Genomic DNA, 72,089 nt, shown 5'->3' with positions numbered 1-72,089 from the left:
CGTGTCGCATGTGCGTCTCGATCACGGCCGAGCGTATGCTACGCTAAGTGCGTACCCTTACGGTACCTCATACGCCAATTGCGTACTGCATCTCTTACCCATTTATTGTGAATGTTATAAGATAAATAGTTAGCTTTATCAATTGGTGGCTCGTCCGTCCTCCACATATCCGCACTAGCGAATACAGACTTTATCTGTCAGCAAGGGCGGGAAGGCAGTATCCCTTCATATCGGGATACAGTAGTGCTGGCTAGATAAGCGTCTGTTTCGCTACGTTGAAGGAGTGCTGGTGGAATCCGGAACCGGAGGTAAGAACAATACGCTAGTGTCTTTAAAAAAAAAAAAAATGTTTATTTCTGTTTTGCGTACACACGCACACACGCACACACGCACACACGCACACACCTGTATTTCTTTTCATTTGTGTATCCTCACATATCACTTTCCTGGTTGCCATTTCACAATTGATAACGTGCTGAGAAAGATGTGTTGCTATTGGTAGTTAAAAGTAATATTAATATGTTAAGGAGTAATTTGTAATACACGCGCACGGCTTGCCTAAGATACAAGGAAGTTTGGTGTGGTGTTCGGTAGATGATTACAGTTAAAGATCATCTACATTGATATAAACGTGTTAAATTGTATTTCTGTGGATATACCTGGCTGGCGTACACGTGTCTCTAACACAGGGTGGGACTAGTGTACGCGACGCAAGGGCCGACGCACGGAGCGTATATTACGCAACGGAGCATCTGGGTACGCCCACATAATACAAATCACACGATAGTATTGTTTTAGTTAGGCAATAAGGAGGCAACGCGATAATAGCGCAAATCGATCTCAGTGTCCAAAATTTTAAGCTAATAGATCCTTCTCTGGTTGTAACTCCTCGGGATTAGCCTGCGATACTGAATGAAAGGGATTTCTGCGCAGAAACGAAAGTAAAGAGTATATGAGGTGAAAGATTGTGTATACATATATATAAGTTTCTAATTTTTGGGGTTGAATCACAGGAAATCATCGAGTTCTCGTGAAGGTACATACGTGTAAGTGACTGCACGGTGGCTTGGGAGGCATCCCTTGTTAAACATTTAAAAAAAGAGCATTAGAGTATAGCAGACCAGGAGGTCTACTGTAGCACAGACCAGGAGGTCCAGACAGACCAGGAGGTCCAGGTACAGCAGACTAAGAAGTCCGCTATAGATATAGAGTAAAAGAGCACAACACCAGAAAGGGTTGGTGCGGTACCCATATAGGCCATCAAGCTCAGGCTGAAGGAATTCGCAGCCACAATTTTCGATTCCACTGGTCGCTCCGCACATAAGATTAGTTGCTTATGTGCAGAACGATTGTACCGCACGTAATTGTGTGCATTAGTTAGTAACTTGACCCAGTACCATTTGCGTACGCTAGAGGGGTCATAAACGCTATTTGTACATTCTAACGTGATTTGTGTAATTTTTTTTATTTTAAGGGAAGTTCGCTGGTCACTTGGGAACTATCCAACAACCAATAGTTACTGGAAAGGGTTAAGTGCTCTTCGGATCACACCCACATGTTCCAGTAAATAGAGGTTCAGGTCGCAGGGGCCCTAGGTCGAGTACGCCAGCGCTAGGGCAGTGTGTGGGCGTATTGGTCAACGTGGGCGAGTGAGTGGAGTACTCGGTAAACTTCCGCCGCCGGCCTGCCCCGGACATCTTGGTTTTTGTAAGGGTTCGCTGAAGACCCTGATTTGAAGGTCAGAGGTAGTGAAAGCAACACCTGCAAAGATGGGGGCCAGTTGTTCAGGTAGGGGGCGATCAACCTCGGTTCGGGTTGACTTAGTAAACCGACCAATCGGGTCGGCAAGGTATGTAATGTGTGAGAAATACGGTTCACACACAGAAGTTTTGTGCGATGAATGGGAAAGAATGACTGTGCACGATGGGGAAAAGTTCCCACGGGTAGGCAGTTTTAGTTCCGAGGTGTGATTATTTACAGTTATGGCAACAGGAAGGTGAAATACAAAGAGGATTGGCTCAAGCGGGTGGATCTAACCCTATCAGAAAACTGATAGCCACCGCGCCACCTCCGCCATACATAACGGGAGAGAAGGTGGTTGCAGAGAATGGCACATTGGTGAATGATAAACATGCACTTAGTAACTGTATAAATGTTAAGACTAATGTAACCAAGATTGTTGATGCTAATGTTAACCCGTGCAAGCTGTAACCCTGTTTTAAACTTTCCCCAGGATTGTGACCAAGAGGATGAGCCAACAACAATATCGGCACTCTCTCTAGCAGCCACCATAGCAGAAACAACAGTGGGCACGGCCCAACCCGTAAGATTAGTATCAAAGGGCCCTAGTGGAGGGACAGGTGAGATTGTATCAACTGGTAAGTACGGCACCATACAATATGCTGAAACCATTTCACCACATGCTGTAGAATCTACTCAGAATGATGTTATTGAACTTAATCCCGTTAGGGTAATTGCAGTGCCAAATGGGAAAACTGACACTTCAGGAGTCACTCCTCTCAGACACATCGCCATGCACTGCCCCTTTTCCCGAATGGAATTAAGATCAATGGTGTCTGAATTCCCTGATCCTAGGAAAGATCTAGTTGCAAGCCAGGAATACATTAGAGAGCTAGGAAATACTGTGGAGCCCAATAACAAAGACTGGCAGATATTGCTGAGGGCATGTTTACCCTCCAATGTCGACTCAGCGAGATTTTTAGCTGACTGTAAATTAGATGAAGATGTACCCCTTACGGATGTGTACAACCAATATAATGTAAAGAGAATAAATTTACAGTTAAAAGAGTATTTTCCAGCTATTGTCAAACGGAACAAAATTTTCTCCATCAAACAGAAAGAGGGAGAAACAGCAGCTGATTATTTTCATCGGGCACTACAGGATATGGCTAAGTATACAGGCATAGAAGACATTAAGACAAATGTGAATCATAGAGAAGTAGCAGTATCTGTGTTAATGGATGGTTTAAAGGAAGTATTGAGGACGAGGGTACAGACCACCCAACCATGTTGGCGAGGTCTGTCAGTGGCTACTTTGAGAGAGGCCGCTATTGATCATGATCGGAATATCACCAGACACAGGGAGTCGCAGAGTGATAAGTTAATGGCCGTAAGTATACAGGCCCTGACCACAAGGCCACCTCAGTATAAATCTCAGACCCCTGTGGGTAAGTCAAATGTGGTAACTTGTTATTTCTGTCATAAAGAGGGACACTATGCACGAGACTGTAGATCAAAGAATGCACAAAAATCATATCAACCCCCTAGACAACGACATGACACACGAAATTGGGATCAAGGACCGCAGAGACGGAGTTATGAGCCACACGCAGGGGAAACAAAAAGGTATCCCCCAAAAAGAGACTGGCAAGTCACTGATAGATCCCATTTACCCCCCTCACAGGTAATAGCTGCCAGTGCAATGCAGGGAGGCCACCACGCACCATAGGGGCGAGGCCACACCTGTAATCTGCAGCCAGTGAAATTAATTGCGAACCTTGGAAGTGAACCCGAGGTCGCAATTGATGTAGCTGGTAAATCTCTAAATTTCCTTGTAGATACGGGGGCGGCCAAGTCAGTGATAAATTCGACCGTGGGCATGAGAACCACTGGTAAAACAATTCCAGCCATGGGAGTAACAGGAGTAGTACAGCATTATCCTTTAAGCAAACCTGCAGAGATTACGATAGGGCCTTTGCATACCAAGCATTCTTTTCTGTTGGCTGCATCGGCTCCGACTAATCTCCTAGGGAGAGATTTACTGTGCAAAATGGGATGCGTCATATACTGTACTCCTGAAGGTGTGTTCTTGGACATACCCGAAAACCACGCTCAGGAAGCGCAGGATATGCTAGACTCCCCAACAAGATTAATGTCACACACTGTTGTTGTAAATAGGTGTCCGTCCAAGGTAGAGGAAATGATTTCCCAGATACCGGAATCACTTTGGACCAAGGATGGACAAGACACTGGATTGATGGCAAACGTAGCCCCAGTAGTTGTGCAAGTAAAAGATGGTAGGATAGCTCCAAAAATCCCACAATATCCTCTGAAGCCAGAGGTGGAGTTAGGAGTTTTCCCTGTAATAGAGCGCTTGCTACAACAGGGCATTCTGGTAAGGACGTCCAGCACTGCAAATAGTCCCATCTTCCCTGTTAAAAAGAGTGGGGGGAGGGGTTACAGATTAGTGCAGGATCTAAGAGGGATCAACAAAATAGTTGAGAGTCAATTCCCCGTAGTACCAAATCCAGCTGTCATCCTTATGCAAATCCCTCCCACTGCCAAATTTTTCACTGTGATTGACCTCTGCTCCGTTTTCTTCTCGGTACCTCTGCACCCTGACAGTCAATACTAATTCGCATTCACATACAGAGGAGTTCAGTACACTTGGACTCGATTACCACAAGGTTTCATAGACAGTCCAAGTAATTTCTCACAAGCTCTGCATGATTGTTTACAGTCTTTCCAACCAGAGAGTGGATCAATATTGATACAGTACGTGGATGATTTACTACTGTGTTCAGATTCACTGGAAGCGTCCCTGAGAGATACGAAACAACTCCTGTTTCATCTTTCAGACACAGGACACAAGGTTTCCAAGGACAAGTTACAATTATGCCAGACCCGTGTGAAGTATTTGGGACACTGTCTAACACAAGGACTGAGACACCTTACCGCTGATAGAATTCAAGCAATTCGTGACATGACCCTGCTACAAACACAGCAACAGCTTAGAACGTTTTTAGGAATGTGTGGGTATTGCCGTAACTGGATCCCAGGTTTTTCCATACTGGCCTTACCTTTGCAGGAGATGGTCTCATCAAGCAAACCTGATCGGATCTCGCACACAGACGAATCTGAGATGGCATTTGAGAGACTTAAACAGTGCCTAACGCAGGCACCAGCATTAGGTATGCCTGACTATGGGAAACCCTTTGAGCTGTACGGAACAGAGAGTGCTGGGTGCGCAGCAGGTGTCTTAACCCAGAAGCATGGTGATGCCAGCAGGCCGGTAGCCTACTATAGCGCTCAGCTAGATACGGTAGCGCGATCCCTCCCCACATGCTTGCGAAGTGTTGCAGCAATAGCATTGCTAGTCACAAAAAGCGAAGATGTAGTGCTAGGACACAACCTCACAATTCATACACCACATGCAGTGTCAGCCTTACTGAATTCTGCCCAAACCAGACACGTCTCATCAGCGCGGTTTACAAGATGGGAATTGGCATTGATGGCCCCCGTAAACATCACCATAAGGAGATGCAGCGCATTAAATCCTGCAACGTATCTCCCAGGTGTGCCTGGACAGGCACAAAGGGTGGAGGATGAGAGTGATGGTGAAGGAGGATTTAATACAGGGGATGACACGCATGATTGTATGGAATATTTGACCCAAAATTTCACGGCAAGGCCTGACATCAGTGACAACCCACTGGAAGATGTAGATATTACCTTCTACACTGACGGTAGTTGTCATAGACAGACGGACTCGGGAGACTTGTGTACTGGATACGCAGTCGTAGATGACCAAGGTACCATAGAAGTAGAACCGCTAGGCCCACCACACTCAGCACAAGTTGCTGAACTGGTTGCCCTAACCAGAGCATGTGAATTGGCTAAGGGCAAATCAGCCAACATTTACACAGATTCTAGGTACGCCTTCGGAGTAGTCCATGATTTCGGAGCCCTATGGCGCCTCAGAAATTTCATGACGGCAGCTGGCACACCCGTAGCGCATGCAGCCCACATCAAAAGACTTCTAACAGCGATACAGGAACCCGACAGAGTGGCTGTTATCAAGTGTAAAGCTCACACATATAGCCAAGACCCGGTATCACTTGGTAACAGCCGAGCAGACGAAGCTGCTAAATCAGCAGCCGGTAACCCTATACAAACAGATAGTACACGACTGATGGTATTTAATACTGTAAACACACAGAAATTGTGTGAAATGCAAAATTTGTGTTCCCCACAGGAAAAGGCAGTCTGGAGGTCAAAAGGATATGGCCAGGAGTCCTCAGGACTCTGGACAGATGGACAGGGTAAACCAGTGGCACCCAGAGCATACCTTCCAAGTCTAGCGGAAGCAGCACATGCGCTGACTCATCTAGGCAAAGAAGGGATGTGTAAGCTAGCAAGAGCTTATTGGTGCGCCCCAGGATTTTCTTCCCATGCGGGTAAAAGAGCGATGACATGTCTCACCTGCTTGAGGAAGAATATCGGAAAGGCAATACCGACAGAGCCATCCCATATCCCTCCGACAGATGGTCCTTTCAAGGTAATACAGATTGATTTCATACAATTACCACCTTGTAGAAATTTAAAGTATGCATTGGTCTGTATTGATGTGTTCTCAAATTGGGTTGAAGCATTTCCCGCGGCCACAAATACCGCTGTATTTACTGCAAAGAAAATTGTGCAGGAATTTGTGTGTAGGTACGGTATCCCTAGAATAATTGAAAGTGATAGGGGTACCCATTTCACAGGTGAAGTCTTTCAAACAATGTGTAAGTTGATGGGAATTAATAGTAAGCTGCATACTCCGTATCACCCCCAGGCGAGTGCGAAGGTGGAAAGAGTTAACAGCACTATTAAAAATAAATTGAGCAAGGTAATGACTGAAACAGGACTGTTATGGCCCGAAGCTTTGCCAATTGTATTATACAGCATCAGAACCACCCCCAGGTCCCCTCTTAATCTGTCTCCTTTTGAAATTCTGTTTGGTCGACAACCCCATGTTATGATTAACCCCCAGGATGATTTGAAATGTAACAATGAAGTAACCGTAAAGTACTTGGTTAAGATGAGTAAGCAATTGAGGAATCTGAATGATAATCTAAAATTGGTGATTCCTGATTTGCCAGACAGTAATTGTCATGACATTGAACCTGGGGATTATGTAATGATACGGAATTTTCTACGCTCAGGTTGCCTTATTGACAGATGGGAAGGACCATATCAAGTCTTATTGACCAGCACAACTGCTTTGAAGGTTGCCGAGAGAGAGACTTGGGTCCATTCGTCTCATTGTAAAAAGGTCACTGACCCAGAGAGGTCCCGTGATAAAGAACAGACGGTAGAGGTTGTATCACTAGAGTGTCTGTTCAGGGAGGATTGAGACGACACCTGAGAGCTGAGAATAACAAGACCGGAAGCTTGTCGAGCCAGATTTCTTTTTCCCATTTGTTATTTTCTCCAGTTCCCACCTCCCTCCTATTTCCTTTCCCCCTTCTTATTTTTCTCCTTTTACTCCTCAAAGATGGACTTGCCCCAAGAGACTGTGATCCGGATTTTCCTGTTGACCATGATGTTGACCAGAGCAGTCTGTTTCGGTGAGAGTACCATGGAGGTCGAGAAAGGATCAGGAATGGGTTCTGATGACCAGGATGCAGGCGTAGATTTCCAAGAACAACATAATCTCTGAGTAAAGGCGAGTATCAGAAAACGATCTGGTAGCATTGACAATAGAAGGAATTGTGAAGGATTGTTAGCTGAAGAGAACTGCATCTGTAGGCATTGTGACAATATAGTTGAGGATGGGTGCATAAAGAAATGTCAGTCCAGTTTTAATGTCCACATGGACCGGCATCCATTGAGTGACTATCACTCCTTAGTGGGTAAAGTGTTAAATCAGACAGACTGTTGGGTATGCTCTCAAGTACCTCAAGGCCATAGCAAATCAGGACTAGTACCATTCCATTTAACTGTAGGAGAGGTACTTGAGCTGAGTGGTGGGAGGCCGGTGGACAAGAGGTTTAATATCTCTAGTCCTCCTAGTTTGAAGCTCCACCAATATCATGTGGATAGGTCTTTAGTATGCTTTAACATTTCCAATCCCCGAAAGCTGGGAAATTGGGAAGTGTCATGGAATAATCAAACCATGACCTTTTCATACAGACCCGACAGAATGCCCATAGACACAGAACTTATACGCCAGATAGCCGACCATAGGAAATTTTTCCGGTATAGGTACACCTTAGGAAGTAAGACCATGCGAGTTGGAGAAGTATCACCAGGATACTGTGCACAGATCGTACAAACTGATACGTGTACTAAACAGATGGGAGAATTAGGGTTAGGAGATTTCACATGGAAAATTTGTAACATGATAATGTCATACTCCGTCCCATATGTTCTCCCCGATGATGCATATTTCATATGCGGGAGGAAGGCGTATAAGTGGCTTGCCCCAAACTCAGAGGGATTGTGCTATATTGGAAAAGTACTGCCTGAAGTAATGACTGTAACCCATAACAAAATGAAAGATATTCACCGCAGTGCCCAAGCTCCTTATACTCACACTCATTACGAGCACATCGTTAAACGGCACCTGATAGAGAGAACAGAGCATCCGGCCTCTGACCTGATCCATGAATCCACCGGGATTTAATTCCTAATCGCGTTAGATATCACTCGTACCGCCAGAGGAGTGATAAATTATAAATATATATCTGCGCTTGCAAATTTATTAGACAATATCACCGAAATGTATGACGACACATTCAGGTACACTGGGAAAGAGTTACAAGCCTACAAAACAGAACTGGTTCAGCATAGGATGATTCTCAATTACCTCACAGCTGTGACAGGCGGGTATTGTGTTACCCTGGCAACTCAATATGGAATAAATTGCTGCACGTACATTACAAATAGCACGGAGGACCCAGTCGAGGTCATAGACCAAAAGATGGATGAGATTTTACAATTAAAGTGGGAGTTTCGAAGGAAACACAATCTCACACTCGCTGCTGTGGGTAATGAGCTGACCAGTTGGGTGTCATGGTTGAACCCACGAAATTGGTTCTCAGGCTTAGGAGAATGGGCCCAAGGTATTATTATGGATGTAGGGAAATTTCTTTTGTGTATTCTGGGAGTCGTCATATTGGTTGGCCTGATATTTAGATGCGTTCGGGTTTTAGCGAAGCGTAAAAGTAATACCAGGGTGATGAGTCTAAGGAGCGAGGACACTGTACTAACAACAACTAATTTGGTGTATGACCCAACGATAGAGACAATGTTGTGATGAAAATGTGATTCCACGGTCCGTTTCTTTCACCCGTTTCTCCTTTGTTTTCCTCCAAGGTACAAAGAGACCCGCTTGGAAGAAGAATTTGACAACCTCTTTTATACAGACCATTGATGAACTATGCTACAAGCCCCATTTTACCTAGTGACTTTAAAATTTTACGATAGACCAAATACTTTAGTGACTAACTTTCTGGACAATGGAAAAACTTTTGCCGTCATTTATAGCAAAAGCATCAGGAGACTACAGTCAACATGTACATCGAGACAAGACACAAGACAAGACCTCAATCGGCAAATGTATATTAAACTCACATAGTTTATGACTGCATTTACCATAATTGCTTCTTATCTTCATTTCTACAATCTTCAGGTAATGACACACATAGTCAATAGGGAATATAGGCACAGATATCAGCACTCACATATCCCCCCATTCATGTATCATCAACTAAAATGTGCTCCCCCATTTTGTTACAACCAAAAGCCGAAAAGAGCTCGGTAAAGTTTGACAGCCCATCCACAGACCCTTGATACGGGATAAGAAGGAATTAAAAAGTATACTTCGCAATACCTCGAAGCTTGATCTAAAACATGTACGGCACGATGATACATGACCCCTCAAACATGGATTCATACACACATGCTTCTACTATCTCACTAGGTCATACCTTTTTCCCACCTGATCCTCTTCTCCCTTACCTAATCATAGAAATGTATTTACATATGACATATATTTTTCTTTTTTTGAACTGTTTTTAGGAAGTGGCAGTTATTGATGACTGCCAAAGGGTGGACTGTCAAAGACGGAAAAATATCATGCTACACGTTGCCATATATCCACCCCATGCGCGTGCCTGCTGCACGTGCACATTCTCTCCCGTGCGTGCGGATACTCGCAGCCGCGTGATGGCGCCTCGGCCATGCGCTCGAGCGCGTGGTATGTGCATTTACGGTAGAGTTTGTGTGCGTCTAGCGGGTGACTCAATCGTTAAATAATAAAACCAAATAGTATGTTTTATAGATAATGTTCCCCTTAATAATGACTGTAAGTTTGTTTAATGTAAATGGTCGTTGGACAGAGGAATTCCTCTTTGTATGGTACGAAGGGTCAGACAGGGTTTGAACAGCTGTGTCTGGTACCTAACTAAAGAACATTTTATTAGAAACAATCCGGTGCTGGTTAGGTAAAGATTAATCGCTCCTGCGTATAGTTATGGCCATTAGTATTTTCTGGACATTCGCTATATTTGCGATTCATTACCCATGCGGCGGGAATCTTCAGATTCCCTCCCACCTGAGCAGTTTGATATAGTCGCAGCCCACCTGTTCAAACTAACCTATGACCTTTTGTTATGATGCGAGAGGACATTCCTGTGTCAAATGAACAATGAGATTATAGGTCCCTTTGTAGTGTACTGTATGTAGTGTAAATAAGATCAGCCAGCCTGGGCAGCTCTCTCACTCTCCACAAACGGTTTTCATATTGACTAACTTGGAGCTGGTACCAGAAGCTGCGCAGCGATCATTCCCAGTGTGTGTAAGTAATTCTCTGTAATCAACTTGTTCTCTGTTTGTATTGGCCATTCCTCTCTCTCTCTGTTATAGTATAAGTTTGTGACGCTATTGTATATTTCTGTCTAGATATTCTGTTAGAATTATATGTTAGCTTGTAGTGTATGACTTGTAAACTGTTTCCCCTTTTCAATATAACTAAAAGCTTGTTAGTAAAGGTGTTGGAACCTTAGCAAGGTATCGTGTGTTCATTACATTGCAGAGGGTAATAGGAGCGTCTCGATCGCTCAAATCAGCTTTAGTATTAACAAGGTTAAACAGCGTTATATCGCTACAATATTTCAGTACAAGGTTTTACAGTATAAGAGTATCCTTTCGGTGCGTTACATTCAAGGTTTACTGATTGTCATCCTGTGAGCGTCTGCGCCGCTCGTGATCTCCACGTGGTCTCGAGCGTCCGCTACGCTGGTAGCATAGCATTACGGTAGTCAACCGCCTATAGCGTGCCCGACACCACGCATTAAGCTGTGAACGAGCGTGTCGCATGTGCGTCTCAATCACGGCCGAGCGTATGCTACGCTAAGTGCGTACCCTTACGGTACCTCATACGCCAATTGCGTACTGCGTCTCTTACCCATTTATTGTGAATGTTATAAGATAAATAGTTAGCTTTATCACCAGACATTCATAAGAAAACTGACACTGAAGAAATATTTTGCCAGTAATCCAGTTATCAGAAATGCCAATGACAGGGACATGGATAAATACACCCACACACTACATAGGCCCCAGTCCACATTTTACCCCAGCCACCTCAAGAACCACTACATTAAAACTATTGAAGCCCTCGTGACGGAGGACTTAGACAAATTGGATCAGGAGAACATAAGGGCACGAACACATAGAAGCAATAACCTCACCAATAATGAAACCAAGGCACTGAGAGATCTGGAGAAAAACAAGGACATAATAATTAAGCCAGCAGACAAAGGGGGGGGGGGGGTATAGTTGTCCTGAACAAAACAGACTACATTCAGGAATCATTGAGAATCCTGGGAGACACAGACACATACCGGATACTACCAACTGACCCAACACAGACATACAAAAAAGAACTGGATCAATTCCTCAAACAAGGACAGGAATTAGGTATATTGAACAAACAAAAATTTATATTTCTATCCAACAACCACCCAGTCATTCCCGTGTTTTACTACCTCCCTAAGATCCACAAACATCAGACAAACCCTCCCGGACGTCCAATTATCTCAGTAATCAACTCACTCACCTCAAAGCTCTCACAATATATAGACACGTTCTTAAAAGAGAAAGTCAAAAACCTGCCATCATACATACGGGACACCACGGACATAATCAGAACATTACAGACGGTAGAGTGGCAACAAGATTACTGGCTGGCGACCAGCGACGTGACATCACTATACACAATAATTGCACACAACCAAGGGCTTGAAAACATAAAACATTTTCTACAGACAGACGGTACTCTGGATCCAGAACAAACTGATTTTATTGTCACAGCCACCGAATTCATACTGAACCATAACTATGTGTGGTTCAACGACACCTACTACCTGCAGATGACTGGGACCGCTATGGGATCGAGGGTGGCGCCAAGTTATGCCAACCTCTTCATTGGCAAATGGGAGGAAGAGAACATATGGAGAGGGCATGACTTTGGCGCCAACCTCGTCCTATGGCGGCGCTACATTGATGACATAATTTTCATCTGGAAAGGGACACAGGACTCCCTGAATTCATTCATCCAACACATGAATAACAATGACAGGAATCTCACATTCACAACTCACACTAGCAAGGAGAAGGTTGAATTTCTGGATTTGGAGATCTTCATTAAAGACAATTCATTACAGACAAAAACATTCAGAAAGGATGTGGATGTCAACAGTTACATCCTAGCAACCAGTGGACACCACAACACATGGCTTCAAAACATACCTAAGGGGCAATTCATGAGAATTAGGAGAAATTGCTCAGATGTGGGTGATTTCAAGACACAAGGGAAACAGCTGGGGGACCAATTCTTGGAAAAGAAATACGCCCCCGAACTGGTAGACAAAGCATTTGCAGAAACATTACACTTAGACAGACAAACACTACTACAGGACAAAACTAAACCACGGAATTCCCCAGGAGAGAGGACCTACTTCATAACCCAATATAACAGAGCAGCCAAACAAATAGAGAAGACACTGCAAACACATTGGAGTATACTAAGGAAAGATGAGGACCTTAATATAATCTTGGATGACAGACCACACACAGTCTACAGGAAAGCCCCTGACATTAAGCAGAAATTGTTAAGGAAACATCTCAAACCATCAGCAAAGGTACAATTTACGTTACCATACACAGAACACCATACGGGCTTTCACTATTGTGGGAAATGCTCAGGCTGCAAGATCACACACAAGACCACCACAAAGAGAATAGAGGAATTCCACTCCTCCACGATTAATGAGTCATTCAAAATCAGACATGAAGTCTCATGTGAAAGTAAGGGGGTGATATACCTACTGAGATGCCCGTGTGGGCTAGAATATATAGGCAGAACCATCAGACCATTAAAAAATAGGATATATGAACATATAAGAAACATCAAAATTGGATATGAGAACCACAGCGTATCAAAACATTACAAAGAAGTACATGGGGCAAATCCCACCACTTTTTTCTTCATAGCAATAGAGAAACCACTCAGAAATTGGAGAGGTGGGGATTTCAATAAAATATTGGATAGGAACAAATTAAAATGGATCTTTAATCTCAAAACCATGGCACCAAAAGGTCTCAACATTGACTTTAACAACAGCATACTAGTCAAATAATCATTACAGGTTGGAGCACACTATCGGACACTGGAGAACCAGACACCCATATCCACTTATACATAGACATGAATACATATGCAAATGTGATATGTTTGTAGAAAATTATATCTCTACTTAACCGTAGAACTACTATTCATGTATGTTGATACATATGACCAAGAATCCACTATCTATATATGGGACATACACGTTGTCGTCAAACACCATACCATAAAAGTAAAAAAGTCTGGCACACTACTGTTTGAAATGAACAGATGCACTAAGTGAAGCATTTCCATGGAAACATCAATCACCCATTTGGAACCACACCCACCACAACATCAATCACCCATTTGGAACCACACCCACCGCATCCGATTGGTCAGAAAGACCAATAAAAGAACCCCATGGGACAGCACTCTGAATCCTTGAAGAAGGCCAGTTGCGGCCGAAACCGGTTGGAAACAGATCCATGCAGACACCTCAAGCTTGCCAGCACATCACCGCAAACTACATCCAAAAGACTCCTCGCCGGCCGGCGAGTGGAGCGGCCGTTGAGACCGCACAGGACATAGGAAGAAGCTGAGCGTTGCAGCAACGCAACTTCCGGTTGTTCAGTGCGGCTTCCGGCGGGACCCGGCAGCCTAGCAGCAGAGCCAGGAAGGCTTCCAGCCCTGTCTGCTGAGGAACACCACCGGGGACGGATACAGCGGAAACAGCGCAAGTGGCCACATCATCACTCACCACAGAGTGAACAAAGAGAACTAAACATCACATCGTGAGGGTAAGTTGCACCTGGCAGGCCGGGACGCCGGCCTCCCAGAACACGACCTCCACCTACGATCAATTATTGACAAAAGAACCGCCTCTGGGCACACTGTTTAGACTCACACTGAGGGGAAAGGAAATCCCTTCAGATAAAGACTGACTCCTATATATCTGGAACAAAGACACTCCTTTTCTCACAAGACTCCTTTTTTTTTTTTTTTTTTTTTTTTTAGGATATTCATCAAGCGGCAATACCATATTTTATTTCATCTTGTGTTTAATTTCCCTATACATCGGATGTTCACACAACATGCATGTTACTATAAGGGCATTTTTGTGTAATCACAATATCATCAATTATATATGAATTATTGTACCATCTGTTATACTAAGCATTGTGACTTATAAAGGTATATACAGATCATAGAGATACATCATTTCTCACATACAAACACCAAAGAGAGGGTGAGCGCAGGTATCCAAAACCTGTACGATAACACTAGCCCTAGAGTCTGGACAACTCTCCAGATACCAGCAGCCCCCTTAAACAAGATACACATACTGTGCGCTCCACGCAAACCCCTTGATTCCATCTTCCCTTCAGCCATTGACTGGAAGCTATGTAGCTCTTTAAACATATACTTGAAAACCTTATTTCATAAATATATTTGTCATAACTTTATATGCAAGTTAAATGTTTTGTTTTTGGCGCAGAGTTTACACTACAGTACAAAATTTTAACTCTTCGTAAGATTATTTTTTTCTATGTGTATGTATGTGTTTGTATGTGTATGCATGTGTATATACGGTATATGTGAATGTATTTATGGGAAAAACATTTATGTTTCTTGTTACTATGAATTTTAAGAATGATATTAACATTACTATTTATTTCAACAGCGTTTAAGCGCATATAGTTTGGACGATGATGACATATTTATATTTTTTTTCCACCCACACATTCAACCCTTGGTGTATTTTTTATTACCAAATACATGTGGTGAATTTTTTAAACTTGTTCCTTTCTTTTGGCTACCGCCCGCTTCATTGAGTCATCCCCTTCTAAATAACGCCAAGGACATACCACAAAGAAGTAATGTATCTACCGACATAATTACATTTTTTCTCTACCTCATTTTCCTTATATTGCTGTTTTTTTCTCTAAATATTATATTTTCAAACTTTAATGGTCATAACCCTTAATTTAATTTACCTATAGTTACCCTAGGGTTATTGTTATAATCTATTTCTATTGGATCAGCTTGCCATGTTTTTTGCATAACCAGATCAATAGATTTCTGCATGTTTCTTTGTGTTCAGCTTCAGCTGCAATATAATGAGGAGTTTTGTCTGTGTGTGTAGCTGAACAGGTGCATTAAGTCTCCTCATCAGAGGGCATAGTCTCCCTGGCTGCTCTGATTGGGTATTATGTCCTGTATATGTGTTTCCCTACTCTCATTCCATCCTGGTCATAGTTCCTAGTTGTTGCAGGAGCCCTCATCACTCTGTTCCAATCTCAGGCTTTAGAATTCTCACCTGCCTCTCAGCATCCACTGACAGTGCCAGCTCTAGTGTCCAGCTTTTGCTCCTTACCAGCCTTCTATAAAATGACCTTGCTGTATTATGTATCTTTAATTTTTCTTTAGTGTTAGTTAAGTACTAGATGCTACATATAGTACTAATCCTCCCAGCAAGGAGGTTATCTCAGTTAAGCACTCCTCAGTATTAACCTCTCCCCGAGAGTCCCTCATCCCCTCAGTACTTTAGTTTTAGTTATTATGCAATTTCTTGCCTTCCCTTCTCCCCGCTGATCCTCACTGCCCATATAGTTCTTTTAGGGTTCAGTTCCTGTCGGCTTTGATCCAGGTCACCTAGGGGTTGAGCTCACACTACCGCCAGTGGCGTAAGTCCTGGTGGGCATCCCAGTACCGGTAGACATATAGAGTCTTATGGGAAAAGCAGCTCTTATAGGCAAGAAGGCCTGCTGAGTGTGTTCTATGAGTCTCAATCCCAGGTGTACAGGGGTCACTGCCTGAAGACCAAAGCACTACTGAATTCCAAAGGAAGATCTCCATTCCGATGTAACAGTTATTTGACCATATAACAACACAAGAGTTTTATTATTGTAATGTGGAAGTCAACAAAGTGGTACAAGCATTATAACAAAACACAGGTTTGGTTTTGTGACAAGGTTGTCCCAAAGGGCAGGAGAGTAGAACATATTTGGTATAGGCAAAGATATTGTTACTATCAATAGCTGTATGGCGCATATTTCAGTAAGTTTTATATTAGAAAAGATATAAAAGCGAAAAAAGGAAAAGTATGTAGAAGACTAGAAGAAGGGTCCGTTTTCAGAAGGACAAAAGAAAGAGACTATTGTAGTAAGCAAGATAATGAGATACCACCTAGTCACCCTACACATGCAATGTCAAAGGAAAGTGTACATGAAATGTTAAACCTATGAAAAATTCCTTCCTTGTGGAAGGGAAAATGGATGTGAACCAGATAATAACGGTATCTGTAGAGATCTGTACAGATAACAGTTTAGTTTTCTTTTCCTATGAATGTAATGTAATGGGAGAGAATACCCCGCTCTACACAAGGACCTTTCCAAGGCAATATAGAATAACTCTATCCACCTTATAAGAAATATGTTTTAGTATATTATAAAGTGTTTAGTGGGCAGCCAGAAACACTGGTGGGCCACATTTTGATAGACAAATATGTATATTTGATCATAAGAGTCTAATCCACAAGCACACTGCCCGATAGGTCTTTGGCCTCAGAGAGTCCCACCATGGTAATAATTTTGTTGTCAACAGTTACAGGGAACACAGTGTGGAGTTGGCGTAGTCTTGCATACACACCAGTTGATGTCTATTGCTCCTCTAACCCTGTTCCCAAGAACCTGTTTCCATATTAGATTTTCATTGGCACATGCTCAGATTCTAGAGTACACCTAAAAGAAGATCATGCTGAATTAAATAACAGCACCACAAATTCTATCTATGCCTTAAAGAAAAAAGATACACCAGAGCGCAGTCTCCTCACAGGCAAACAGCAGTGCTGAGACCAGCTGGCATGATAGGAAGCCTGGTGAGTTTATGAATGGTCCGCAATTCTCTTTTCAGGTCTCCTTATACAGTAGATCACTGGGGAAGGACCAAGTCAAGGACTACCTCCACCTAGAAAAGTTGCTGAGAGAAACCCACCTGGAGAAGCTAAAAACACCAACGAGGGGGGGGGGGGGGGGCGGATCTCACCCTAGGTTTGGAGGAACTGTTCAAAAGACAGTAAATAGTTTAATACCTTGTTTGGTAAGGATGGTAAAATGGAAGAATGTGGGACAGATGAGAATGTCCCGGAGCCCTGAACCTGATAAATAAAAGGAATCACAAATCCCTATAAGGTGTATTAAGTTTAGGAATAGACCTGTCCATGATAGATTGGATGGCAGGTAATATATATTTCATACAAGATTGAATGAGGGGGGAAACACGATGTGGAGTGGAACCAGGTTCCTGGTGATGTGGCAAGTAAGGTAAAAATTCACTTGTAGGTTCTATGTGACTGATAACATTTTTCCCTACATCATGGTCCATAATGGTTTAAGGAAAATAAGATACAGTATGATCCCCACACTGACCATGGCATATGAAAATATAATGAACAACGCTAGGAATATGTACTAAATGATATAAAAATAAGATACTGATCAATATAATCACCTATCAATTGAGACACGTTTATCAAAAGTATCTATATCCCATGTTTATAGAGCTAAAAATAAAATGATTTACAAGTAAACTACTATAAAATCATACCCGTACTGATATGCCTTTTGGCTTGTTATATAGACTTGTGATAGACCTAGGAAGTTTAACTTTTATAGACTAGCTACAACTATCAATGCAACACGTACTGCTATAGCTCTCATCAATGAAGAACTCAGAGAAGTAAGAGATGGTATGATACAAAATAGAGTAGCCATTGATTACCTGTTACTTAAAGCAGGAAGTGGTTGTGAACAATTTAAAGGAATGTGTTGTTTCAACATCTCAGATAATTATAATCCCATTGTACAAAAGGTTAAGTTGTTGCAGGATATACAAGAGCATATAACCCAATCGGCTGATTGGGACCCCTTCGAATGGATGGGAGCCGGAATTTCAAAATGGCTTTACCACATACTACACTATGTTATGATAATACTTATAATTTTTATAATTTATGTAACAATCAAATGCCTGCCTATTCTTGGACGATCGTGTGGGAAAGTACTCACACGGCCTGAAAGGAAGCCAAGAACCAAGCTTATGGTAATGACTCCCGTTACCTACACTTCAGTAGCCCACACATAGTGAATCAGTAGTATTATTACACATAGTCAGATTATCAGAAATATACCCTAATAGGTGCTTACACGCTCATGCATCATATATGTACACTTAGTAAGAAGGAACCTCAACCTATAGCCTGGTTGAAGAAGACAAGAATACATCCTGTCGCTACCTCTTTCATTTCTCTTATCTATCCAAGTTTTCTGGAGGGTTGAGACTTTTCGCATCGATACTCAATGGACTCGTGCCAGCGATTGCATCCAGAGAACGGATTTTCCATTTCCTATTTCACATCTCACATTACACTCATTTGAAAATTAATTTGAATATGATGAATATTTGATTTACTATATGTTGTGTTTAGAGATTAAACAAAAGACAGGAATGATGGAGAAAAAAATCAAATATACATCTGTATTACCTCGGAAATTGTGCTTTTAAACATATAGCATTCCAGCATTGGTAATTAACATCTCAATTCTCATATAGAAGTAATTCTTCTGACAGTAATGTTTTTCTTCTCAACCTTTGTGTTCCATCACCTGACAGAGAGCTTGTATCTATCAATAGAGACCCTTGTAGTTAGATAACCAGAACTTAATTACTTTTTATGGGGTTTGATAAATAAATATCAGATGAACCTTCGGCTCTGAAAAGAGCACCATAACATATAAACAGGAATGACCTCTTTGCTGACAAAGCTTATTGAGAGACTCTATTGATGTGAGTGGGAGATCCAAGACTCATGGAACCAGTCTGCCATCTTCAGGAAAAGATCAGCCATTACATCTATCCCAGCTGACCATATTTGAGATTTCCTGTTGGTGACCATCAACCAATCAATGATCCCCTTGTTATCTGAATACACGCCCCATTGATTAATCAATTATGAATTATTGTATAATTATGTACTATATATGTAAGCCTGAAATACCCTGAAGGGACGGGCATCATTGATGAAGTCTGTCTTTGGTCACGTCTCTCTGCGCAGAAAATAATAGGCGTGGCCTCTTCTTTGATAATAAATTCTATATGCTGAATATCATCACAATGGAGACTCCCCAATTCTTTAAAATAATTTGGCATTAACACAATGCAGTACAAGATTTAAATAGAGGAGCCACACCAACTGCCAGTAGAGTCCCAGCTGACAGTGTTTGGCAGTATTTGGGGTGACAGTTGGTGGAGCTCCCTTATTTGAATTTTGTACTGTCCTGCAGCACCACCACTAGAGCCACCACTGCCAGTAATTACTAGATATTTCCACTGAACCTTACTGTATGCTATCTTCAGTGGAGTTTAAACTGGCATTACTTGAGCTGTCCTACTTCGTAAATATGAATATAAATGTACTAGGACCGCAGAGACGGAGTTATGAGCCACACGCAGGGGAAACAAAAAGGTATCCCCCAAAAAGAGACTGGCAAGTCACTGATAGATCCCATTTACCCCCCTCACAGGTAATAGCTGCCAGTGCAATGCAGGGAGGCCACCACGCACCATAGGGGCGAGGCCACACCTGTAATCTGCAGCCAGTGAAATTAATTGCGAACCTTGGAAGTGAACCCGAGGTCGCAATTGATGTAGCTGGTAAATCTCTAAATTTCCTTGTAGATACGGGGGCGGCCAAGTCAGTGATAAATTCGACCGTGGGCATGAGAACCACTGGTAAAACAATTCCAGCCATGGGAGTAACAGGAGTAGTACAGCATTATCCTTTAAGCAAACCTGCAGAGATTACGATAGGGCCTTTGCATACCAAGCATTCTTTTCTGTTGGCTGCATCGGCTCCGACTAATCTCCTAGGGAGAGATTTACTGTGCAAAATGGGATGCGTCATATACTGTACTCCTGAAGGTGTGTTCTTGGACATACCCGAAAACCACGCTCAGGAAGCGCAGGATATGCTAGACTCCCCAACAAGATTAATGTCACACACTGTTGTTGTAAATAGGTGTCCGTCCAAGGTAGAGGAAATGATTTCCCAGATACCGGAATCACTTTGGACCAAGGATGGACAAGACACTGGATTGATGGCAAACGTAGCCCCAGTAGTTGTGCAAGTAAAAGATGGTAGGATAGCTCCAAAAATCCCACAATATCCTCTGAAGCCAGAGGTGGAGTTAGGAGTTTTCCCTGTAATAGAGCGCTTGCTACAACAGGGCATTCTGGTAAGGACGTCCAGCACTGCAAATAGTCCCATCTTCCCTGTTAAAAAGAGTGGGGGGAGGGGTTACAGATTAGTGCAGGATCTAAGAGGGATCAACAAAATAGTTGAGAGTCAATTCCCCGTAGTACCAAATCCAGCTGTCATCCTTATGCAAATCCCTCCCACTGCCAAATTTTTCACTGTGATTGACCTCTGCTCCGTTTTCTTCTCGGTACCTCTGCACCCTGACAGTCAATACTTATTCGCATTCACATACAGAGGAGTTCAGTACACTTGGACTCGATTACCACAAGGTTTCATAGACAGTCCAAGTAATTTCTCACAAGCTCTGCATGATTGTTTACAGTCTTTCCAACCAGAGAGTGGATCAATATTGATACAGTACGTGGATGATTTACTACTGTGTTCAGATTCACTGGAAGCGTCCCTGAGAGATACGAAACAACTCCTGTTTCATCTTTCAGACACAGGACACAAGGTTTCCAAGGACAAGTTACAATTATGCCAGACCCGTGTGAAGTATTTGGGACACTGTCTAACACAAGGACTGAGACACCTTACCGCTGATAGAATTCAAGCAATTCGTGACATGACCCTGCTACAAACACAGCAACAGATTAGAACGTTTTTAGGAATGTGTGGGTATTGCCGTAACTGGATCCCAGGTTTTTCCATACTGGCCTTACCTTTGCAGGAGATGGTCTCATCAAGCAAACCTGATCGGATCTCGCACACAGACGAATCTGAGATGGCATTTGAGAGACTTAAACAGTGCCTAATGCAGGCACCAGCATTAGGTATGCCTGACTATGGGAAACCCTTTGAGCTGTACGGAACAGAGAGTGCTGGGTGCGCAGCAGGTGTCTTAACCCAGAAGCTTGGTGATGCCAGCAGGCCGGTAGCCTACTATAGCGCTCAGCTAGATACGGTAGCGCGATCCCTCCCCACATGCTTGCGAAGTGTTGCAGCAATAGCATTGCTAGTCACAAAAAGCGAAGATGTAGTGCTAGGACACAACCTCACAATTCATACACCACATGCAGTGTCAGCCTTACTGAATTCTGCCCAAACCAGACACGTCTCATCAGCGCGGTTTACAAGATGGGAATTGGCATTGATGGCCCCCGTAAACATCACCATAAGGAGATGCAGCGCATTAAATCCTGCAACGTATCTCCCAGGTGTGCCTGGACAGGCACAAAGGGTGGAGGATGAGAGTGATGGTGAAGGAGGATTTAATACAGGGGATGACACGCATGATTGTATGGAATATTTGACCCAAAATTTCACGGCAAGGCCTGACATCAGTGACAACCCACTGGAAGATGTAGATATTACCTTCTACACTGACGGTAGTTGTCATAGACAGACGGACTCGGGAGACTTGTGTACTGGATACGCAGTCGTAGATGACCAAGGTACCATAGAAGCAGAACCGCTAGGCCCACCACACTCAGCACAAGTTGCTGAACTGGTTGCCCTAACCAGAGCATGTGAATTGGCTAAGGGCAAATCAGCCAACATTTACACAGATTCTAGGTACGCCTTCGGAGTAGTCCATGATTTCGGAGCCCTATGGCGCCTCAGAAATTTCATGACGGCAGCTGGCACACCCGTAGCGCATGCAGCCCACATAAAAAGACTTCTAACAGCGATACAGGAACCCGACAGAGTGGCTGTTATCAAGTGTAAAGCTCACACATATAGCCAAGACCCGGTATCACTTGGTAACAGCCGAGCAGACGAAGCTGCTAAATCAGCAGCCGGTAACCCCATACAAACAGATAGTACACGACTGATGGTATTTAATACTGTAAACACACAGAAATTGTGTGAAATGCAAAATTTGTGTTCCCCACAGGAAAAGGCAGTCTGGAGGTCAAAAGGATATGGCCAGGAGTCCTCAGGACTCTGGACAGATGGACAGGGTAAACCAGTGGCACCCAGAGCATACCTTCCAAGTCTAGCGGAAGCAGCACATGCGCTGACTCATCTAGGCAAAGAAGGGATGTGTAAGCTAGTAAGAGCTTATTGGTGCGCCCCAGGATTTTCTTCCCATGCGGGTAAAAGAGCGATGACATGTCTCACCTGCTTGAGGAAGAATATCGGAAAGGCAATACCGACAGAGCCATCCCATATCCCTCCGACAGATGGTCCTTTCAAGGTAATACAGATTGATTTCATACAATTACCACCTTGTAGAAATTTAAAGTATGCATTGGTCTGTATTGATGTGTTCTCAAATTGGGTTGAAGCATTTCCCGCGGCCACAAATACCGCTGTATTTACTGCAAAGAAAATTGTGCAGGAATTTGTGTGTAGGTACGGTATCCCTAGAATAATTGAAAGTGATAGGGGTACCCATTTCACAGGTGAAGTCTTTCAAACAATGTGTAAGTTGATGGGAATTAATAGTAAGCTGCATACTCCGTATCGCCCCCAGGCGAGTGCGAAGGTGGAAAGAGTTAACAGCACTATTAAAAATAAATTGAGCAAGGTAATGACTGAAACAGGACTGTTATGGCCCGAAGCTTTGCCAATTGTATTATACAGCATCAGAACCACCCCCAGGTCCCCTCTTAATCTGTCTCCTTTTGAAATTCTGTTTGGTCGACAACCCCATGTTATGATTAACCCCCAGGATGATTTGAAATGTAACAATGAAGTAACCGTAAAGTACTTGGTTAAGATGAGTAAGCAATTGAGGAATCAGAATGATAATCTAAAATTGGTGATTCCTGATTTGCCAGACAGTAATTGTCATGACATTGAACCTGGGGATTATGTAATGATACGGAATTTTCTACGCTCAGGTTGCCTTATTGACAGATGGGAAGGACCATATCAAGTCTTATTGACCAGCACAACTGCTTTGAAGGTTGCCGAGAGAGAGACTTGGGTCCATTCGTCTCATTGTAAAAAGGTCACTGACCCAGAGAGGTCCCGTGATAAAGAACAGACGGTAGAGGTTGTATCACTAGAGTGTCTGTTCAGGGAGGATTGAGACGACACCTGAGAGCTGAGAATAACAAGACCGGAAGCTTGTTGAGCCAGATTTCTTTTTCCCATTTGTTATTTTCTCCAGTTCCCACCTCCCTCCTATTTCCTTTCCCCCTTCTTATTTTTCTCCTTTTACTCCTCAAAGATGGACTTGCCCCAAGAGACTGTGATCCGGATTTTCCTGTTGACCATGATGTTGACCAGAGCAGTCTGTTTCGGTGAGAGTACCATTGAGGTCGAGAAAGGATCAGGAATTGGTTCTGATGACCAGGATGCAGGCGTAGATTTCCAAGAACAACATAATCTCTGAGTAAAGGCGAGTATCAGAAAACGATCTGGTAGCATTGACAATAGAAGGAATTGTGAAGGATTGTTAGCTGAAGAGAACTGCATCTGTAGGCATTGTGACAATATAGTTGAGGATGGGTGCATAAAGAAATGTCAGTCCAGTTTTAATGTCCACATGGACCGGCATCCATTGAGTGACTATCACTCCTTAGTGGGTAAAGTGTTAAATCAGACAGACTGTTGGGTATGCTCTCAAGTACCTCAAGGCCATAGCAAATCAGGACTAGTACCATTCCATTTAACTGTAGGAGAGGTACTTGAGCTGAGTGGTGGGAGGCCGGTGGACAAGAGGTTTAATATCTCTAGTCCTCCTAGTTTGAAGCTCCACCAATATCATGTGGATAGGTCTTTAGTATGCTTTAACATTTCCAATCCCCGAAAGCCGGGAAATTGGGAAGTGTCATGGAATAATCAAACCATGACCTTTTCATACAGACCCGACAGAATGCCCATAGACACAGAACTTATACGCCAGATAGCCGACCATAGGAAATTTTTCCGGTATAGGTACACCTTAGGAAGTAAGACCATGCGAGCTGGAGAAGTATCACCCGGATACTGTGCACAGATCGTACAAACTGATACGTGTACTAAACAGATGGGAGAATTAGGGTTAGGAGATTTCACATGGAAAATTTGTAACATGATAATGTCATACTCCGTCCCATATGTTCTCCCCGATGATGCATATTTCATATGCGGGAGGAAGGCGTATAAGTGGCTTGCCCCAAACTCAGAGGGATTGTGCTATATTGGAAAAGTACTGCCTGAAGTAATGACTGTAACCCATAACAAAATGAAAGATATTCACCGCAGTGCCCAAGCTCCTTATACTCACACTCATTACGAGCACATCGTTAAACGGCACCTGATATAGAGAACAGAGCATCCGGCCTCTGACCTGATCCATGAGTCCACCGGGATTCAATTCCTAATCGCGTTAGATATCACTCGTACCGCCAGAGGAGTGATAAATTATAAATATATATCTGCGCTTGCAAATTTATTAGACAATATCACCGAAATGTATGACGACACATTCAGGTACACTGGGAAAGAGTTACAAGCCTACAAAACAGAACTGGTTCAGCATAGGATGATTCTCAATTACCTCACAGCTGTGACAGGCGGGTATTGTGTTACCCTGGCAACTCAATATGGAATAAATTGCTGCACGTACATTACAAACAGCACGGAGGACCCAGTCGAGGTCATAGACCAAAAGATGGATGAGATTTTACAATTAAAGTGGGAGTTTCGAAGGAAACACAATCTCACACTCGCTGCTGTGGGTAATGAGCTGACCAGTTGGGTGTCATGGTTGAACCCACGAAATTGGTTCTCAGGCTTAGGAGAATGGGCCCAAGGTATTATTATGGATGTAGGGAAATTTCTTTTGTGTATTCTGGGAGTCGTCATATTGGTTGGCCTGATATTTAGATGCGTTCGGGTTTTAGCGAAGCGTAAAAGTAATACCAGGGTGATGAGTCTAAGGAGCGAGGACACTGTACTAACAACAACTAATTTGGTGTATGACCCAACGATAGAGACAATGTTGTGATGAAAATGTGATTCCACGGTTCGTTTCTTTCACCCGTTTCTCCTTTGTTTTCCTCCAAGGTACAAAGAGACCCGCTTGGAAGAATTTGACAACCTCTTTTATACAGACCATTGATGAACTATGCTACAAGCCCCATTTTACCTAGTGACTTTAAAATTTTACGATAGACCAAATACTTTAGTGACTAACTTTCTGGACAATGGAAAAACTTTTGCCGTCATTTATAGCAAAAGCATCAGGAGACTACAGTCAACATGTACATCGAGACAAGACACAAGACAAGACCTCAATCGGCAAATGTATATTAAACTCACATAGTTTATGACTGCATTTACCATAATTGCTTCTTATCTTCATTTCTACAATCTTCAGGTAATGACACACATAGTCAATAGGGAATATAGGCACAGATATCAGCACTCACATATCCCCCCATTCATGTATCATCAACTAAAATGTGCTCCCCCATTTTGTTACAACCAAAAGCCGAAAAGAGCTCGGTAAAGTTTGACAGCCCATCCACAGACCCTTGATACGGGATAAGAAGGAATTAAAAAGTATACTTCGCAATACCTCGAAGCTTGATCTAAAACATGTACGGCACGATGATACATGACCCCTCAAACATGGATTCATACACACATGCTTCTACTATCTCACTAGGTCATACCTTTTTCCCACCTGATCCTCTTCTCCCTTACCTAATCATAGAAATGTATTTACATATGACATATATTTTTCTTTTTTTGAACTGTTTTTAGGAAGTGGCAGTTATTGATGACTGCCAAAGGGTGGACTGTCAAAGACGGAAAAATATCATGCTACACGTTGCCATATATCCACCCCATGCGCGTGCCTGCTGCACGTGCACATTCTCTCCCGTGCGTGCGGATACTCGCAGCCGCGTGATGGCGCCTCGGCCATGCGCTCGAGCGCGTGGTATGTGCATTTACGGTAGAGTTTGTGTGCGTCTAGCGGGTGACTCAATCGTTAAATAATAAAACCAAATAGTATGTTTTATAGATAATGTTCCCCTTAATAATGACTGTAAGTTTGTTTAATGTAAATGGTCGTTGGACAGAGGAATTCCTCTTTGTATGGTACGAAGGGTCAGACAGGGTTTGAACAGCTGTGTCTGGTACCTAACTAAAGAACATTTTATTAGAAACAATCCGGTGCTGGTTAGGTAAAGATTAATCGCTCCTGCGTATAGTTATGGCCATTAGTATTTTCTGGACATTCGCTATATTTGCGATTCATTACCCATGCGGCGGGAATCTTCAGATTCCCTCCCACCTGAGCAGTTTGATATAGTCGCAGCCCACCTGTTCAAACTAACCTATGACCTTTTGTTATGATGCGAGAGGACATTCCTGTGTCAAATGAACAATGAGATTATAGGTCCCTTTGTAGTGTACTGTATGTAGTGTAAATAAGATCAGCCAGCCTGGGCAGCTCTCTCACTCTCCACAAACGGTTTTCATATTGACTAACTTGGAGCTGGTACCAGAAGCTGTGCAGCGATCATTCCCAGTGTGTGTAAGTAATTCTCTGTAATCAACTTGTTCTCTGTTTGTATTGGCCATTCCCTCTCTCTCTGTTATAGTATAAGTTTGTGACGCTATTGTATATTTCTGTCTAGATATTCTGTTAGAATTATATGTTAGCTTGTAGTGTATGACTTGTAAACTGTTTCCCCTTTTCAATATAACTAAAAGCTTGTTAGTAAAGGTGTTGGAACCTTAGCAAGGTATCGTGTGTTCATTACATTGCAGAGGGTAATAGGAGCGTCTCGATCGCTCAAATCAGCTTTAGTATTAACAAGGTTAAACAGCGTTATATCGCTACAATATTTCAGTACAAGGTTTTACAGTATAAGAGTATCCTTTCGGTGCGTTACATTCAAGGTTTACTGATTGTCATCCTGTGAGCGTCTGCGCCGCTCGTGATCTCCACGTGGTCTCGAGCGTCCGCTACGCTGGTAGCATAGCATTACGGTAGTCAACCGCCTATAGCGTGCCCGACACCACGCATTAAGCTGTGAACGAGCGTGTCGCATGTGCGTCTCAATCACGGCCGAGCGTATGCTACGCTAAGTGCGTACCCTTACGGTACCTCATACGCCAATTGCGTACTGCGTCTCTTACCCATTTATTGTGAATGTTATAAGATAAATAGTTAGCTTTATCACCAGACATTCATAAGAAAACTGACACTGAAGAAATATTTTGCCAGTAATCCAGTTATCAGAAATGCCAATGACAGGGACATGGATAAATACACCCACACACTACATAGGCCCCAGTCCACATTTTACCCCAGCCACCTCAAGAACCACTACATTAAAACTATTGAAGCCCTCGTGACGGAGGACTTAGACAAATTGGATCAGGAGAACATAAGGGCACGAACACATAGAAGCAATAACCTCACCAATAATGAAACCAAGGCACTGAGAGATCTGCAGAAAAACAAGGACATAATAATTAAGCCAGCAGACAAAGGGGGGGGGGGGTATAGTTGTCCTGAACAAAACAGACTACATTCAGGAATCATTGAGAATCCTGGGAGACACAGACACATACCGGATACTACCAATTGACCCAACACAGACATACAAAAAAGAACTGGATCAATTCCTCAAACAAGGACAGGAATTAGGTATATTGAACAAACAAAAATTTCTATTTCTATCCAACAACCACCCAGTCATTCCCGTGTTTTACTACCTCCCTAAGATCCACAAACATCAGACAAACCCTCCCGGACGTCCAATTATCTCAGTAATCAACTCACTCACCTCAAACCTCTCACAATATATAGACACGTTCTTAAAAGAGAAAGTCAAAAACCTGCCATCATACATACGGGACACCACGGACATAATTAGAACATTACAGACGGTAGAGTGGCAACAAGATTACTGGCTGGCGACCAGCGACGTGACATCACTATACACAATAATTGCACACAACCAAGGGCTTGAAAACATAAAATATTTTCTACAGACAGACGGTACTCTGGATCCAGAACAAACTGATTTTATTGTCACAGCCACCGAATTCATACTGAACCATAACTATGTGTGGTTCAACGACACCTACTACCTGCAGATGACTGGGACCGCTATGGGATCGAGGGTGGCGCCAAGTTATGCCAACCTCTTCATGGGCAAATGGGAGGAAGAGAACATATGGAGAGGGCATGACTTTGGCGCCAACCTCGTCCTATGGCGGCGCTACATTGATGACATAATTTTCATCTGGAAAGGGACACAGGACTCCCTGAATTCATTCATCCAACACATGAATAACAATGACAGGAATCTCACATTCACAACTCACACTAGCAAGGAGAAGGTTGTATTTCTGGATTTGGAGATCTTCATTAAAGACAATTCATTACAGACAAAAACATTCAGAAAGGATGTGGATGTCAACAGTTACATCCTAGCAACCAGTGGACACCACAACACATGGCTTCAAAACATACCTAAGGGGCAATTCATGAGAATTAGGAGAAATTGCTCAGATGTGGGTGATTTCAAGACACAAGGGAAACAGCTGGGGGACCAATTCTTGGAAAAGAAATACGCCCCCGAACTGGTAGACAAAGCATTTGCAGAAACATTACACTTAGACAGACAAACACTACTACAGGACAAAACTAAACCACGGAATTCCCCAGGAGAGAGGACCTACTTCATAACCCAATATAACAGAGCAGCCAAACAAATAGAGAAGACACTGCAAACACATTGGAGTATACTAAGGAAAGATGAGGACCTTAATATAATCTTGGATGACAGACCACACACAGTCTACAGGAAAGCCCCTGACATTAAGCAGAAATTGTTAAGGAAACATCTCAAACCATCAGCAAAGGTACAATCTACGTTACCATACACAGAACACCATACGGGCTTTCACTATTGTGGGAAATGCTCAGGCTGCAAAATTACACACAAGACCACCACAAAGAGAATAGAGGAATTCCACTCCTCCACGATAAATGAGTCATTCAAAATCAGACATGAAGTCTCATGTGAAAGTAAGGGGGTGATATACCTACTGAGATGCCCGTGTGGGCTAGAATATATAGGCAGAACCATCAGACCATTAAAAAATAGGATATATGAACATATAAGAAACATCAAAATTGGATATGAGAACCACAGCGTATCAAAACATTACAAAGAAGTACATGGGGCAAATCCCACCACTTTGTTCTTCATAGCAATAGAGAAACCACTCAGAAATTGGAGAGGTGGGGATTTCAATAAAATATTGGATAGGAACAAATTAAAATGGATCTTTAATCTCAAAACCATGGCACCAAAAGGTCTCAACATTGACTTTAACAACAGCATACTAGTCAAATAATCATTACAGGTTGGAGCACACTATCGGACACTGGAGAACCAGACACCCATATCCACTTATACATAGACATGAATACATATGAAAATGTGATATGTTTGTAGAAAATTATATCTCTACTTAACCGTAGAACTACTATTCATGTATGTTGATACATATGACCAAGAATCCACTATCTATATATGGGACATACACGTTGTCGTCAAACACCATACCATAAAAGTAAAAAAGTCTGGCACACTACTGTTTGAAATGAACAGATGCACTAAGTGAAGCATTTCCATGGAAACATCAATCACCCATTTGGAACCACACCCACCACAACATCAATCACCCATTTGGAACCACACCCACCGCATCCGATTGGTCAGAAAGACCAATAAAAGAACCCCATGGGACAGCACTCTGAATCCTTGAAGAAGGCCAGTTGCGGCCGAAACCGGTTGGAAACAGATCCATGCAGACACCTCAAGCTTGCCAGCACATCACCGCAAACTACATCCAAAAGACTCCTCGCCGGCCGGCGAGTGGAGCGGCCGTTGAGACCGCACAGGACATAGGAAGAAGCTGAGCGTTGCAGCAACGCAACTTCCGGTTGTTCAGTGCGGCTTCCGGCGGGACCCGGCAGCCTAGCAGCAGAGCCAGGAAGGCTTCCAGCCCTGTCTGCTGAGGAACACCACCGGGGACGGATACAGCGGAAACAGCGCAAGTGGCCACATCATCACTCACCACAGAGTGAACAAAGAGAACTAAACATCACATCGTGAGGGTAAGTTGCACCTGGCAGGCCGGGACGCCGGCCTCCCAGAACACGACCTCCACCTACGATCAATTATTGACAAAAGAACCGCCTCTGGGCACACTGTTTAGACTCACACTGAGGGGAAAGGAAATCCCTTCAGATAAAGACTGACTCCTATATATCTGGAACAAAGACACTCCTTTTCTCACAAGACTCCTTTTTTTTTTTTTTTTTTTTTTTTTTTTTAGGATATTCATCAAGCGGCAATACCATATTTTATTTCATCTTGTGTTTAATTTCCCTATACATCGGATGTTCACACAACATGCATGTTACTATAAGGGCATTTTTGTGTAATCACAATATCATCAATTATATATGAATTATTGTACCATCTGTTATACTAAGCATTGTGACTTATAAAGGTATATACAGATCATAGAGATACATCATTTCTCACATACAAACACCAAAGAGAGGGTGAGCGCAGGTATCCAAAACCTGTACGATAACACTAGCCCTAGAGTCTGGACAACTCTCCAGATACCAGCAGCCCCCTTAAACAAGATACACATACTGTGCGCTCCACGCAAACCCCTTGATTCCATCTTCCCTTCAGCCATTGACTGGAAGCTATGTAGCTCTTTAAACATATACTTGAAAACCTTATTTCATAAATATATTTGTCATAACTTTATATGCAAGTTAAATGTTTTGTTTTTGGCGCAGCGTTTACACTACAGTACAAAATTTTAACTCTTCGTAAGATTATTTTTTTCTATGTGTATGTATGTGTTTGTATGTGTATGCATGTGTATATACGGTATATGTGAATGTATTTATGGGAAAAACATTTATGTTTCTTGTTACTATGAATTTTAAGAATGATATTAACATTACTATTTATTTCAACAGCGTTTAAGCGCATATAGTTTGGACGATGATGACATATTTATATTTTTTTTCCACCCACACATTCAACCCTTGGTGTATTTTTTATTACCAAATACATGTGGTGAATTTTTTAAACTTGTTCCTTTCTTTTGGCTACCGCCCGCTTCATTGAGTCATCCCCTTCTAAATAACGCCAAGGACATACCACAAAGAAGTAATGTATCTACCGACATAATTACATTTTTTCTCTACCTCATTTTCCTTATATTGCTGTTTTTTTCTCTAAATATTATATTTTCAAACTTTAATGGTCATAACCCTTAATTTAATTTACCTATAGTTACCCTAGGGTTATTGTTATAATCTATTTCTATTGGATCAGCTTGCCATGTTTTTTGCATAACCAGATCAATAGATTTCTGCATGTTTCTTTGTGTTCAGCTTCAGCTGCAATATAATGAGGAGTTTTGTCTGTGTGTGTAGCTGAACAGGTGCATTAAGTCTCCTCATCAGAGGGCATAGTCTCCCTGGCTGCTCTGATTGGGTATTATGTCCTGTATATGTGTTTCCCTACTCTCATTCCATCCTGGTCATAGTTCCTAGTTGTTGCAGGAGCCCTCATCACTCTGTTCCAATCTCAGGCTTTAGAATTCTCACCTGCCTCTCAGCATCCACTGACAGTGCCAGCTCTAGTGTCCAGCTTTTGCTCCTTACCAGCCTTCTATAAAATGACCTTGCTGTATTATGTATCTTTAATTTTTCTTTAGTGTTAGTTAAGTACTAGATGCTACATATAGTACTAATCCTCCCAGCAAGGAGGTTATCTCAGTTAAGCACTCCTCAGTATTAACCTCTCCCCGAGAGTCCCTCATCCCCTCAGTACTTTAGTTTTAGTTATTATGCAATTTCTTGCCTTCCCTTCTCCCCGCTGATCCTCACTGCCCATATAGTTCTTTTAGGGTTCAGTTCCTGTCGGCTTTGATCCAGGTCACCTAGGGGTTGAGCTCACACTACCGCCAGTGGCGTAAGTCCTGGTGGGCATCCCAGTACCGGTAGACATATAGAGTCTTATGGGAAAAGCAGCTCTTATAGGCAAGAAGGCCTGCTGAGTGTGTTCTATGAGTCTCAATCCCAGGTGTACAGGGGTCACTGCCTGAAGACCAAAGCACTACTGAATTCCAAAGGAAGATCTCCATTCCGATGTAACAGTTATTTGACCATATAACAACACAAGAGTTTTATTATTGTAATGTGGAAGTCAACAAAGTGGTACAAGCATTATAACAAAACACAGGTTTGGTTTTGTGACAAGGTTGTCCCAAAGGGCAGGAGAGTAGAACATATTTGGTATAGGCAAAGATATTGTTACTATCAATAGCTGTATGGCGCATATTTCAGTAAGTTTTATATTAGAAAAGATATAAAAGCGAAAAAAGGAAAAGTATGTAGAAGACTAGAAGAAGGGTCCGTTTTCAGAAGGACAAAAGAAAGAGACTATTGTAGTAAGCAAGATAATGAGATACCACCTAGTCACCCTACACATGCAATGTCAAAGGAAAGTGTACATGAAATGTTAAACCTATAAAAAATTCCTTCCTTGTGGAAGGGAAAATGGATGTGAACCAGATAATAACGGTATCTGTAGAGATCTGTACAGATAACAGTTTAGTTTTCTTTTCCTATGAATGTAATGTAATGGGAGAGAATACCCCGCTCTACACAAGGACCTTTCCCAGGCAATATAGAATAACTCTATCCACCTTATAAGAAATATGTTTTAGTATATTATAAAGTGTTTAGTGGGCAGCCAGAAACACTGGTGGGCCACATTTTGATAGACAAATATGTATATTTGATCATAAGAGTCTAATCCACAAGCACACTGCCCGATAGGTCTTTGGCCTCAGAGAGTCCCACCATGGTAATAATTTTGTTGTCAACAGTTACAGGGAACACAGTGTGGAGTTGGCGTAGTCTTGCATACACACCAGTTGATGTCTATTGCTCCTCTAACCCTGTTCCCAAGAACCTGTTTCCATATTAGATTTTCATTGGCACATGCTCAGATTCTAGAGTACACCTAAAAGAAGATCATGCTGAATTAAATAACAGCACCACAAATTCTATCTATGCCTTAAAGAAAAAAGATACACCAGAGCGCAGTCTCCTCACAGGCAAACAGCAGTGCTGAGACCAGCTGGCATGATATGAAGCCTGGTGAGTTTATGAATGGTCCGCAATTCTCTTTTCAGGTCTCCTTATACAGTAGATCACTGGGGAAGGACCAAGTCAAGGACTACCTCCACCTAGAAAAGTTGCTGAGAGAAACCCACCTGGAGAAGCTAAAAACACCAACGAGGGGGGGGGGGGCTGATCTCACCCTAGGTTTGGAGGAACTGTTCAAAAGACAGTAAATAGTTTAATACCTTGTTTGGTAAGGATGGTAAAATGGAAGAATGTGGGACAGATGAGAATGTCCCGGAGCCCTGAACCTGATAAATAAAAGGAATCACAAATCCCTATAAGGTGTATTAAGTTTAGGAATAGACCTGTCCATGATAGATTGGATGGCAGGTAATATATATTTCATACAAGATTGAATGAGGGGGGAAACACGATGTGGAGTGGAACCAGGTTCCTGGTGATGTGGCAAGTAAGGTAAAAATTCACTTGTAGGTTCTATGTGACTGATAACATTTTTCCCTACATCATGGTCCATAATGGTTTAAGGAAAATAAGATACAGTATGATCCCCACACTGACCATGGCATATGAAAATATAATGAACAACGCTAGGAATATGTACTAAATGATATAAAAATAAGATACTGATCAATATAATCACCTATCAATTGAGACACGTTTATCAAAAGTATCTATATCCCATGTTTATAGAGCTAAAAATAAAATGATTTACAAGTAAACTACTATAAAATCATACCCGTACTGATATGCCTTTTGGCTTGTTATATAGACTTGTGATAGACCTAGGAAGTTTAACTTTTATAGACTAGCTACAACTATCAATGCAACACGTACTGCTATAGCTCTCATCAATGAAGAACTCAGAGAAGTAAGAGATGGTATGATACAAAATAGAGTAGCCATTGATTACCTGTTACTTAAAGCAGGAAGTGGTTGTGAACAATTTAAAGGAATGTGTTGTTTCAACATCTCAGATAATTATAATCCCATTGTACAAAAGGTTAAGTTGTTGCAGGATATACAAGAGCATATAACCCAATCGGCTGATTGGGACCCCTTCGGATGGATGGGAGCCGGAATTTCAAAATGGCTTTACCACATACTACACTATGTTATGGTAATACTTATAATTTTTATAATTTATGTAACAATCAAATGCCTGCCTATTCTTGGACGATCGTGTGGGAAAGTACTCACACGGCCTGAAAGGAAGCCAAGAACCAAGCTTATGGTAATGACTCCCGTTACCTACACTTCAGTAGCCCACACATAGTGAATCAGTAGTATTATTACACATAGTCAGATTATCAGAAATATACCCTAATAGGTGCTTGCACGCTCATGCATCATATATGTACACTTAGTAAGAAGGAACCTCAACCTATAGCCAGGTTGAAGAAGACAAGAATACATCCTGTCGCTACCTCTTTCATTTCTCTTATCTATCCAAGTTTTCTGGAGGGTTGAGACTTTTCGCATCGATACTCAATGGACTCGTGCCAGCGATTGCATCCAGAGAACGGATTTTCCATTTCCTATTTCACATCTCACATTACACTCATTTGAAAATTAATTTGAATATGATGAATATTTGATTTACTATATGTTGTGTTTAGAGATTAAACAAAAGACAGGAATGATGGAGAAAAAAATCAAATATACATCTGTATTACCTCAGAAATTGTGCTTTTAAACATATAGCATTCCAGCATTGGTAATTAACATCTCAATTCTCATATAGAAGTAATTCTTCTGACAGTAATGTTTTTCTTCTCAACCTTTGTGTTCCATCACCTGACAGAGAGCTTGTATCTATCAATAGAGACCCTTGTAGTTAGATAACCAGAACTTAATTACTTTTTATGGGGTTTGATAAATAAATATCAGATGAACCTTCGGCTCTGAAAAGAGCACCATAACATATAAACAGGAATGACCTCTTTGCTGACAAAGCTTATTGAGAGACTCTATTGATGTGAGTGGGAGATCCAAGACTCATGGAACCAGTCTGCCATCTTCAGGAAAAGATCAGCCATTACATCTATCCCAGCTGACCATATTTGAGATTTCCTGTTGGTGACCATCAACCAATCAATGATCCCCTTGTTATCTGAATACACGCCCCATTGATTAATCAATTATGAATTATTGTATAATTATGTACTATATATGTAAGCCTGAAATACCCTGAAGGGACGGGCATCATTGATGAAGTCTGTCTTTGGTCACGTCTCTCTGCGCAGAAAATAATAGGCGTGGCCTCTTCTTTGATAATAAATTCTATATGCTGAATATCATCACAATGGAGACTCCCCAATTCTTTAAAATAATTTGGCATTAACACAATGCAGTACAAGATTTAAATAGAGGAGCCACACCAACTGCCAGTAGAGTCCCAGCTGACAGTGTTTGGCAGTATTTGGGGTGACAGTTGGTGGAGCTCCCTTATTTGAATTTTGTACTGTCCTGCAGCACCACCACTAGAGCCACCACTGCCAGTAATTACTAGATATTTCCACTGAACCTTACTGTATGCTATCTTCAGTGGAGTTTAAACTGGCATTACTTGAGCTGTCCTACTTCGTAAATATGAATATAAATGTACTAGCTGTTCTAAATGTTCTTCGCACGGGAGTTTCTGATTTTCACAGTTGTAAATATAAATGAGTGTTAAAAATTTGGTATATCTATAGAGATGTAAATTTGAGATGTCTTAATGTAAATAAATATTAATCCATGGGTCTTGGCGTTACCCGAGGAGCACCCTTAGCAGATACAGTAAAAAGTGAAAGGACTATTTTGTAGTTAATGAAATTCTACACACTGTAGATACAATCTAGATTTTGATTCGATTGTCCATTTGGGCGTTATTGTTCACCCAATGCAAACCACGCATAGGTGATTACGTCATTATGTCAACCCCCTTTTCATCCCCTTGGAGGAGGTTTATTACAATTATAATTCTGTAGTTTTCCTATTTCTCACCTGAAGAATACCTATGTTAAATTTCAGCTTCCTAACTTATCGAGAATTAAGAGAATCAGTGATGAGTGAGTGAGTGAGTGAGTGAGTGAGTGAGTGAGTGAGTGAGGGCTTTCACATTTATATACTGTATATAGATAATAAACAATGTCAAAGTTCATGTCTTTTTCTTTTTAGTATTATGAGGACAGTGATGATGATGATGATGATGATTATTGTTATTATTAAATTGATAATTATCAAATGAGGGCTTGTAACCAAACCAAACTGAAAATTAGCAGATGTGGTTGGCCATTACTGCCATTTGGTGCCCTGACTCCTAGATATGGTGCTCAGAATATTTATCTACAAATGTACAGATTGGCCAGATGGTGACGAGAGTGGGTGCGTGGTAGTGCTCTATACTAGTGCCTGTAAAAAGAAAATGTTTATCTATTAATTATATGGTAGGGAAATATATTTCAAACAGTACAACAACTATAATAGCTTTTCTTTTTGACATACTAATAAGTATTTCTTTTTTGTCTTTTTTGTTTTGAAGTTTTGTGGTGATATTTTGTTGTCGCATACTGTAACTTGTCAGCAGTGTTCCTTAAATATGAGTATCACAATAGAAATATATAAGAAACTGGTTCATATTAAATATTTAAGCGCACAATCCAATTCCAAGGGTTTGCATTTTGCAAGTATCGACAGTGCGCTCACATCTACAAACAACACTGCAGCAGAAATCTTGTACACTCACCTCACAACAAGCAGGCTAAAGTCTGACAAAATGGTGGCTTTATAAGCCACATTCAAATAAGCCTTTTTAGTCCAATATTAGACACTGCTCGCAGCACAATTAAAAATACAATATATGCTTATGCACGGCCACTCCTGCATTTTTTAAGGGACCATCTGTACAGCAATATAAAGGCACTGTATGAATGAAAACAATAATCATGTAATTACCAGTGCTAATCTGTATATTATATATGTAACAAATAAGTATTATCTAAATATGAGAACTGCATATCTAGCACAAAAGAAATATGAGATAATGTATATCTAGCACAATAGAAATATGAGTTATGTATGCAGCACAATGGAACTATGAGTATTGTGTACTAGCACAATGGAAATACGAGGTAATGACACCGATACTCACCGTACACCTACTGCTGTAACTCACCTTTCCACTGCAGCAATTGTTTTCTAATTGAGCAATTAACAAGCATCCAATGGAAACGTTGCACTAAGGACAGATTGCCAGAAATGCATGGGTGGCAGAATTCATTTAGGAACATGCTAAACAGTCTATAGAAATATATATAGATTGCATACTCTGTAATGTTTCTATATATTTTATGTTTTCCTGTTTAGCTATATATGAAGTCAATCCAAAATGTGTAATTTGTCTATGTAACATTTGCACTCAATAGTATAAGGCAGAGACAGGTTCCCAAACGCGGTCCTCAAGGCACCCTAACAGTCCAGGTTTTAGGTATATCCATGGTTCAGCACAGATGGTTAAATTAAATTGACTAATTAAGTCACCTGTGGCCAAGCATGGATACATTTAAAACCAGGACCATTGGAATGCCTTGAGGACCGTGTTTGGGAACCTCTGGTATAAGGAAGGGCAGTGAGGTGCAAATTTGAAATCGGCAGATTTAGAGTTAACAGATGCATGTCCTAGCTCAATTCTAAGGTTCAGTGTAAAAACTGGAGCTGTCCATTATTTCTTTGCTTCATACACAACTTGCCCCTATTTTCCGTGCTTAGAAAAAATGAAACTGACGACTAGTACTGCAACATACTGTAGTTTGTCCAGAAACACACATGCTCCTTAGCTTGGTTCTCAATTTATTATTAATACTTATTATGTCATTTTTAATTAGTTGGCTTTAATAAAATGTGTAGTGTTTTGTGTTACATTTTAAATGCAAAAGGCATTGGCCCTCATTCCGAGTTATTCGCTCGCTACCTGCTTTTAGCAGCCGTGCAAACGCTAAGCCGCCGCCCTCTGGGAGTGTATCTTAGCTTAGCAGAAGTGCGAACGAAAGGATTGCACAGCGGCTACAAAAAAAGATTGTGCATTTTCTGAGCAGCTCCAGACCTACTCCTAGCTTGCGATCACTTCAGACTATTTAGTTCCTGTTTTGACATCACAAACACACCCTGCGTTCGGCCAGCCACGCCTGTGTTTCCCCTGACACACCTGCATTTTTCCACACACTCCCCGAAAACGGTCAGTTACAGTACCTCCCAGAAACACCCACTTCCTGTCAATCACTCTGCAGCCAGCAGTGCAATTGAACAGCGTCGCTAGACCTTGTGTGAAACTGCATCGGCTGTTGTGAAAGTACGTTGCGCATGCGCATTGCGCCACATACGCATGCGCAGAAGTGCCGCTTTTTTACCTAAATGCTGCACTGCGAACGAAAACTGCTAGTGAACAACTCGGAATGACCCCCATTATCTGGTCAGCACCACTGACTGTTTGCAGACAACATCCCTCGCCTCCCCTGCAGTAGCAGCAGCACCACATTCCACTCCGCTGCTGAAACCCTCCCTCCCCACCCCTGAGGCAGCAACACCACCACAGTCTGCTCTGCAGCAGATACCATCCCTCCCCACCCCCAAGGCAGCAGCAGCACCACATTCCACCCCACTGCACACACTATCCCTCCCCATCTGGGGCAACAGCAGCACCATATTCCACTCCGCTGCTGAAAACCTCCTTCCCCACTCCTGCAGTAGCTGCAGCACCACAGTCCGCTTTACTGCAGACACCATACATCCCCTCCCTTGAGGCAGCAGCACCACATTCTGATCTACTGCAGACACCCTCCTCCCACCCCTGAGGCAGCAGCAGCACCACAGTCTGCTCCACTGCAGACCCCCCACCCCCACCCCTTAGGCAGCAACAGCACCACAGTCTGCTCCACTGCAGACACCATCCCTCCCCACCCCTGACACAGTCGCAGCACTGTCATCAAGAAGAACTGTACTACATTATATCTGCACTCAGGATCCCAGCGCCCAGCATACCGGCACCAGGATCCCGACCAACGGAATCCAGGCAGCGGGACAGAATGCCAGCACGCGCGCCGGCAGCAGGGCGAAATGCCGGCATATGCGCCACGCTATTAATTCTCCCTCCAGGGGTGTCATGGACACCCCAAGAGGGAGAATAGTTGTCGGTATCCTGGTGGTCGGGATCCCAGCGCCGGTATGCAGAGGGCCGGGATCCCGACAATCTGGATATCAAGTGCCTCCACTGGAAGAGACGACAGAGGAGCACTACGCACTGACTGGCAGCCTGCATCATCAGTGTGTGGTAAGTCATAGTAAGTCAAGGGGGGACCCCAGAGAAATGAGTGTACAGGGCCCCACGATTTCTGTTGTCAGCCCTGCATGCTGGGCTAAGGAGAGTCCAGGGAGGCTGCAGTCTTTTCTCTCTCCCTGCAAGTTACCTAAACTGTGCCTGTGTATTGTTAGAGTCTGTGGGCTGCCCAGCAGCTCCTGGAGCCCTGGGCAAGCCCCTAGCATGGTCACGTTCCAAAATGTAATGGATCAGTGGGCATGGCTTCATGGACACAAGGGCACATACCTTTTGCGAGCGTACTCTTTGGTGCATGCACAGATATTGGTGTTGGGGTAAGTATAACACACTAGTTTACATCCACCCAGATGATGACACTGTCCATAGAACTTTTTTCAAAACATGTTTGGTGAGAGGGCATGGTCACGCCTCCCCAATTTGACCTTGTACCCCACAGTACCAGGGACTATCATACTCTCTACGGCCCTGCTAAATGTAAATCATTCTAATTCACTGCAAGACCTTATTGGCCAATGCCTGGATCTCACTGTAACTCCCCTGCTTCTCACTGCTTTGTTTTTAAATACTTTTGTAGGTTAGAATAAAGCTGTATTCTTGTACATTGTCTGGAACCCCAATCATTTTATGTTTATGTTTTTAGTAGATATGGGTAAATGTAATAGTCTGTGACTTGCAGGCATCAGTGAGATCCTGGCGAGCTTGCCCAAATGTTCTAAAGAGGAAATCATATAAAAGGCGATATTAACCTGCTTTTGCCTTTTATATTATAGCCACTTTAAAATATCAGCCAAGCTTGCTGGGATCTCGCTGATGTGTACAAGTCGTAGGCTATTACATTTACCCCTAGTAATGGATGATTCAGCTTTGATGTTTATTGTTGTTGTTGTTGTTATTATTATTATTATTATTATTATTACTACTACTATTATTATTGTTATAATAATAATAATAATAATTATTATTATTATTATTATTATTATTATTATTATTATATAAAATAGTTGTTTCCTTTTTATACATATATTTCTCTATTTCAGTATTTGATGGGATTATTATGAATACTCACTTTTTTTTAGTAGTAGTAGCAAACAAAAATGAAGATTAATAAAAATCTTTCTAATAATTTCCTTTAACTATTCTTTAAAACCATGTAGACGTGCAGAATGGTAACAGGTGTTGTGGAAGTGACTCCTTTAATGAAGGTTGAATGTGATTGAAAGATTAGGGAGAAATTGCTTTGTGAGATAAATGTTCAAAATAATTTGCAGCTTGGAATAATGTCAGTGTGGCGGTAATGCTCATATTTGTAATCTCTTGCAATTTTGGAAAAATGTAATGGAAAAACAGCATTTTTATGCAATATATTATGTACAGCTGGAGCATGGCTCATTAAGGTAGGTGACATGTCATGTAACACAAAGTTTTATTGGAATTAATTTCAATATCCTGAGCTATACACAGCAATACTTATGAGAGATCTGTCTTAAAAGAGCACACATTCACAAATTCTGTACTTAGTCTTTAGGCGTGATGACCTTTAATTTCCAGAGCCAAAGGAAGGTTTCCCTGCGCCGTAGGCAAAGCTTTGCCTAAGGCCCCTCCTTCACCTTCTACCCACTTTCCAGTCTTTCACATGCTCAACTTTTGAAAAAAAGTGAATAATAAGTCTTTCCTGGCTGACAAGGCTGCAGTCTGGATGCAGGACATCTGAGACCAAAATGCTGCCCGGACTTCAGTGCTGCCACACGATTTCTAGATTGGGGATAGGTTGAATTAATAGGTTTCAGATTATAACTATGGTACCTGGCAATACTGGGCGGCAACAGTAAGCAGAGACAGCATAGTGCTGGTCAGATGGGGTCACTTCTGCAGTGGAAGCCTGGTCTTGTGCTACTACATGTAGGTCCGGGATGTAGTTATGTGACCGGTGGTCAGGAGACCGCCAGTCACAATACCGATGGCTACATCCCACCCCCTCACAATCCCGATAGTCGGCATGCTGACTAACAGGGATTATCACCCGTTGGTATTGTGACCAGCGGTTTCCTGACCGCCGGTCACACATACCCAACCGTAGGTTCAATGAAAATGAATTATAATATAATGCAGTGTCCATAAACATGTAGTATATCACACTCACCCCATCTTCAGAGAAGAATGCAGGACCAACACTCAGGATTATCAGCACAGAGAGTAAATTTATTAAAGATCCATCATGAACAAAGTGTACAACACATCAACAGAGGCCCAACAGCATGTTTCAACTGCGCCAATGCAGTTTTCAGCAGGGTCCATGTAGAAGTGACCCTCACTGGCCAGCACTATGCCGTCTCTGTTTTCTGCTGCCATCCATTTTGTACACTTTGTACATGATGGAACATTAATAAATCTACTCTCTTTGCTGATTATCCTGAGTGCTTTCCTGCATTCTTCTCTGAAGAGGGGGTGAATGTGATATACAAGTATGTCAGGGTCTGCAGTGATGCTTCTTTTTTCACATGGGCACAGTATGCATGTCTGTCTCTGTCAAGTTTAGCTACACATGTAAAGTATCTGAGAGGGCATAATGGACCACAATTACCATTGTCCACTCTGACATCTTATAGGACCTGATGATGTCTTTTTAAGGTCATACACTCTGCAGTTTACTGATAATTAGGTCTCAATCAGTCTAATTTGCCAATAAAACCATAGCAATTATGAGACACTTCATGTTTCAGTAAAAGTTGGGCCTAACTTTACTATCTCATGCTTAATTTACTCATGTAGCCACTTTGTGACTATGATATCCAAGCGCTATAAAACCATGTTATACTTACTGAGATGCTCAGCCTCAATTCCTAGATTTCGTCCAGTTCAGTCATTTACTTTGTGGTCAAAATGGGCTTTTAATGCATTTGCTCAGTGCTCAGGAACAATGACAGGATTGTTCCTTCTGTGGAAAGCATTAGCCTAACAAGTACCAACTATACTGTATGCATCTAAAGCTTATGCTGAGACATTGTTTTTTATGATTGGGGAGGGGGGGTGGATATGTATAAAGTACCAACCAACCAATCAGCTCATTTTTCAAAAACAGCCAGTAAATTGTCAGTTATGAGCTGATTGCCTGGTACTTTATATCTCTTCACTTTATCTCTCTCCAATGTTTGATGCATCTCCCCCTATTTCCCATTAAGAATATATCCAAAGTGCCATAAAAGAACGCTGAACAACATGGCCAGGAAGTAATAAAGTCCACGTTTTTTTAAGGGGGAAATCATGTACATGGCTAAACCATGCCTTGTACATTATTACCAGTTTAAAGAAACATTCGAGGTCAGCCGGCATCCCGCATGGCTGTCGAACGCAGACTTCGGGACATCCCGGACCATAAGTCTATCTTGATACAGTAGTTCTGGCTCATTACAAACAATAGATTTTTAGCTACTGCAGGCTTAAAATTAGCAAGTTACATAACTTCAATTCCACTTTCATATTACATAAAATATATTTCATTTTTAGTATTAATACGTTTTTATGGCTCTTTTTAACATTCTGTACCATTGTAATATATAATGAACTTTTACTGACCCACCACTATGTTGGAACATGCCTGTAAGAGATGAAGGCAGAAGCAGTAGCTGTTACATTAAATTTGTTAAGATGTGTTATCCTTAGATTTCTGCACTTGCTGACGCAGAAAGTCTCCAATGACCTCCACTTGTTCACCGACCTCTATTTGTCTGCTGCACTGAGCAGTTAAAGATCAGTTTCACTGTGAACAGAAACCATCCGTCTTTCAGTGTTCCCTCAAGTGCACATTGACAATTCCTCTTTGATTTAGTTGGCTCGAACAAGCCTTTAAATGATATTTACCTTGACGCCTACCTGATGTTAATTAAAGATTTGCATATTAGCAATCTATTTGCTGTCCACTGCTATATAATTAACCAGAGTAGCAAACTTTCCCAAATCCAATTTAAATGCTTATTACCGACACCTAATATTGAGTATTGCAAATTAATCAAACAGAGGCAGACAATCCATTGCATTTTATCAACATCTTTTGGCTATTTAATTAACTGGTAATTGCTAATTTGTTAAAAGAAACATGGGGTGTAAGCAAGAATTTCCTATTCAGTGGTGACACTTCCTTGACACTTCTTCATTGCAAACTCATAGATGTGTGCATGTTATTCCATGTTCTCAGATGTTTTAATGAAACAAACATTGCGGAACTGTGAGCTGTAGTTCTTGTAGCTGTACAGAAAAATAACTGGATTCGATGTACTATTCATGCACTAGAGCAGTATGTAGTTACTATCAGTGGCAACTCCAGAGGTGGGGCTGCAGCGCAGTCCAAAATTCAAATGGGCTAACTGTAAGTAGAGATGAACTGTTCGTATTCCTTGGAAACCAAGCTGCTCCAAAAGCCTCACCAATTGTCAGTGTCTTAGCTGGTGGTGTTTAGTATATGGTGTATCAGTTGGTGTGGCTCCCAGTGCCGTAATTAGACATTTTAGCACTGTGTGCAAGAAACAACATCAGCGCCCCCCACCCTATACAAACCAGGGCCAGAGCGCGCCGTAGGTGCACCAAAAATATACGGGTGTGGCTTCACTTGTAAGGGGCATGGCCACATGGCTCCCTTTTACACATTACGGCAGGCATAGCTCCCTTTTTACACATTACGGCAGGCAGAGTCCCCCTTTTTACACATTACGGCAGGCAGAGTCCCCCTTTTTACACATTACGGCAGGCAGAGTCCCCCGTTTTACACATTACGGCAGGCAGAGTCCCCCTTTTTGCACATTACGGCAGGCAGAGTCCCCCTTTTTACACATTATAGCACAGCTAGCTGGATAACATCAGGACACATGCTGCAGTCACTAACCTGGAGTCCCGCCCCATCCTCCGCGTCAACACCTGTACACCGGGCACTCTCATCAATCATCAATCACAGTTTCCGATGACAACCAGGCCGCGCTGACTCCTGCGCATGCACATAGCCCCACTCACCCTTGTCAGCAGTGCCAGGAGCAGAGCGGCTGGACAGTGATGGGGGAGACGGGGTAACGCCCAGTGCACACTGCATACAGGGCAGAAGCGGGCTGGAGGTTGCGGTGAGTGACACTTGAGTGTCCTGCAACTTGTATAATTGGTGCGCTAGCCACTTAACAGCAGACGGCTGAGTGCATGCCACATACAGGTCAGCGGCGCAGCAGCGGCGGGTGATGGTCACTGGTGATCAGTAAGTGACACTTGAGAGAGTGGCCGTGTGGGTGGTGCTGCCAGATGGTTCGCCCACAGTGCATTTGTGCTGTGGCAAGGCACCATTGGCCCACACCTAGTTATGGCCCTGGTGGCTCCCCTATTTAAGTTTTGGAGCCGCCAATAGTTACTATGTCAGAGTTCAGAAGGTCACCATTCAAAATGTGAACACTAATGTTGACAGGTTCAGAATGTCAACATGTTCGATCAGAATGTCGATAAGTTCATAATGTCAACATTGACAAACTGTGGCATTATGTACAGTATGTATGAGCATTAGGGTTAGGCTGCAGTTAGGGCCCCTATTCTGAGTTTGCTACTTCTCCAAATATACATGTTATCTGTCATAGTTTTTGCTACTACTTGAGCTGTAGTTTACAGATTAGTGGTAATGACTGCAAAATATACTATTTAAAAAAGTAAATTTTATTTAATATATTTTATTTTATATTTATAATAAAAAAAATTGTCTGGCAAGATTGCAATCAAGACTTATGCTCAACTTTACTGATGCTCAGCTGTCCTTGTTTGTTTTTATTGACAAATTGTAGCTATTAGTGGTGATATAAAGGGCTAAATGTAAGTAGAGATGAACTGTTCGTATTCCTTGGAAACCAAGCTGCTCCAAAATTGTGTTTTTTCTCATAATACTTGGAATCCACTTCAGAGCAAAACATTATCCTTCCAGCGTTGGACTCTTGCAGATTTTAGATTTTATATAAGGAGCCATGGCTGGGACTCGGCGCCATGTCACTCTCAGGCATGCTGCTGTATGCTGCGCTGTACTCTGCTGTATTTGCTGTGCTGTGTCCACTGTCCAAACTCCAGACTTACAAGTGGCTGTGCTCTTTATATAGTCAGTGTTAAGAGGGCATGCTGCTGTATACTGCGCTATACTCTGCTTTATTAGCTGTGCTGTGCCAGATTCCAGACTTACTATACAAGTGGCTGTGCTCTGTATATAGTCAGTGTATAGGGAGCACGCTGCTGTATGCTGTGCTGTACTCAGCTGTTTTGTCTGTGCTGTGTCACTCTAGCAGCAGCACATTGTGTATTGTATAACTCACTGTCAGATATTCTTCTACTGGTTGTACTGTTTATTTATTTATTATTACCAGTTGTTTATATAGCGCACACATATTCCGCAGCGCTTTACAGAGAATATTTGCTCATTCACATCAGTCCCTGCTCCAGTAGAGCTTACAATCTATATTCCCTATCACATGTACATGCACACACATTCACGTTAGGGTTAATTTTGTTAGGAGCCAATTAACCTACCAGTATATTTTTGGGACTGTGGGAGGAAACCGGAGTACCCGGAGGAAACCCACGCAAGTACGGGGAGAATATACAAACTCCACACAGTTAGGGCCATGGAATCGAACCCATGACCTCAGCGCTGTGAGGCAGTAATGCTAACCATTACACCATCCGTACTGCCCCACACCATCCGTACTGCCCCACACCATCCGTACTGTTTAGTGTGATTTACCCTAGTGCACTTTGTTCACATGCATATATAAGCCCTGTGACTCCACACAGTGATCTGCAAATTGAAAAATGGATAATGTTTAGAGAAGAGCAACCAAATACTGCAGCTGCTGACACTTTTCATTTCTGCCACTGCTGTGTGGCAATGTTTCTTAGATGTGCTCTAAACTGGCGTGCATTTGTGCTGATACTCTGTTGCTTAGTAACCAGCCAGCTCACTGCACCAATGGAGTCCTGCAGGGGCGGAACTACCAGCGGTGCAACCAGTGCGTTGCACTGGGGCCCGCTGGTGTGAAGGGGCCCATAGCCGCCCGCATTACAATGAGTCATATTGACTCACTGTATGCCACGGGTAGCGCTGAGCCCGCCGCCAGTGTTGCTCTAGTGGCCGGAAGTGACAGGGTCCCGGCCAGAGCAGGAGGAGTGTCCGGTCCGCTCTTCTCTCTCCGCCTCTCCTCGGCTGCCTCTGTTACTGCACCGGCCAGCTCTCCCTCTTGGCTCCTCCCCACAGCTTTCCTAGTGCGGCAGCGGCTCATGACATAGCGGGGCTAGCTACCTGCCTCCGCATCACGGTACTGTACTGCTTCATATCAGCCGCCCCAACTTCATATGACCGCTCCCTCGCAGAACAGTCACGACTCCCGTCCTCTCTCACCCTCGCTTCTCCCGGCTGCCGGGATGTCTGGATTTTTTAATGGGTGCTGTAGTATATGGTGTGTGTGTGTGTGGGGGGTAATATTGTCTGGATGCTGTAGTGTAAAGGGCAAGTCTGGGTGCTGTAGTGTATGGAGGGGGGGTCTGGGTGCTGTAGTATATGGGGGGTGTCTTGCTGCTGTTGTTTAAGGGGGGGGTTGTCTGGGTGCTGTAGTGTATAAGGCGTGTCTGGGTGCTGTAGTGTATGAGGGGAGGTGTCTGGGTGCTGTAGTGTATGAGGGGAGGTATGAGGGGAGGTGTCTGGGTGCTGTAGTGTATGAGGGGAGGTGTCTGGGAGCTGTATTGTATGAGGAGGGGTGTCTGGCTGCTGTAGTGTATGGGAGGGGTGTATGGGTGCTGTAGTGTATGAGGGGAGGTGTCTGGGTGCTGTAGTGTATGAGGGGAGGTGTCTGGGTGCTGTAGTGTATGAGGGGAGGTGTCAGGGTGCTGTAGTGTATGACGGGAGTGCCTGAGTGCTGTAGTGTATGAGGGGAGGTGTCTGGGTGCTGTAGTGTATAAGGGGAGGTGTCTGGGTGCTGTAGTGTATGAGGGGAGGTGTCTGGGTGCTGTAGTGTATGAGGGGAGGTGTCTGGGTGCTGTAGTGTATGAGGTGGGTGTATGCGTGCTGTAGTGTAGGAGGGAGGTGTCTGGGTGCTGTAGTGTATAGCGGCGTGTCTGGGTGCTGTAGTGTATGGGGGGGGTCTGGGTGCTGTAGTGTATGGCGGGTGTCTGGGTGCTGTAGTGTATAAGGGGGTGTCTGGGTGTTATAGTGTATGGGGGGGTCTGGGTGTTGTAGTGTATAGGTGGTGAGTGTCTGGGTATTGTAGTGTATGGGTGGTGGGTGTCTGGGTGTTGCAGTGTATGAGGTGGAGTGTCAGCATTGTAGTGTACAGGAGGGGGTGGTATCTGGCATAGTAGTGCATGAGGGGGATGTGTCTGGGTATTGTAGTGTATCGGGGGGGAAATGTCTGGGCGTTGTAGTGTGCGAGGTGGAGGTGTCTTTGCTGTAGAGGTAATAGTACTGTATGGTGGTGGGTCAGGGGGATTATTGGAGTGCTGCAGGGGAGTTGGTACTAGTAAATGAATGAATGAATGAATGAATGAATGTGGGGAGTGTCTGGGTGCTGCTGGGGTGTTGGTAATGAATATGTGTGTGTGTGTGTGTGTGTGTGTGTGTGTGTGTGTGTGTGTGTGTGTGTGTGTGTGTGTGTGTGTGTGTGTGTAGGTGGAGGGCACCAACCACTATTTTGCCTCCATATTTCTAGGAGGGCACAAATTTATAGTTTGTAGGGGGGGGTGTTGTACACCCTAGCACCGTCCCTGCGCCCACCCCCCTGTATCATTCAGGCTGTGCTGCAGAAGAGGAGCAGCCAGCAAGGTGGGCGGCAGACTAGCTGCACATAACAGGAATCAAATTAATTACCAACAAGGAGGACGAATAGGAGGAGTGAGAAGAGGATGGGGGCGTTGACACCATGGTGGCTGCTGCAGGACTTAGGAGTCAGGAGCAGCAGGATGACCTCGGCGCCCCAGCCCCACTGGCCCTGAGGCAAAGGAAGGATGGAGGTCCGGTCAAAAGTTCTGGGAAAGCTCAGGTACTGTGTATCAGTGTGTTGTGTTGTGTGGCCTGGAACGGTTTGTGGTAGATATTTGCAGATTTCAATTTTCACTGATGCTTTTTGTATAAATCTATTTATTGTAGGATCGGTTAGTGTACTGTAATGGTTACCATTACTGCCTCACAGCACAGAGTTCATGAGTTTGATTCCCTCCATCACCCTGTGTGGAGTTTGTATGTTCTACCCGTACTTGTGTGTGTTTCCCCTGGCTACTTCGGTTTCCTCCCACAATCCAAAAAATATACTGATAGGTTAATTGGCTCCCAACAAAAATGAACCCTAGTATTTGTGTGTACACAGGTAGACTAGATGGGCCAAGGGATGCAGCGGCGGCTGCAGTGAAAAGGGGGCGGGGGACCCCAAAGCATATTGTGGCACCTGGGCCCTCCACTCTATAGTTCCGCCACTGGAGTCCTGGGTCACCTCCTGTTCCAGCCTCAGGTCACCACCATATCGCCCATCTGCACCACTGTCAGATGAGCCATAGACCACACAGGGGACTTTTTCAAGGCAAATCTGTGAGACACAGGCAAATCTTCTGATACTTACACCAATGATAAGTTTGCTTTCATCAATTACCCAGTTAAGAAATCTGATCAGTGGACTTAATAATAAAAAAAGAACAATCACTGGCTACACATCTATGTACATAACACTTTAATCAGTGTGCTGCGTATCATTGATAAACATTTCTCCACTAACACATGTGCAGAGACACTGTAATAATGGTTATTTATGTTATTGTGACATGTCATACCATTATATACACTGTCACTACATACTGTATTTTTAGCATATAATGTTGTGGTTTTTATAACATATATAAAAATCATATTAGGACTTCCAGTTCTGGTGCTGCATGGAGTAGCTGCTCCCTACTGTAGCTCATTTGCCTCCCGCCGCATACCTCACATATAGCCCCGCTGGGTGTCCAGTAAGTGGCCCATCTGCTCCCCCTGTGCTTCTGATACCATTCTCCTCTGTATGGAGAGGATTTTGGCCCCAAATATGCAGGGCAAACACTCCCACACCAAGCAGGACTCTGCACGCGGCTCCACTCCCAAGATGTCCACCGCTGCACTCCCGGATCCCGGAGCTCCAGCGGCGGGAACACAAGCTGCCTGCCTACTGCTGGTCTCCTCTGACCCTCCTCTCCCCTCTGACACACTGGCTGTGCAAATGGGGGCTGGTGCTTTGTCATATGCGGACATTGTCAAAGCAGTGAAATACACAGTGCAGCCTTTGTTTTTAGAACAATTAGACTCATGCTGCTGCACTGCAACAAGCCGTTCTTGACATAAAAAGCCAGTACAAGCAGTTTGCCAAGAGAATTCTTCAGGTGGAGCATACTGCGGGGGGTAAGTTCCAGGAGCTTGCTGAACTTTCTGATGTGTCCTCTAAGTTACAGAAATCTGAGGTACAGATTTGGTCAAATATTGACAATCTTGAAAATAGATTGCATTGTAACAATCTCAGGCTCATTGGGCTCCCTGAATCTGTTAAGGGGCAAGCTTTGTACCACTTTCTGCAGCAAACCTTACCTGAGCTCCTGGAAATCCCTGATATCTGCTCTGACCTAGTTATTGAGCGGCCACACAGGACAAGCCCATATCGCTCCTCCTCCTCCTCCTCCTCCTCCTCCAGGCCGAGGGCTGTATTGTTTTGCTGCCTCAATTTCCTCCATAAGGAATCCATGTGGTCCGCCTCCCATCGCAAGAGGGATCTGATATGGGAGGACTCTAGGCTTTTCAAGACTTTTTCCCAGAACTTACAAGGCTTAGAAAAGTGTTCTCACTGTGCTGCACTAAATTAGCACAGGCGGGCCACAAGTTCGTCCTCCTATACCCTGCAATTTTGAGGATCTTTGATGGTACCTCCTTCAAAGACTTTACCAACCCTGCAGATGCCAAGGCCTTTCTCTCTGAAGATTTTGCAACTGTTTCTGGTGCTGATTGAATAACTCTTTCCGGCTCATCTCTACCACCCTGATGGAATATTGCCTCCTGTGTTGTGAACCACACCTTAGTATCTCTTATATTTGTTCATGAACTTACACATATCTGCTGCTAACGTGGAACAGACTGTTCTGTTGTTTGAGACTGTCCTATGGGTGATGTATAATTGACTCATCTGTGCCATATTTGTTTTTCTCAACCTTCTCCTCTTACATTTTATGCTCTGAATATATTATGGTATCCTAGATTATACCTAACTGAATTCTGTTATATTTGCTTTGTATTGTATTTGTCCTTTTGATTGGGCTACTTCCATGTTTTCTTGATTACCTGGTTTGCTACTGTGGTGGTTGGCTAGGAATTTACTACTGTGCCTCATGTTTCTTTATACTCTATGTGATCACCATGAAACCTTTGTTTGTTGGACTCTGGAGTGGTACCTTCAGGGGCTCCTTCTTCTTTTGTCTGTTTTTTCTTGTGTTTACTTACCCCCTCGTCCTCCCTTTCCTTCCTCTTGTGTATCCCCTTCCCTCCCTCCTCCTGATATACCTGGTTAGTACATTATTTGTGATCTTACTCTTTTTAGCAATGCTTTGTTATGACGTCCATTAAGGTTAACATGGAATGTTGGGGGTATGCACTCCCCCGTCAAAAGGAAAAAACTGCTTGCGTATTTAAACAGACTTCATATGGACTTAGTGTTTTTACAGGAGGCTCACCTTCTTTCCCTTGAGGCTCAGAAACTGGGTACACTGGGGTGGAAGGTGATCTTTGATGCTCCTTACACATCTAAGGCCGGGGTATCCTTATATTGGCTAAAAGTAGTTTTCATATTGATATTATTTCTTCTGTTATAGACCCTTAAGGACCTTCTCACTAAGTTCTACCCATATGCTTGCATACCCATACTTCTTGGAGGCGATTTAAACATTATTGTTTCCCGATATATGGACACTACCTCCTCTGCTCATGCACGCTCTCCTCCCAAACTTGGTATCCCCCTTTTTGGGACAACAGCTCAATGTCAAAGATGTGTGGAGATTTTTAGACCCCACAGACAGGGAGTACACCTGTCTATCTGCTGCACATAACACTATGTCCAGAATTGGCTTTCTTTTAATTTCAGATGGTTTGATCCCTAACATTGTGGATTCTTGTATAGAACCCATGTCCCTGTCGGACCACTCCTTGGTCTTGATGACTATCACTACGTCTGCAGACTTTGGTTTGTTTAAATGTTGGTGCTTTCCCACTTCCTTTTCATCCTCCCTGAAGTTCCATAATAAACTGGAGGTGTTTTGGGAGGAGTTCAGAATGGATAATGAACATATGGCCCTTAGTGAACCTCTGAAATTTTGTCAGGCCTATAAAGCAATCATACGAGGTAGGCTTATTGAACATGTTGCTTCCAGGAAGAACTTCTTCCTGTCCGAATTTAAATGTTCTCAAGTAAACTTAACTGAGGCCTACCAAAATTTCAAACGTCGCCCTTCCCCCCCCCCCCCTTTTAAAAAAATTGTATTTGGTGGCTAAATCCCAGTTTAATGCAATACTTCCAGCTATGGGAGATAGACATACATTCCACAAAAATCATAAATTTTATCAGTTTGGTAATAAAATGGGGCGTCTCCTTTCCAATCTTCTGAAGGGATCTGCCCCGGACTCTCTGATACACGCACTGAGACACATTGATGGCTCTCTTGCAACGAAGTCTAGTGATCAGGTTCAGATACTTACAGCATTTTATTCTGATATATATACACCCAACCTCCTATCAATGACCTCCACTTAGCCTCTTTTGGGAATCTCTCCCCCTCTCTGTGGTCCCTTCTGACCTGTTAGACAATATTTGCTCCCCTATCACTAGGGTGGAAGTTAAGAAAGCTATAATGCATCTTAAAGCATTAAAGACCCTGGGTCCCAATGGATTCTCAAGAGAATATTATAATATTCTGTCGACTAGATTGGTGGATACCCTGACTATGATGATTAATACCATTATGACATCTTTCACTGTACCACATTACTTTACTGATGTCCTGATTTGCCTAATCCCTAAACTGGTCCCTATCGCCCCATATCTCTACTTAACGTGGATTATAAACTGTTCACAACAATTATTGCAGATAGAATAAGGTCCTGCTTCTCTCTATTATTCACCCAGACTAAACAGGCTTTATTACGGGTCGACACTCCACAGGGAATATCTGTGAGGTTAGAGCAGAGGCGAACTGGTTACTCTCCACTGGGAGTCCTGATCTGCATTATGGGGGTCATTCCGAGTTGATCGCTAGCTATTTTCGTTCACAGTGCAGCGATCAAGCAAAAAAAAGTCACTTCTGCTGCACATGCTTATGCAGCGCAATGCGCACGCACGTCGTACTATTACAATGAATGATTTAGTTTCACACAAGGTCTAGCGAAGCTTTTCAGTCGCACTGCTGTCCGCAGAGTGATTGACAGGAAGAGGGCATATCTGTGTGTTAACTGACCGTTTTCAGGGAGTGTTCAAAAAAACGCAGGCATGCATGCCAGGAAAAACGCAGGCATGGCTGGGCAAACGCAGGACACCCATGAGTGGTAATAGCCCCTGCTAGTCGGAATGCCGACTGTCGGGTTTCTCAGCGGGCGGGATGTAGGTGGAGATGTTGTGACCGATGATCTCTTGACCACCGATCACATAACTACATCCCCTGAGTTCATACAATCAGAGCTCAGCACACTGCCCTCAGGACTACTACCTATAGGAAATCACTAACCTGCCCAGATCCCCCTATTACAGTAGCTGGGCCCATCTTGCACAGATAATCCTTGCATTTTGTGCTTGAACAGACAGATTTGTACAAAAGAGTGCACCAGTCACAAAACTTCATTTAGCGTGCGGGCTAGCAGTTTACCTCTTGTGAATGACCTTTACTGTTCTCTTGTTAGAACAGAATTATTGTACTGGAGCTGTTAAATCCTTTATTAGTTTTGTTATGCTTCCAGACATATATTGGAAGTTATTTTTTCTTTTCAGATTACTTTCTGTTGCATCTCTTAAAGAATACATTGTTTGAGTACCGTACTTTTGTTTCATTGACAATGTGTTTTGATGACAGTGTTATTTGCTCTTGGGTGGTAGCCTTGAATTCAGTTGCTGATTTCTATCTGTAATGTAAGTTCTCACTAAAAAGTAATGTTGTTTTTCTATCTGGTCATATCAATAAAATATAAATTAGAACTCTGTGCCTGCCAAAGCCTGATGACTGATGCTGCAGAATACAAGTGGAAGCCATTAAGAAAACTTAACTGCGCATCAAGATAAAATCTCAGTGCCTTAAATAACGCCCGATGTTAATATATTTCTTTATAAATGTATGGCATTTAGTTACAATGATTGCCTGTGCTTTTTCATTTCAATAGACTGAACTGGAAATATTGTACCCATAAGCTGTTTTTATCATGTAAAAAAATCTTCAGTTTTGCACTCCTATCCGTTAGCTTTTTGTATGAATAACTCATCGTTCGCTGAAATGCAACAAGGAGAATTTTCCAATAGCACAATTATATGAAAACGTTGCAATTATGCTTTCATATTTTTGCATAAAAATAATGCTGGCAATACACATTTTTAAGGTCGATAGGATGACATATTTCATAGTAATGATAAACACCTGTATTTGTTTTCCTTTACATGTTGCATTCTGTTTGTGTAAGAGTTAGAATGACATAACTTTTAATTAGTATGTAATATGTTGTAAAGTGATGTGAAAGATTGTGAAAATGCTACAGTACTTCTATTAATACTTAAAACCACACAAACTTATTGTATGGCCTATCTAGTTAGAAGAAATTATCCCTTCTCTTTTCCGGATGCACTTTTTGGGTTATTCCCCCTAGAGCTCTCTCTCCTTCAATGCACACTCCGTCTCTTTCATCAAATACATCTTTGTTTTGCAGTAATAAATTGCTCCCACCCATGCTGTCCCCCAATTCATTGATAACTTTGCTGCCTGTATCCCACATCTCTTATTCTTTGAAGACCCCTACCTCATCTTGGGTTATCTTTAATCCTTATTGATATAACTCAATAACTCAAAATATTTCTCCATCTATTTCTTCTCTGTCCTCTACAACACTTTAATGTCCCACCATTTATCTAATTTTGTACTGCTCCTATGCTATGTCTAATTTCTTTCAAAGTCATTCTCCTTGCTCTACAAACACAAGCTGAATTCACGGGTGTTTTTATGCTCTTGATCCTGCCTGATCACTTCTGGCTATCCTAATCTGGCTATCCAAATCTATGTTGCCCTTGCCACCACAAATTCCAGTACTCGAACCCCAGACCTTTTTTCTCATCTTCCCCCCATACATAACCCATCATTTGTTATTTTTTCCCATATCTGGAGACAAGAACCATGTTCGTTTGACACTTCTAGCCCTCTGTACCTGCCACCTTGCCTACATACCATTTCATCTCCTCCAACTCCTCCTACATTCTTTAAACACACTCTTGTATCACTTATCCGCAAAAAAAACTGCTCTTGAACCTTTAAACCTACCTCTTGGTTTAATCATGCCACTATCTCCAAATTCTATCTAATGTTTCTCTTTACATTCACATCTATAATTGAGTGGCTTGTTTATAACTAGCTCATAACGCACAAACGGGAGTGGGCCGGCGCTGTTAGAATGGTGAATGAGTGTCACATATCAGTAGCTGTCCAGTGCTGAAAGAATCCCCAAAATCCCACTTTCCTTACATGATGTAAAGACTGGGAGCACCAGCAATGTGTTATTTGAGTATCACTAATCTCTCTGGATAATTTAATTGGTCTCTCTTCCTGTGAAAAAAAAGTGCATCTGTTAATGAAAGCAGTATGTTTTTGTGTATAGTTGAAATTATTATTCAAAATCAGACGCGTTGTTTGTAAACCCATGAGCATTCCTCATGGGATATTACTGGTGCAATTATATGCAATTGGGAACATTGTATTCAAACTCCATTTAACTTACAGTATGACAGACAACTGATATATTTTATAGATTACATTTTAAGTATTGTTAGTTCAATTAATATTGTCCCACCCCCAGGAGGTATTTAAACACATACCTGTATGACAGTGTGTTCTGTTTTTATAATAAATATATATTCAGTAGTTCATGTGTCTATGACCCCGTGTGTGCAGGAGCCACCTGTCTTTCTTTTGTAATTGTGATTTTGTAAGAAGATTGACACTCCTCTATTAGGTGAGCTGCTGTTAGTACTCAGGTATAAAATACAGCTCTCAATGGCACCAGGAATTTTTCTGTGCGTAGAGTTTCGTGGAGGCTTATAAATAGACAGTGATGATGATGATGATGATGATAATAAAAAGACTTACGCTTTTGTGTTTACACTTATAAAGAAAACCATTGCATCTGGAGCAAATACAGGTGAAAACAAGAGGAACACTCAAACTAATCTGAAATAGTACTAACCACTGTGCAACAGTGCTCTTATTTCTGAGTAAAATTCCAGAGTATTCCAGATAATAGATCCTGTACTTGTTTTTTGCTTTAATTTTTTTTTAAATTGTATTTTATGCATAGAAAGGCAACACTAGCATCTGAACACATTCCAAAAGTCACTCATACAGCTGCTGCAAAAATATAGTGCTGAACATGCGCCACCTGGTGGCAGACTCTACAAAGCCTAAAATATAGCTCAATTAGCTTTTTATCATAAATTATATGCATCGGGTTTTTCTTAATGCAAACTTATATTTTACTTACACTATGCAAAAATACTTATTTAAGCTAGAAAAAATAAGCACTAGCACACTGTATTTTATAAATACTGTATGTTGTAATCTATAACAATCAATCCTATATCACCTCTGCTAGAGCAAATTAAACCAAGTCAAATGTCTGCAGATCTTTGCCATGAGCATCATATTTTTAAATAGCCAATTAACTTTAATTTAACAGAATGCCAGATCTAATGAAATGCAATTAATCGAATATGGCAGCCATTTACAATAGAAAAATGCAACACAAAAATATGGGTTTCCCTTTGCACTCTTGATTTTTAACAGTGAACATGCATGAAAATGGAACTGTGCCTTTTGTCAGCCTTAGCTGTGTATAAACCATACACACTAGGTGCAATGGTCTAAAGTTAAATCATGATATTATTATCTCTCCCCTCTATATATATCTTGTGTCATCTCATTGCACAGGCTTCTAGTAGCTGCAGTTGCTTGGGGAATACTTACATTTAACCACTTGGTCACATCAGGGGCATCATGGAGGTGCAATAACTGCTGCTTCCTTCCAAGGATACAGCATCAGATCACCTGCACCACAATCAGCCAGCTGCGTGAAACCTTGGGTTATACAAGCTGGCCACTGCAGTTCCTACAAATAGGCTAGGAAATCTCCATCTTCTGACAAAGATCCTGACCTCGACAAAGTGGCACTGCTCCACTGTGGGAAACAAAGGCCGTCATCTCCCCCTCCCCACCCACAAGCGGCTGCAGACTATTAATCTACTGATGTTTGCAGCCCACTGGCGTAATTATAACGGGTGCAGTGGGTGCGATGCACATAGGCCCCTGAGTCCAGGGGGCCCACACTGTATATGCTACACCCAGTTTTTAATGTTCACCTCTCTGGAGTCTCCCATCAGTGACAGCAAGAGCACAAATCATCATAGGAAAACGGTAAGGTGAACATTTTCCCAGCGATTTGCGCATGCGCAGAAGAGAAATTGCTGGGAGAATTACTGCTACAAAAGTTTTACGGAGACCTGCGCACTCTTATTAGAGTCTGAGCCAATAGTTCTCAGACTCTACAGCTCTGCCAGCTAAAAAGGAGGAGGCCCCGATGGAGGATGCCGCACATGGGCCTCCCCCTCTCTAAAATTGGCCCTGCTACTGCTATAGCACATCCAAAGATGATGGACCATACTACACATGCACAGTAATGGTCTGGCGCAGGCGCAAAGTACCGTACATCACTACTTTGCGCTATGTGATTCAGATCTGATGGGATTTGAATGAGACTCAAGGCGAACGCCCACTTGGCAGCTGCTGAGAGATAATCTTCCGGCAGCCTCCAATCTCAGAGGGACCTCTGCATCCATAGCTCCTCTCCCAGTGTGGTTTCAGTTATATGGCATCGTGGCAGCACCCCCCACTTGGTGGCCTTAGATAAATTAAATCCAAGAAGAGCATTACTACCAGTGTACAATATATATGGTGGCTAGAGAGAGGAGCAGCTGCCAGGGAAATGTAAACATAGCAAAGCCTCTGTCCCCCAGTGTGTCCCAATTAGGGCTGTATGTTGATATTCTGATACATCGGGAAACATCAATATACACAAATAATTTTTTTTATAAAAAAGCTATTTGATTATGGTGATCCTGTATACTTTAGATCAAGAATATTGATACAAGTCTGATGATTAGAGATGGCCAAAAATGTAAAAGTGTTTATAGTTGAGTTCATGTACAGTCTACCATAAAAAAAATGCCATTTATATGGTATACTGAGTTTAAAAAAGTTTTTTTTGACTTATTTAAATTCTATATAATAAACGGATAGCATTGCTCCTTCCCTCTATAGGGGGAATTCAAGTGTTGTATGCACCGGCAGCCACTAGATGTCCCCCGACAGTGCAATTCATGTTTTGCTCCATTCAGGCACCCACAGCTGCCGGTGTTGACATTATTGTTATGTTGTTCAGTCATTTGACGGGCTGGTAGCTAGTCATAAAAAAACTACAATTTCTATGCAGTTCTTGGAAAAAATATTAGCCATTGAAGTGGATAAAAGCTGTGTGTGGCAAGTCTCAACTCAGATAAAAGCCACAGCATTAATCCTGTTGAAATTCATATTATTAGTGCAGCATTCCCTGTCCTAAAACTGGGCGTTACTCATCCTCAGCATATACAGTACCTCAAAAATGATAAGGAAAAGTCCCACTCATCCTAAGCAAATGTAAAGAGAGTGGGGGTGGGGTATATGGTGGTTTTAGGGTCCACAGTTACCATTTCCCCATCAGCAGTTATTGATGTTGGGGGCAAGGAAGGAGGTGAAGGAATGATAATTAATTGTACCAATGCAGAGCTACTGTAGGAAATTGGGTGGGCACGAAAAGTATACTATCTCCTCCATCCTAGCAGCTATAGTCTTAGGATTGTTCTATTAGTTATTATCTTCTCTGGTGTGACCACCAGACAGTAGCCCCTTACACTACAAAAATCATTTTGAAGATCAGGTCTGGGAAAGGGTTTTCCCCATCCTGGCTTCAATAAACGCTGGGGAAACTGGTGATCACATCCCCATATAATACATTATACTGCAGAAAATCTTACAAAGTCCAGGGATAGGGAATTTAATGCCCAGATCTCCACTACACTGGCCTCAATAAGCTCAGAGATGCCCTCATTTGACAAGGTGGACTGTATACTTTTTAGATGGTATGCTTTATTCAGCTGTCATATCATTACTACACATTTTAGAAATAAAATGCCTTTTCATTTTAAGTGTAGATTATGAAAACCTATGTCTAAATCCTGCTTTTCTCTTTATTGTATAATCCTGCTTTTTTTCTTTTATTATAGAATCCTGATTTTCTTTTTATTATATAATCCTTATTTTCTCTTTATTATAGAATCCTGCTTTTTTCTTTATTATATAACCCTGCCTCTCTCTGTCTTTATTATAGAATCTGCCATTTGTCTTTATTGGAAAGGGTATGGTCTCTGGCAGGGCCTGTTCTGGGGCTCTCTGCGCCCCGGGTGGCAATGGGGGGCGTGGCTTCGTACAGGGGGCGTGGTCATTTACGCTCCCTGTACAGACTGAAATGATGTGCGGTGCGCGATGACGTCATCGCGCACCGCACAGCAAAGGTCCTCTCCACGAAGGGAAACTAGACGCGTAGCGTCTAGTTCCCTTCGTGGAGAGGACCTTTGCTGTGCGGTGCGCGATGACGTAATCGCACACCGCACAGTAAAGGACCTCTCCACGAAGGGAAACTAGACTCGTACGCGTCTAGTTTCCCTTCACAGCGGCAGCTGGGGGCACAGCAGCAGCGGGTCTTGCCCTGGTGCGGCGCCCTCCGGATGGCATCCTGCGCCCTCCGGAAGGCGGCGCCCCGGGCAAAAGTACTGCTTGCCCGTGGCAAGATCCGCTACTGGTCTCTGGAGACCATCACTGGGCTCTCCTGTAATAACTTTCAGATGGAAAGCATGAGGAAGCTACAGTAGCTGAACCCTGATTTAATTTTTTTTTTAGAAATAGCCCAGAAAGTATTTCCATACTCAAAGCTGACTGACGATAGCACATATAGTAGAGCCTTTTTGGCTATATGAAACATAGACCCCTACATGATTTGTTGAGTTTCAAATATAATTTGTGCAATGGGAAGATTCAATCATAGATGTTTTGAAATTTTCATATAATATACATTATAATCATGAGTCTAACTTTTCACAGATAATGTGAATTCAATATTTTGCAAATAACACATTCCCCTCTCATTAGTTTCACCTCATATTACACTGCATAAAAGTTGCATTAATGTTTCCAACAGAATTAGTTATGTCATTTGTTCTTATTCATAGATCACACTTTCTTAGAAATGAGAAGGTAATGCATCAGGCCGTGTTCTTTTGTAATGTTATTCAATGAATCCTACATTTCTGATTACTCTAATTTAGGCCACATCACCTCAAATCATCTTTACATTTCATGTAGTTGGACATTATTTGCATGTAAATTATAACTTTGAAATACACCCTGGGAAAAGCACATTTTGCTTAGCTTGTGGTGCTGGGCATACACAATATGTATCCTGTTTGGCAAGGGTAGCATATGGGTCTGCTGTATTCCTGGAAAGAACAGTAGTATAAATTCATCTGTGCTACTCCTGGGGGTAAATTTAATAGGGTGGTGTCACAACTGAGGGTTTTAGCTGACAGGAGGAAGCCTCAGTTGTAGGGGCTGAGAGGAACTTAAACCGGGGAGGTTTAATCAGACCCCTGGACATGTAAGTGTTAAAAGGAAACCCGAAGGTGTGACCATGACAACCAGGTAAAAGTCAAAATAAAGGTTTATTAACAGACTCCGTGTAAACAAACAGCATTCAAGGTAAATAATGGCAATGATAAATAATACAATTCCAGGAGCACTCTGACCATGAAATGGTTACACAGGACACTGGTAGGTAAGAACAGCTGTTACAGTCCTTAGATGGAATAACCTTACCACACCTGGCTGTAGTAGTGAAGATATCCAAGGAACATGCCAGTAGATGGAACAGATGAAGTTGGTAACTTGAATCAGCTGTTGTAATTGCTGGATGGAACCAGCCAGGTGGTAAGACACGGAGTGGATGCAGAATGGAATCAGCCAGATGATAAAGTCACTGAATGAGTGCTGGGTGGAACCAGCCAGGTGATGAAACACGGAGTGAATATAGTAAGATGCTAGGGAGCGTGGAAACAGAGGAATTGAAGGATGATTACCGGTGGTAATGGATACTGCTGGAAGCAGGTGAAATAGCTGGAAGCTGGAAACTGGATCAGCCACGGAGGACTGCAGAGTCAGGCTGCACCGCAGGATGGTAGGCAGGTGCGGGTCTCTTTGGTGGATGCTGGAGACAGGAGCTGGAACCTGGAAACACAACCACAGGAGAGAGACTGGAACAAGGTATGACAAACAAAGCACTGACGATTTCCTGGCCCAGGCACAGGATACTTATACCTGCAGCAATGCAGGCATTGGCTGGGCAATTATGCAGATTTCCAGAGGCAGTGGATTGGAGGAACTGAGACATGTGATTAGATCCAACATGGCTGCGCCCATGTTAGAACTTGGAGGGAAAACTGGCTTGGGAAACCATGTGGAAACATAACTGTAATGGCGGCGCCGGCCACAGAGGACAGGAGTCGCCAGACTGACAAATGTATGCCGAGACTCGTGGACGACAACGGAGGCCGCGGCAGGCATGGAACACCACACTGACAACCCACACCCACAACACAGGAGCAGCGGCGGAGGCCGCGGAGAACGGGAGACGCCATGCAGGATTCAAACTTGGCGCCGCTGTGACAGCATCTCAGCGTGACAGGAGGAATGTGCAGTATGTGGACACAGATGAGATCCGGCCTTGGACCGCTGAGCAAGCCTCAGAAGACATCAGAAAGGCAGGTAATGGCGTCCAGATACCCGGATCGTGACAGCACCCCCCCTCCCTTTAGGAGTGGCCCCAGGACGCTTCTTAGGCTTTAGAGGAAACTTCGAGTGAAAATTCCGGACCAAGGCAGGAGCATGGACATCAGACGCATTGGTCCAAGAGCGTTCTTCAGGACCATAGCCCTTCCAGTCAATAAGATACTGCAACTGACCGTAACGGAAACGCGAGTCCAGAATCTTGGCCACCTCATACTCGACTCCCCGTTGAGTCTGAACTTTAGGAGCTGGAGAAAGTGCAGAATGAAACTGATTCAGGATCAGCGGTTTCAACAAGGAAACATGGAATGTCCTGGGTATTTTTAAGAAGGGAGGTAACTGGAGTCTGTAAGCAACAGGATTGATGACTTGTTCAATTTTAAAAGGACCGATGTAACGAGGAGCAAATTTCATGCTGGGAACTCTCAACCTCAAATTCTTCGTGGACAACCATATTCGATCACCCACCTTGAGAGCCGGAACCGCTCTACGCTTCCTATCAGCAAACTTCTTATACCTAAATGAGGCTTTAATCAGGGCTGCGCAGACATTCTTCCAGTTGTTTGAAAACTGACGCAAGGTGACATCCACTGCTGGAACAGAAGTTGCTGGAAGCGGTTGGAATTCTGGAACCTTAGGGTGAAATCCATAGTTGATGAAGAATGGTGTTGAGGAGGATGAGGAATGGTACTGATTGTTGTGGCTAAACTCGGCCCAGGGAAGGAGTTGAACCCAGTCATCTTGGGAGGAAGACACGTAAATGCGGAGGAAGGCCTCCAAGTCCTGATTCACTCTCTCGGTTTGACCATTGGTCTGAGGATGGTAAGCTGTGGAAAACTTTAACATGACTTGGAGGGCTTGACACAAACTTCGCCAAAATTTGGCTACAAATTGTACTCCACGATCGGAGATGATTTCTTCAGGGAGACCGTGAAGTCGAAAGATCTCTTGAATAAAGGCTTGAGCCAACTTGGAAGCTGACGGAAGACCGGTGAGGGGTATGAAATGTGCCATCTTGGTGAACCGGTCAACTACCACCCAGATGGTATTAAACTTGTTGCATATAGGCAGATCTGTAACAAAGTCCATCGACAAATGGGTCCACGGTCAACTGGGAATAGATAATGGAACCAGTTGCCCCGCAGGAGACTGGCGAGGAACTTTGTGTTGGGCACACTTTGGGCAAGAGGCAATAAACTCCTTGACATCCTTCTTCAGAGTTGGCCACCAGTAGGACCTAGAGATAAACTCGAGGGTTTTCTGAATGCCTGTATGTCCGGCAAAACGGGAAGCATGGGCCCAATGCATGAGCTTCTTCCTTAACACCGGCTTCACAAAACGTTTCCCTGGTGGGGGCATAGAGTCCATCCCTACCATGGAGAATGCCAACGGATTAATAATAGGATGCTTGTCTGAAGACTCTGACTCGTTTTCTTGCTCCCAAGAGCGGGAAAGGGCATCGGCCTTGCGATTCTGAGAGCCCGGACAAAACTGGAGTTTAAAGCCGAACCTGGAAAAGAAAAGTGCCCATCTGGCCTGATGGGGGTTAAGACATTGTGCGCCTTTCAGGTATAAAAGATTCTTGTGGTCGGTAAGTATTGTGATTGAATGAGAAGCTCCCTTCAACAGATATCTCCACTCCTCAAGAGCGAGCTTGATGGCTAGCAACTCCTGGTCGCCAATGGCATAGTTGCGCTCAGCTGGGGAGAACTTCCGGGAGAAGAAACTGCAGGGATGTAGATGGCCATCTTTAGCCCTCTGGGATAACACCGCTCCTACTCCAACGGAGGAGGCATCCACCTCTAAGATGAAAGGAGAGTCGGTGTCGGGCTGTTTCAGAACTGGTGCAGAGATGAAACGTTGTTTTAGAAGATGAAAAGCTTGCATAGCTTCTTCAGACCACTTGGACGGGTTAGCACCCTTCTTGGTTAATGCAGTGATAGGCGCCACAATGGTGGAAAAGTCTCGTATGAACTTCCTGTAATAATTGGCGAATCCTAAGAACCTCTGGACCCCTTTGAGGGTTAAGGGTATCGGCCAATTCTGGATTGCTTGTAGTTTCTCAGGATCCATCTCTAGTCCGGAACCGGGCACAATGTAACCTAGGAACGGAATGGATTTAACTTCAAAGACACATTTCTCAAATTTGCAATAGAGATGATTGACACGGAGACGGGACAGAACCTCCTTTACCCAGAAACAATGTTCCTCCAGATTATTGGCAAAGATGAGGATATCATCTAGATAAACCACGACATGGCGGTATAAGATGTCTCTGAAGATCTCATTCATGAAATGCTGGAAGACAGCTGGAGCATTGCTCAATCCGAAGGGCATGACGAGGTACTCATAATGTCCATCACGGGTGTTAAAAGAGGTCTTCCACTCGTCACCCTCATGGATCCAGATAAGATTGTAGGCACCCCTCAAATCCAACTTTGTAAAGACGGTTGCTCCGCTGACTCTATCGAAGAGCTCAGTAATCAAAGGTAAAGGATACCGGTTCTTGACGGTAATGTCGTTCAGACCTCTGTAATCGATGCACGGTCGCAGACCACCGTCCTTCTTAACAAAGAAGAAGCCTGCGCCAGCTGGAGAAGAAGAAGGTCGGATAAAACCTTTCGCCAGGTTCTCTTTGATGTACTCCTCCATGGAGTGCGTCTCAGGCAGAGACAACGGGTAAGTTCGGCCTCGAGGTGGAACCTTCCCTGGAATGAGATCAATTGGGCAGTCCCATTCTCTATGAGGAGGAAGGATATCAGCAGAAGCCTTACTGAACACATCCGTGTAGTCTTGATATGGAGGAGGTGGAACATCAGACGACCTGGGGAAAGAAGAACAAACAGGAAGCACTTTGGACAAACAAGTCTTAGCACAGGAGGGACCCCATGCTAGTATTTGCGTAGTCATCCAGTCAATCGACGGATTGTGGAGACGGAGCCATGGAAGGCCCAAAACCACTGGATGTGTGGCTCTTGGAATCACTAGGAAGGAAATAAATTCTGCATGAAGAACTCCCACTCTCAGACGAACTGGTAGAGTCCTTAGAGAAATAACTGCGTCGAAAATCTTGCTGCCATCTACTGCAGTTAAGGAGATGGACGAAGGAAGTCTCTCGGTGGGTAGGGACCACCGTTTAACATAAGCTTTGGTTATGAAATTCCCAGCTGCTCCGGAATCAAGGAGGGCAATGACGTTCCTGTAACGTTGAGCAATTTGGAGTGAGACTGGGAGATTACAATCATGAGGAGATGGAGAGGAGATCATTACTCCTAGCCGGCCCTCTCCTTGGCGAGCTAGGATTTGGAGTTTCCCGGACGTTTGGGACAGGCATTGATAATGTGAGACGGAGCTGCACAATAGAGACAGAGAGACTCAGAGAGACGTCTTCGGCGCTCAGCGGGAGATAGACGGGAACGGCCAATTTGCATGGGCTCATCTTTGGATGGAGACGGTTGACGAAGAGGAGCAGAAGATTTTGGAGCAGACGATCTTCCTCGCTCGGTTGCTCTCTCTCTGAAACATAGATCAACCTTCGTGCAAAGAGAAATTAGCTCATCCAACTTAGAGGGCAAGTCTCTGGTAGCTAACTCATCCTTGATGCGTTCTGATAAGCCATGCCAGAATGCAGCATACAGGGCCTCATCGTTCCATGCCAGTTCAGATGCCAGGATTTTGAACTGTATGAGATACTGTCCCACAGTACATGTTCCCTGGCGTAAACTGAGAATCTCAGATGAAGCAGAGGTTACCCGGCCTGGCTCGTCGAAGATGCGCCTGAATGTTGCCACAAAGTCCATATAGGAGGACAGCAGGGGATCAGACTTCTCCCATAAAGGTGATGCCCAGTCAGGGCTGAGCCGCTGAGAAGGGAAACGATATAGGCAATTTTAGTATGGTCGCTGGGGAAATTGCCAGTCTGAAGCTCAAAGTGGATTTCGCATTGGTTAAGAAATCCCCTGCAGAACCTTGGAGATCCGTCAAACTTTGCTGGCGTTGGGAGATGAAGACGTGGAATGGAAATGGGTAAGGTGGGTGGGGTTACAGCTGGTGTAACTGTAGTGGACGCAACGGACGTGCCAGGTCCACGGAGGGTCGTTTGAATCCCATCCAGCCGCGTAGAGAGATCCTGGAGACAGCGGATGATGTGGCCTTGTGCAGCCTCCTGATGTTCGAGTCTGGCTGCCAGTTCTTGCATCGGCCTAGCCGCTTGATCCTGGTCTCCGGCTGGATTCATATGGTCAGTGCTTACTGTCACAACTGAGGGTTTTAGCTGACAGGAGGAAGCCTCAGTTGTAGGGGCTGAGAGGAACTTAAACCTGGGAGGTTTAATCAGACCCCTGGACATGTAAGTGTTAAAAGGAAACCCGAAGGTGTGACCATGACAACCAGGTAAAAGTCAAAATAAAAGTTTATTAACAGACTCCGTGTAAACAAACAGCATTCAAGGTAAATAATGGCAATGATAAATAATACAATTCCTGGAGCACTCTGACCATGAAATGGTTACACAGGACACTGGTAGGTAAGAACAGCTGTTACAGTCCTTAGATGGAATAACCTTACCACACCTGGCTGTAGTAGTGAAGATATCCAAGGAACATGCCAGTAGATGGAACAGATGAAGTTGGTAACTTGAATCAGCTGTTGTAATTGCTGGATGGAACCAGCCAGGTGGTAAGACACGGAGTGGATGCAGAATGGAATCAGCCAGATGATAAAGTCACTGAATGAGTGCTGGGTGGAACCAGCCAGGTGATGAAACACGGAGTGAATATAGTAAGATGCTAGGGAGCGTGGAAACAGAGGAATTGAAGGATGATGACCGGTGGTAATGGATACTGCTGGAAGCAGGTGAAATAGCTGGAAGCTGGAAACTGGATCAGCCACGGAGGACTGCAGAGTCAGGCTGCACCGCAGGATGGTAGGCAGGTGCGGGTCTCTTTGGTGGATGCTGGAGACAGGAGCTGGAACCTGGAAACACAACCACAGGAGAGAGACTGGAACAAGGTATGACAAACAAAGCACTGACGATTTCCTGGCCCAGGCACAGGATACTTATACCTGCAGCAATGCAGGCATTGGCTGGGCAATTATGCAGATTTCCAGAGGCAGTGGATTGGAGGAACTGAGACATGTGATTAGATCCAACATGGCTGCGCCCATGTTAGAACTTGGAGGGAAAACTGGCTTGGGAAACCATGTGGAAACATAACTGTAATGGCGGCGCAGGCCACAGAGGACAGGAGTCGCCAGACTGACAAATGTATGCCGAGACTCGTGGACGACAACTGAGGCCGCGGCAGGCATGGAACACCACACTGACAACCCGCACCCACAACACAGGAGCGGCGGCGGAGGCCGCGGAGAACGGGAGACGCCATGCAGGATTCAAACATGGCGCTGCTGTGACAGCATCTCAGCGTGACAGGAGGAATGTGCAGTATGTGGACACAGATGAGATCCGGCCTTGGAACGCTGAGCGAGCCTCAGAAGACATCTGAAAGGCAGGTAATGGCGTCAAGATACCCGGATCATGACAGGTGGGAGTTTTTTTTAGAACTGGTAATGTTGTCCATAGCAACCAATCAGATTCTATCTATTATTTTATAAAAGCAGCTTGATAAATGTTAAGTAGAATCTGATTGGTTGCTATGAGCAACATCACCAGTTCTAAAGAAAAAAAAAAACCCCACCTTAGTAAATTTACCCCTTGGAGAGAACAGTAGTATTTGCGCCTGCGTTACTCCTGAACAAAACAGTAGTATATGTTCCTGGATTTTTGCAGGAGATGTGGCTGCACAGTGTCAGTAGTAAATGGCAATATTACAGTACACACTTCTTACATTATGTAGCTTATGTGTGGAGAGTGTAATTAATAACTACTTTTCAAAAAATGAGGAACGCTCATTGGTTTACAAATAACACATCTGACTTTGTATGATAATTTCAACAGTACACAACATACTGCTTTCATACTTATGTTCACAGGAAGAAAAACCAATTAAATGCTCGAGACTAGCGATGTTAAAATAACACATTGCAGACTTTACATCGTGTAAGGAAAGTGTAAAAATGTTTTGGGATTCTTTCAGCACTGGACAGCTCCTGATAAATGTTTAGCTAGCCAGAAGCAAGCAGTGTGTGAGAGAGTTGGCAGTAAGAAATAGTGGAGTTATTCCAAACTAGGAATTTGGATTGGAATATTATGACATTAATTCTTCATGTTTAAAATAATCATTGAATGCTCCCATTTTTTAAATCATACTTAAATATTGCATTCTTTAAAGTAACACAATATGAAAAGTCATAAACAAAATACAGAGCACATGTGCTGTGTTTTAATAAGGAAATTTAAATATTTACTGACAATTTGAATTTTATGTTTAAGCATCTGATCAGTCTCCATGTTGCAATATGCCAGCTGAGGTCTGCAATATGTCCATACATACATTAAAATAACATATGTTCAGATTTTAGGAGAGGTTATTCTACTACACAAATGAAATGAGATTACTTTCATATACTGTTTTATACAATACATATTGCTCAGTCTTTATTAGGTGTATTCTGTATACTGTATGTCGATATGTACCCAAAAGGTTCTGCACACTTCCAATGACATTGTCCTTACATGAAACACATATGCAGATAGAGCCATCTTTATCTTGGCCTTTAATAGGATTAACTGAGCCAGGGCAGTCGGATTTAATGCTGTAATGATTTAATCCCCTGATGTATTGTTCTCTCCGTATTGTATTGCAGCTGAGAACAATAGATGAAGGGTTTATGCAAATAAGACATGGTACACATAGGCGCAGCAGAGAAGCCAAGATAAATGTGGCTCCATCTGTAGGTCAAATTAAGATGAATTCTTATTTATTGAGAACATGTATTTTCTATGAAGCTTCCAGTTTCTTCATAGGAACTTTGCGATAATTAGAAAGTAGTTAGATAGGTACTTGAAGATGACACAGGGATCTAAATATAATTTCAGTTTAATTATTTGCTAACACATTACTACATTAATGAAAATTGCAAAAAGTATTTTAGCTCTATTAGCAAAAAACAGAATTTGATGGCAGGTAAGAACCACTTGGCCCATCTAGTGTGCCCTTTTTTTAGTAAAATAAACTCTATTTGATCCTTACTTCTTTGGAAGGATGGCCTTATGTATATCCCAAGCGTGTTTAAATTGATCTACTGTATTAGTCTCTACCACCTCTGACTGGAGGCTATTCCACTTATCCACAACCCTTTCTGTAAAGTAATTTTTCCTCAAATTTCCCCTGAACCTCCCCCCCTCCAGTTTCAGTGCATGTCCTTGTGTTCTCATACCTATCTTCCTTTGAAGTATTTCCCTCCTGTACCTTGACAAAACCCTTGATATATTTGAACGTTTCTATCACCCCCCCCCCCTTTCCCTTCACTGCTCCAAACTATATATATATATATATATATATATATATATATATATTAAGATTTTTTTTGTGTTTCCAGGTAAGTTTTGTGATGTAGACCATGCACCATTTTAGTTGCCCTTCTTTGTACAGTCTCTAATGTATTCACAGTATATCCTTCTGGAGATATAACCTCCTGAACTGAACACAGTATTCTAGATATACATAATTATAATACTGTAAATCAACGGAAAAAAAATCTAAAAATAACTAGTATTTTTGGAATAAACTAAGTAAGTAGTAGCCAACAATAGATAGAAGCATTATTTGACTGTTTTATCTCTTCGAGTATACAATACGTATTACCCAAGAACAAGACAGTTATTACCTATTTAAAAGATGCACATAAACATTTGTAAACCTCCAAACTTTATTTTGCCAATGAATAATGTAACTTAAAAAAACACAAGTCTGTAAGGTGAATATATTTTCCTAGTTAATAGAGAGAATCACATTTTTTAACAAGTATCATATATTTGACAGAATAGAATGCATAAAGTCTATTTCAGCATTCGTACTTTCCAGAAGATGAAGCTTTATGATGTTTAATTCATGTTATAGCAGATGTAAAGATAATAAAATGGCTTTTGTTATATTTGATAATACAATAAGGGTAACTTAACCTCTTTCATCATACAGTATTTAGATTTGGGTTTCTCTTTGTAAACATTACCTGGCTGCTCCTACTTGCATTTCAAGGCCAAAGATAACCCACACATAAAATATATACATGGTCATCAAATGTAGTCCAATGAGGGTGGATTTTAATCGGATATACTGACCCCAAATACCGTACAGTGGTTGGGTAATTTAGCAGAATTGGCAGCATTTTGCGCCTGGTGGGCAGGCTACCTATAGTTTAAATATATTCTTCTATACATAATAAATCACTACAATGAGTTTGAATGTACAGATGGATAATGTGGATTTATGTCACAAATGTCATCCACTGACAAATACATGCCTTACATCTTGTAATATATTCCTCTCTTCATTCTTTAATCATGTATAACCCACATTAACTTTCCTCTAACATGTCCATACACTTCTGTGGGTGACATTCACTGACATTATATATGGTGCCTATATTACTGTAAAATGCATATTGTTCCTACTGTATATGGTGTTTTAAAGATAAATAAGAGGTTAATATAACACACTGAACTACAGAAAGATCTATTCGCTAAGATATTTCTTTTTGCACGTAGAAAATTACATTCTGTATCCACAAGAAAAAACAACAACAGAGAATTCCATTGTGCAATTTTTAAATTTTTAAACAAGGCTTAAAACCTATTTACACTCTTCCAATCTTTTACTATATCTAAATCCAATTATTCCAGATATCTTCCATTTGTTCCTGAATTCTACTAAAACTAACTTGCTCTTCACTAACTTTATTCACAGAGTTTTGTTATTCTGAGGCTGAATCCGTGGCCTGCTGTATTATTTATTGTAATTTATTTCTAAAGCTTCAAGCGTAGTCTATAGTATTATACAATGATGAAATTACAGATAGAGATGAGCAAAACAATGGAAAGCTTTGAACATTTCTGCCAGACTTTGGCTAGGGTTCAGAATAAATCTATGTATCATATTTCTTAATTTGCCCTTGTGATTTGATAAGTGGAATGGCTAAAGTTTAAGTTTGAAATGTGATTTTACTTTTAAATAATATTCAAGATGCAAGGCATTTACATTGGCAACAGAGGGATGGACTCAGTGGCCAAAGTGGCAATTTTGAAGTGGGGGTATGGAAGTTTAAAAGGGATATTGTTATATCGCGACCAATCTCCTGTCTAAAGTGATGGGAGATTGTGGGGCGATATATTAAGTTGTTCTTTTTTATCATGCATATCATGCCAATAAGTGTAGGGATTAGTTGTGTATAGCGCCTAAACCTGAACAAACTAATGGGCACATACGGAAAGTCCCATTTGAGCACTCAAATGGGTCACTTTTCACACATTTCAGCTCACCACCCCTGGGGGTGCAAGCTGAAATGCCAGTGCCAGCATCCGATCACACCCGTGCCAGCATCCGATTGAATATCTCCATTGGGCGCCATCTACTGGCTGCCTGCAATAAAACAATTCATTACTGCCCAACGTATCAATCCTACAGTGTATTGTTGTGTGAGCCGAAAGATGGAAAAGGGGGCATGGCCACTCCAAAGGGGCATGTCTTTAAAATGACAGGGGCAATGAATCTTTGCAATTGCAATCTTTACTGAATTAAGTCCCGATCGCTCAGATTTCCACACACAGCAAACTTGGTAG

Source organism: Pseudophryne corroboree, chromosome 4 (assembly GCF_028390025.1).
Source record: "Pseudophryne corroboree isolate aPseCor3 chromosome 4, aPseCor3.hap2, whole genome shotgun sequence".
NCBI classification, from domain to species: domain Eukaryota; kingdom Metazoa; phylum Chordata; class Amphibia; order Anura; family Myobatrachidae; genus Pseudophryne; species Pseudophryne corroboree.
The sequence above is the reverse complement of the archived record's forward strand: the minus strand, read 5'-3'. Positions refer to the sequence as shown.